The 67,294-nt window shown below is 54.3% G+C and overlaps 5 protein-coding genes across 16 annotated transcripts in view; 2 read left to right on the top strand and 3 right to left on the bottom strand.

The window, feature by feature from the left end:
* Positions 1–22,983, bottom strand: part of DOCK6 (dedicator of cytokinesis 6) — a 40,742-nt gene extending 17,759 nt beyond the window's left edge. For 9 of the 11 annotated variants that reach the window (XM_045774522.2, XM_087867255.1, XM_087867256.1 and 6 more), the window contains exons 1-23: positions 22,856–22,983; positions 16,292–16,379; positions 15,534–15,709; positions 15,204–15,272; positions 14,860–14,989; positions 13,811–14,023; positions 12,193–12,278; positions 10,803–10,869; positions 10,552–10,701; positions 9,581–9,661; positions 9,317–9,470; positions 9,027–9,154; positions 8,815–8,908; positions 8,241–8,403; positions 4,974–5,091; positions 4,825–4,895; positions 4,491–4,629; positions 4,303–4,404; positions 3,519–3,605; positions 2,878–3,109; positions 2,452–2,613; positions 1,609–1,772; positions 982–1,086 (exon numbers count right to left, since the gene is read on the bottom strand). In XM_045774522.2, coding sequence (XP_045630478.2) covers positions 982–1,086; positions 1,609–1,772; positions 2,452–2,613; positions 2,878–3,109; positions 3,519–3,605; positions 4,303–4,404; positions 4,491–4,629; positions 4,825–4,895; positions 4,974–5,091; positions 8,241–8,403; positions 8,815–8,908; positions 9,027–9,154; positions 9,317–9,470; positions 9,581–9,661; positions 10,552–10,701; positions 10,803–10,869; positions 12,193–12,278; positions 13,811–14,023; positions 14,860–14,989; positions 15,204–15,272; positions 15,534–15,709; positions 16,292–16,379; positions 22,856–22,899 — 2,823 coding nt within the window. In that variant the 5' untranslated portion in view covers positions 22,900–22,983. Of the gene's footprint in view, positions 1–981; positions 1,087–1,608; positions 1,773–2,451; positions 2,614–2,877; positions 3,110–3,518; positions 3,606–4,302; positions 4,405–4,490; positions 4,630–4,824; positions 4,896–4,973; positions 5,092–8,240; positions 8,404–8,814; positions 8,909–9,026; positions 9,155–9,316; positions 9,471–9,580; positions 9,662–10,551; positions 10,702–10,802; positions 10,870–12,192; positions 12,281–13,810; positions 14,024–14,859; positions 14,990–15,203; positions 15,273–15,533; positions 15,710–16,291; positions 16,380–22,855 lie in introns of those variants that run through there. The other 2 variants (XM_045774525.2, XM_045774528.2) reach the window with 2 other exon arrangements.
* On the top strand, positions 6,352–8,141 carry ANGPTL8 (angiopoietin like 8). Its single transcript, XM_045774532.2, has 4 exons — positions 6,352–6,738; positions 6,944–7,105; positions 7,644–7,753; positions 7,858–8,141. Exons 1-4 carry the CDS (start codon positions 6,442–6,444, stop codon positions 7,883–7,885), a joined length of 597 nt encoding a protein of 198 aa, XP_045630488.2. The 5' UTR covers positions 6,352–6,441; the 3' UTR covers positions 7,886–8,141.
* A 14,002-nt stretch (positions 22,984–36,985) lies between the features above and the next one.
* On the top strand, positions 36,986–49,325 carry TSPAN16 (tetraspanin 16). Its single transcript, XM_045774622.2, is given in 8 exon segments — positions 36,986–37,054; positions 39,819–40,016; positions 42,284–42,358; positions 44,302–44,409; positions 45,090–45,177; positions 46,675–46,718; positions 49,277–49,291; positions 49,293–49,325. Coding segments are annotated over 8 exon segments (630 nt in total).
* Positions 49,326–54,242: 4,917 nt separating this feature from the next.
* RAB3D (RAB3D, member RAS oncogene family) lies at positions 54,243–63,441 on the bottom strand. Its single transcript, XM_045774592.2, has 5 exons — positions 63,259–63,441; positions 61,648–61,915; positions 60,871–60,989; positions 60,658–60,782; positions 54,243–57,155 (listed from the first exon to the last, which is right to left on the bottom strand). Exons 2-5 carry the CDS (start codon positions 61,873–61,875, stop codon positions 56,968–56,970), a joined length of 660 nt encoding a protein of 219 aa, XP_045630548.1. The 5' UTR covers positions 61,876–61,915; positions 63,259–63,441; the 3' UTR covers positions 54,243–56,967.
* Positions 63,442–64,599: 1,158 nt separating this feature from the next.
* TMEM205 (transmembrane protein 205) lies at positions 64,600–67,075 on the bottom strand. 2 transcript variants are annotated; one of them, XM_045774623.2, is made up of 4 exons: positions 66,944–67,075; positions 66,269–66,377; positions 66,000–66,163; positions 64,600–64,965 (listed from the first exon to the last, which is right to left on the bottom strand). In XM_045774623.2, the coding sequence occupies exons 2-4, from the start codon at positions 66,366–66,368 to the stop codon at positions 64,660–64,662; spliced, it is 570 nt and encodes a 189-aa protein (XP_045630579.2). In that variant the 5' UTR covers positions 66,369–66,377; positions 66,944–67,075; the 3' UTR covers positions 64,600–64,659. The 2 variants fall into 2 exon arrangements, with proteins under 2 accessions (XP_045630579.2, XP_045630580.2); XM_045774624.2 differs by having other exon boundaries at positions 66,864–66,983.
* Between the last annotated feature and the right edge of the window lie 219 nt (positions 67,076–67,294).

The raw sequence follows: 67,294 nt of genomic DNA, 5'->3' as shown, positions 1-67,294 counted from the left end.
AGCTGGAACAAGGTCTGGGGCCAAGTGCGCAGGGAAACCACCCCGGTGACCTCCTTTCAGTGCCTCAGGGGCTCTGAGCTCGGTCCCCAACCTTTGCATGTGCCTTTCCCTCCACCTGGAACAGCCACCCTTCCCTGGGTGGCTCTGTCTCACCCCTCAGGTCCCAACAGAAATGTCATCTCCCTGGAGAGGCCCCCAGACCACCCAGAGGAGGCTGTTCGTTTCTTTTCAGGCATTTTCACACCCTGCACTTACACACTCGTGTGTTTGTATGATTGGTGCCTATCTCCCAGACGACCTGGCGGCTCAGCGGCCAGGCTGGACTGAGATCTATCCCAAGAAAATCCTGCCTGTGATGCCCTAATGTGTCCCCAGGTTTGGGACCGCTGCACTAAACACTTTGAGTCTTGACCACATCTGAAAATTCAGAGCCTCGGGCGCAGGGCGAGCCCACAGCAGAGGGAGAACTCGGGAACTCGGACCCAGGTCTGTCTGAAGACAAAGAACACCAGATCCCTGGGAAGGGGCAGAGTAAAGGGAGCTGCCCACAGAAGTCTGTCTGCCTGAAACAGGAGGGGAGGGAGAGCCCAGAGGGTTAGTTCCGGCCCTTTGGCATCCTTCGGATTGCTATGTCAAGGGGACAGATGAGTCTCCTGAACAGAGTGGATTAAAGGGAGAGAAACAGGCCATGCGAGGCAGTGAGGTTATAGTGGCTGGATTTGCATATCCTTTGCATGCTATTTGCATACCACCCTGTCCCTCCTGTCTCTGCCTGAGGCTGTAGTCTGTATGGCAGCAAAAGGCTGGTTAAGATGACAGTGATGCCCACAACACGGACTTCACAGCCCCTAAACAAAGGCAGGAGGGGCCTGCTGCCTCCTTCAGGCAGCCCCCCTAGGTTAGTGGGCCACAGCCAGGAAGGTGGGAGGAGCTCATGCCAAGATGGGATCACACGCGTGCAGGGGCAGGTAAGGAGGGCACCTGTCTGGGCTCGGCCCCACAATAAGGGGGTGCCCGTCGCAGCACAGCCTTGCTGCCTCCTGGAGCATAGGCAGAATTCACCCAGGAGTGTGAGCGGTCGATACCCTGGAGACACACGGGGAAGTGGTAGAATCCATGGGCAGAAGGCGGGGAGAAGGGCACGGAACACCAAACGTGAGCGCTGCCCGGGGCCATACACGCACCCTGGGCATCCACGCGCAATCCTGGCAAATGCACGTGCACATACGTGTGTGGGGTCCACGCGCATCTGCTCCTGTGGGCGTCCGTGCATGGAGGGCACGTATGTATGTGCCCTGTGCACCCACATGCATGGGGTCTGTGAGTATATGCACCTGTTCCGCTACGAACACACTGCTGCTTTCAACCAGGCCAACCTCCAGCCGCCCATCCTTGGGTCGGCCTTGGAGTGCGGAGCCCAGGGCAAAGTCTGAGTCCCAGCTCCCGAGCTGTGACAGCCACAGACCAGCCCTGCTGCCCAGAGTCAAGCTTCCGTCCATGCTGCTGTCTGGCGTGTCCTGCCCTCTGTCAACCCTAAGATCCTTCACCCGCCCACCTGGCAGCCGTGGCCACTGAGGCTAGAGACCCCAGGGCCTACCCTCGCCCTACCTTGCTGGCCAGGATGCGGGAGACCTCGTCGTCCACAGAGCCCGGGGCCACGGCCAGGTCGGGGTTGCTGCTGCTAATGCTCTTAGAGCGGGCCAGGTAGAGGCTGGCAGGGCGGCCAGGGCCACGGGCCAGCGTGGCAGGCTGCACCGCCACTGGAGGGGCCCCTGAGGATGGAGCAAGACGGTCAGCCCCCTGCCCCTTCCCGGCAGCTGTCCTTGGTAAAGTCACTTTCTGTCTCTGAGCCTCCAGGCTTCTCGCCTGTAAGATGGGCATGCTAACGGCTGCTGCCTCCCAGCAATCTGGGGGAGACAGACAAACCCCAAGAACGGTGCCTGGCTCATAGTAAGTGCCCAGAGGGGTTAGCAGTGAGTATTAATTACTTACCAAACAGAAAAAATCCAACTGTATTGAGCGTTCACTGTACCAAGCCTGCTGTATGGATTACTATCTCACTTACTATCACCAGCACCCCCATAAAGGGATGACCATTATTATCCTTGTTTTACAAATGGAAAACAAACCCAGAGAGGTGAAGTCACTTGCCCAGGGTCACAGAGTTTGTAGGAGGCAAAGCTCGGATTCGAACTTGGGCAGCCCAGCTGTGTCTCTGCTTCCATCTATGGCAGATGCTTGTTGACTGGCTGAATGACCCACCAGTCAAGCAACAAAGACCACCAGTCTGGGGGTGAGGGGAGGAGTGAACAAAAACTCTCTCTCTCGCAAGCTGCCCAAACCAGCAAGATCTGTACGGCCTCCAGGCCTTTGCACATGCTGTTCCCTCTGACTGGGATGCTCTCCTCCCAGATACGCCCTGTCCCCCAGGGCCCTCCCACCAACACTTACCACTTGGGAGGCTGGGCTCAGTGCCAGGCAGTCGGAAGGCATACTGGACATAGGCAGCCAGCAGCGGGCAGTGACCACGGGCATCCTGGGCAGCCTCTAGACTCCGGTGGACAAGGCTGACCACATGGGCCATTGCTTCAAAGGCCCCACGACCTAAGTTCACTGCCAGGCAGAGCAGAGGTCAAGTGCCAAAACCCAGGGCCTTCTACCTCCCCAAGGAACCTCCTATCTCCCACTTTTCCAAGGGGTCGTGGGGCCAATCAAAGGTCACAGTGCACCTGCTCTGGGCCCAGGGGGCTGGGAGCCATTTTTCAGAAAGGAAAACGGAGGCCAGAAAGATAAGGGGGCTATAGGGCACCTAGGACCAGGGGACTGAGGGGCCCTTTCCAGATAGGGAAACTGAGGTCTGAGGCTATGCTCGCTTACCGATCTGGCCGCCAATGATCGGAGGCCGCACGACTAGACGGACGAGCTTGTCCAGCACGTGGTGGGAGAAGGCGACAAGGGGCTCGGGGCTGGCGAGGCGCAGGGCTGCTAGGCTGGCCCGCAGCTCCTGCTCCACGGTGCTCTCGCTCAGCACAGTGTCCTTGAGGCGGAATGGGAAGGCCCCCTCCTCCAGGACATGCACCAGAGTGAAAAACTTGTCCAGGTGAGGGTCCTGGGGTGGGGGGAGCTGGGGTGAGCGGGGGGGCCAGGGGTCCATGGCTGGGAAGGCCCCGGAGGGTTGGTGGAGGTGCTCAGTGGGCAGAAAACCAAGGCTGGGGACCAACGAACTGATTATAAATGAGGAAAAGGAAGAGCTAGGAGCTGGAGGGAGGAGAGAGGGGGAGGGGGAGTGACCACAGAAGTGGCGAGGGACGCACTCGGGGAGGAGAGACCATGCAAAGGCCCAAAGCCCCAGCCGGGATGGCCACTGGCATGGCCGCCCCCGCCTGAGTCAGCAGCTTCCCTGGGAGTTGGGCCTCGCTGATCAAAGTCACGTCCGTGGCCTGAGGCCAGCCTCCCTGGTCAGCGGGAACTGTTGCTCAACCCCAGGGCCGGACTCCTGGGTTCCCCCCACCCCCTACCTGCGGGTGCACAGAGGACACGGCAGTGAGCTCCACGCTGAACACGCCCTTGTGGCCGTCCACCCAGCGCATGCCCGGCAGCGCCACCTGCAGGAGGGACCCACCAGGTGGGCACTGGCCCCCCCCCTCCTGGGCCGATCGCGCCACCAGCCCCAGCCCCAGCCATTGCAACACCGTGGGTACAGCACAGCCCTGGGGGGGGGGCGGGGAAGAGCCAGGTGCCAACCCAGGGGGGTGCAGATAGGAGGGAGTACTATGGAGATCCCCTGGGCAGGCTGGAAGCCTGGGGTACAAACGGAGAAACAGACAATGGAGGCCTGGGGTAGACATTACTGAAGGGAATGAATCGGGAAAGAGCATGATGGGAGTACTTGAGGCCCCCAGGGCATTAATGACAGCTCAGGGGTAAGTGGGAGGGTGACAGCATTAATAGGGGTGATGTGCCCTGGAAGAACTACTGGGGGGATTGTGGTCAGGGAGGCAGGCAGGGCTGCGAATGGGGAACCGGAGCAGAAAGGCAGTGGGGAACAGTGAGTACAGGGGCGGGGGGCGGTAATGAGGCCAGGCTAGTGGGGGACAGGGAGGGACACGTGGGGACAGTAGGACACACAAAGACAGTAAGGAGGGGGACGGAGCAGCCAGGGGCCCCGGAGGCCCTAACAGAGGGCAACAAAGCTCCCAGGGGTATTGATGGAAAGGAAGGCACGGCACCGACTGGGGAGCACGAGGCGGGTTACTGGGGGACAAGGCATCGGGAGGGGAGGCAGGGGGCCAGGACACATACGTCTGGTGTGAGCACAGAGTAGCTGGGTGGGAGCTGGTCCACGGACACAGGGAGGCAGAAGGGGCCGGTCCTCAGGCAGCCATGCTGCAGCAGTGGGATCCACTGGGGAGAGGCTGGGGGTCAGGTCTGGGGCCAGACGCAGGGTCAGCAGGGCCGGGGGTGGGGATGAGGGCTGGTGGGGGGCTCACAGTGAAGCCCACAGGAGTCTCCAGCGCTGTGCCCGGCCGGGGCTGGCAGCTGACGTGGTAGAAGGTAAACAGCAGGTGGTGGTTCTCGGTCACACAGGCTGGAAGACGCAGCTTGAACTCCTCGTAGAACTCTGGGGACCTGGCAGGGGGGTTTGCTGGGGACGGGGACCCCTGGCCCTCCCCACCCCCTCTTGCAAGTCGGCCCCCGGTGCTGCCTGGCCCCACGGTCTGCTCTCCGCCTCAGGCTCCCCCGCCGGCTCTCCTGGCCACAGCCTCCTCCCCTCCGGCTGCCCCACGGTGTCCCGGCCACTGCCTGGCCCACCAGCCCGCGTACTTGCTGTGGTAGACCACGGGGGTGAAGGCCTCTCGGGTGAACTCACTGCAGCTGGACTTGCCAAAGATGACCTGGGGGAGGCCGCGCGTGAGGGGCCCACCGGGGACCCCCCCCCGCCACCCTCCCCCCACCCTGGCACAGCCACTGACCGGCAGGGCCTGGCTGGGGTCCTCGCCCGCCATGTACTGTACTCGCACGGTGAGGTTGCGCACGGAGCCCTGGCGGCTACTGAAGTTAAGGCAGTGTGGGTACACGTACAGCAGGTTCCTGCGGGGGCAGGGGGGCATCAGAGGGACAGGAGGGGCTGGGCTCCTGGCATAAGCCAGGCCTGGGACACGGGGGGATGACGGTCATGCAGCTGGGGCACTGAGGGCAGCATACGGGGCAATTACGGGCACCAGGCAGGAGATGTCACTGGCAGAGAGTGGGGGACAGGTATGCGCCCTCAGAGCATAGATGGGGGAACAGTACAGCAGAGGGTGGGGACACAGAGGGACTTTGGGGGCACTAAGGAGGCATAGGAGGTGCCGAGCAGGGACAGATCGGTGCTCAGGGTCGGGGTTCCAAGAACATGGCCCAGGAGGCCAACAGTCAGGCCCGAGCCCCACCCGGGCTGACCAGCCCATCCCTCAGCTCAGGGGCCTGACTGCCCTTCCCCCAGGAAAAGCCACTGAAGTTACGAGTCCTGTGTCTTGGGTGGAGAAACTGTGGCCAGAATCAGAAGTAGGGCTGGGCTAAAGTCAGAGTTCTGCCTCTCTCTCCCACGGCTAATTCTGCACAAGCCCTGACCTCCTTCTGGGCCTCAGTTTCCCTACCTGTATAATGGGGGCATCGAGCCTCCCAGCTTAGCCTTCATAACAATACCAGTAATGAGAAACAAGGGGAGCAACAAGGATTGTACCAAACGTTAACGTGGAACCTACTGCCGGCCCAGCTCTGTTCTAAGCGCTCAGCATGAAACAACTCATTTACTTCTCCAAGCAGCCAAAGAGGGGGGATGAACGTTCCTCCCATTTTACAGGGGGGCCGGGGGGACAGAGGCACTTGCCCACAGTCATCCAAGGAGCAGAAATGGCAGCTAGCACTGATCCGGGGCACACGGGGGTCCTGGAGTCAGGCTGCACGGTCTTGGGAGAGTCTCTGCCCCTTGTATCCCCCCTCCCCCAGCTTTAAACCAGGCCAGCACAGACCCCAGCATCACAGGCTCGTGGGAAGGGCATGAGGAAACCAGCCGCCGTGAGGGCGCTGAACCGCGGCCAGGCAAACCATCAGTGCTAAGACGCTCACTATCCTCACTGCTACGGTTACTGTTACTGTTGTCATCCCTTCCACAGGTGGGGAAACTGAGTCTCCGAGCTTCAGGTTCCCCCAGCAGGGCCTGGGCCTGTCCTCAACCAGTGCCCCCCCAGCCCACAGCTGGCCCCAAGCCCCAGCCGGCGTGATCTCAGCGTGGACTAACCGGACATTCACCTGATGCAACTGTCGCGCCACCGCCAGGCCCTTGCACAACCCAGGGCGTCCAGCTGGTCGGTTAACGATTGACCGGGGGTTAATGGGGACCTGGGGCATAAAAGGTGGCGGCAGTGGCGCCGTGGCCGCACCCTCTGAGCCTCAGCCATGCCCAAGCTCGCACTGTGCCTACTATGCGCCCTGGCCACGGCGGCCCGGCCTGCCTCTGCAGCTCCCACGGGGGGCCTGGAGCCGGCACAACACGAGGAGCTGACCCTCCTCTTCCACGGGGCCCTGCAGCTGGGTCAGGCCCTCAATGGCGTGTACAGGGCCACAGAGGCACGGCTGACAAAGGCTGGGCACAGCCTGGGCCTCTATGGCCGTGTGCTGGGCCTTCTGGGGCAGGAGGTCAGCCGGGGCCGGGATGCAGCCCAGGAGCTACGCACAAGCCTTTTGGAGATGCAGGTGGGCACTGCCGTTGGGGCATTGTAGGGTGGGTAGGAGTTTGTGGCAGAGTTGTCTAGGGTAACCAACTGTCTGGGTTTGCCCAGGATTGTGGCGGGGGGGGGGGGGTTCCCTGGAATATAGGACTTTCAGTGTTAAATTAAGCAATCCCAGGCAAGCAAAGACAAGCTGGTCGTCCTCCTAACATCCACTATTCATTGATCAGATGGAGGAGGATGCTCTGAAACTGCAAGCAGAGGCCACAGCCCAGGTGCTGGGGAAGGTGGCCCAGGGACAGCAGGTACTGCGGGACAGCATGCAGCGGCTAGAAGTCCAGCTGAGGGGCGCTTGGCTGGGCAATGTCCAGCAAGAGTTTGAGGCCTTAAAGGTAAGAGGCTCCCAGCCCTGGTGGAGCGGAGACTCCGATTTCCCATGAAGAACTCACTTCTGAGCCTGGAGGCCCAGAGACATCTCCAGATCAGCCTCCCAGTGCCATGGCCCCTAACCTATGTGACCCTGGGCAAAACCCCTGTCCCGTCCCCTGCCTCAGTTTCCCCATTTGCAAATAAGGGCAACAATTCATGTCTCAGAGCAGAGACAGGGACTCAACACAGAGAACATACTGAGCATAGGGCAGGAGATATGGAAGTTACTCAACAAATGTATACCATGAGAGTAACTGGTAGTATTTCTTGAGACCCCAGGAACTACCCACCATGCCTCTTAATAATTCATATCATGCCTACAACCCTCCCAGGAAGCGAGTCCTATGTCATCCCCATTTAACAGATGGGGAAGTTGAGGCCACAGAGCAGCAGTGATTTGTTAGGTCACACAGATGCAGCTGGGGGGTGGACAGCCCTGGGCAGAGCCAGGGGAAGGGAGGTGCGTCGGCCCCAGCTGAGGTTTCTGTCCTGACCCCACAGGCCCACGCTGACAAGCAGAGCCACATCGTGTGGGTGCTCACAGGCCACGTGCAGCAACAGAGGCGGGAAATGGCAGCACAGCAGCATCGGCTACGACAGATCCAGGAGAGGTGAGACTGGAGGGGGTCGGACGGGCAGGGCCGCCTGAGAAGAGGTGTGCCGGGCACCCGGGTGGGGGCCCCTTTTCCTTGGCTGAGCCTCATCTCCCTTCCAGACTCCATACAGCGGCGCTCCCAGCCTGAGCCTGCCTGGGGACACCTGAGGACCAGTCTACACTGAGGGACGCTGCCAAGCCCCGCGCAGCCCCTGCACGAAGAGGAGCTGCCTGCCCCCTGGGCTCGGCCAGAGTGCTGGGGCCTGCTTCTGGCCACGGAGGAGAGACGGAAGCAGGCGGGGACACAGGCAGAGGACATGGCCTGGTCAAGGAGGGGTGGAGGCAGGACATGGGACCCTCCATGCATACACACCCCTCCATTAAAGCGGAGCAGTGGTATTTCACTCTGGGTGTCTGTGTGTGTCTGGGAGAAGCAGTGCCTTGCTTTGCATAACACATGAATACCCCCCATTCAAGTGCCCAGCTGGGCCCAGGGGCTGTACCTGTAGCTGGTGTGGGGGGCATAGACCTCACGGGCAGGGAACTCCAGGATCTCCTTGGTGGGCCGGCCCCTGGGGTCTGGGTAGGGCTTCACATGAAGCAGCTCCGGGGAGAGGCAGAAGTGTGGGTTCTCAGGGGCCGGGGAAATGTCGATCTTGAGCTGGGCTACGGAGAGAGGAGCGCGTTTGTACCTGCCTGGGAGCCTCCCAGCCCGGGCCCCACCCTCTTGGGCTTCAGGGCTGGGGCTCTGGCTCTTCCATGATGCCCTCTAGTGGCTGGCCTTCAGGTGCCAAGGCCAGAGGTCCCCCTCCATTGCTGCATTTTGCCCCCACATTTGATCAGCTCCACCCTCAGGACCCATGTCCCCACTGCCATCATGTCCCCCATTTGACCCACTCTCTGTCTTATTATGTTTCTTGGCTATGACTCCCATTAAAGATCCAGCCCCTGACATCAGGGATTTGTACATCACGGTCACCATTGGGTCCCCAGGGCCTGGCACAGCAGGTACTCAGTGTGGGTTTGCTGAGCGACTGCATGGAAGTGACGGCTCTTATTTACGGGCTGACCACGCACCAGTCACGGGCCGCAGGCGCCGCAGAAGGGAGGACGGGCGCCGCATGTCAGCCAGGAACTTGAAGAGGTCCTCGTCACTGAGCCGCTCGGCCTCCTGCACAGGACAAGCCCACGTGAACTGGGACCCGGGGGGCCCGGGCGCCCACGCACCCACAGCGGGGTAACAGGGGTTGTCCCTGGGAAACCCTCCCCCAGCCCCACGTCCACGACACCTGCTTAAAGAAGTTGGTGACAGTTAGCGTGGCGGGGCGGAATCCAGAGAAGCTGCAGGTGTCGTCCCCACTACTTGTCCGATCCTGGGGCCCGCGCCGGCGGCGGTCAGTCCAAGCAGGTCGGCGCTCTAGGGGAGGCAGTGATGGTGACCGAGGGGGCAGAGATGAAAGGAGGCGGGGAGGGCCAGGGAGACACGGAGACGCAACCTTGTACCAAGTCCGGCCAGCAGAGGGCGCGCCTTCCCCTCCCCAGTAGCCCCGCCCCTGGCCTGTCAGCCCCGCCTCCTCACCTCCCTCGGAGTCCGAATCGCGGTCGGGCTGCCCCGCGCTGCTCACGATGTTGGCCAGATGTACTGCGGTCCAGGCAAAGGGCATGCGGTAGCGGCCCAGGCGGGTACAGAACTGCTCGGCCGCCAGGCGCAGCTTCTCCAGCTTCTCTTTGTTCTGTGGGGAGACCCGCCACCCCCGCACACATACCCCACAAAATCAGTGCCCCAGGCCTACTGAATCCAGGATCTGCCCTTCACCACCCCGCTCGGCCTCCTCATGCTTACCTTGGCCGCGTCCACCTCCTTCATCACCATGTAGGGCTCGCAGCACTCGCTGATGTCCCCCTGCTGCAATACTTTCTCCAGCTGAGAGGCAGGCAGGGCCAGTGAGGCACTGCCCGGACCCCAACCTCCCACCCCATTCCCAATCGCCCCTCCTGGGCCCTCAGACATTCCATCCAGCTAGGGCTCTCGCTCCAACACCTCCCATGGCTCCCACTGTCCTTGAGATTGAGCACTAGTAGCTGGCTTGCCCGGCCGGGTGCCCCTGCCCCACCCTCTGAACCCACTCCAAACCCACGTCTCCAGATTTTCTCTATGTTTATATTTTTGTTAGTATACAAAGAGGCCACTCCAAGCAGGGCCCGATCCCAATCCTGACCACTTGGAGGCTGTGGGAGCCTAAATAGGTCCCTAACCCATTCTGTACCTCAGTTTCCCCATCTGTAAAATGGGGACCATGGCAACCCCCACCTCCTGAGGCTGCTGTGAGGTTAAAGGTGGGAATCCCCATGGAGTCTGACTGACCATGAGCAGTGCCTCCCTGTAGGCACTCAGTTAGTGTCATTAGTGTAACCTAATTGAACGTCTCGGGGAAGGAAATTCGAGCCCACTCCTAGAAACAGAAAATCTCACACAAATGTGCCAACTAGGTGTTTCTTCCCCTAATAAACTGAAAAATTCTCAACTTAAAAAATATTCTAAATTCCATCTGCATGTGCCAGGACGCTGTTTCTCCCCAGGCCACCCACTCATGTGTCTCGGCTTAGCTCTCACCTCTCCATGGAAGCCCTCCGTGATTTCTCCCCACCCCAGTTGGGTCAGGAGCCTCCTCTGGGTTTGCCCAACTGCCTGTGCTTCCCCCACAAGAGACCTGATCACCCTTCTTGGTGTCCTGTCCATCCTATTCCATGAAAGCAGGGACCACACCTCTAGCGTTTACCATTATCACCCCCTCACCAAGCCCCAGCAGGCACCTTAATGACCAAGAAGATGTCAGGCGAAGGGTAGGTCACGGAGAAGATGGCGGAGCGGGCCAGGGTGGAGATGGCGGGGTGAGTGCCATGAGCCCGCAGCAGCCCCTTCATGGAGTCTGAGTTCAGGTCAAAGTAGAAGTTTTCTGAGATCTGGGGACATGAAAGGCAGCTGGGCCACCACCTCCAGGAAGCCCACTGCCCTGCAACAAGGAGGAAGGTTGGGGTAGGAAAGGGAAGAAAGGGGCTCCTACCTTCTTTTTCTCCCGCACATCATACAGGGCCAAGATGCCAAAGATGGGCTCAATTTCGATCTCAAACCTACAGTGAACAGGGACTCTCTGGCAGAGGCTATCCCTAACACTCCCACCACCCACACATGCCACGCCCTCTTAAGACCCAGCCAGGCTTGGTGCATTGTGGTGGTGGCAGTGGGGACTAATTTCCATTAGGCCACCAAGAATTGCTACTTAAAGGCTTGCAGGAAAGGCCTGTCCCATTTTGCAAAAGGGGAAACTGAGGCACTTAGCTTCCCCTCTCCCCCGCCCCGTAATTCACATAGAGCCCTTCCCTGAAACTACAGCCCTTGTTCAGTTGATACAGAGGAAGCTTTTGGCACAATAATGCCCCCCATGTTGAAGTTCGCAATTCCTGGGCCTCCCTGTCGCCCTTTCTGGGGTGTCCTCTGCCGCCCTGGGCTGAGTCCCATCTTCACTCGCCTGAACAGTCCCTGTAAGCACCTCCCTGTCTCACTCTGCCCTGCCAGCCCCCGCTCATCATGTGAGTCCTAAGGAAGCATCTTAAAACTTACAATTTGAGGTTCCCCAGTGTGCTGAGAACAAAATCCTACATGGGCCAGCCCTGCCCACCTCTTGGCCTCATTTTTCCCCTCTCCAGACATCTCCCAGCCTTTGCGTATGCCATGTCCCCCCACCTAGAGAGCTCTGGGTGGTCATGCATGGTTACACGTCCTGTACACAGTAGGTGTTCAATGAGTGTTTGTTGAATGACTCGATACTCATAGAGCTGGTTTCCAACCCTACTGCTTGGGGCAGGCAGCCCACCCGGGCCTCAGGCCAGACCAGGGCCTCCCTTTCCTGCCCCCATCCAGGCAGGAACTCAGGGTGGGGAGGGGCAGGGCTGGGCTTAGGTCCAAGGCCACATCCTGTTCAGCTCCATTCCCACGCACTTCTGGCTGCTCCCAGGGACCGATGTGGAGGGGGCCTCGGTCAGCGGGAAGCCAGGTCCAGGGTCACCAGTGCCCCCTCCAGCCTGGGTTCCAGCAGAGCGAGTGCCAGACTCTGGCCTCACAAGTCACGTGATCTCGGGCACAATGACTGCCTTCTCTGTGCCTCGGTTTCCCCCCACCTGCACCTATCTCACAATGTTGTGAAGCTTCAGCGTAATGCATATGAAGGGCTGAGAACAGAGCCTGGCACAGAGTTGGTGCTTAAGGCCTGGTGGCTTTGAAGAACAAGAAAAGGAAGTCTTACTTCCCACTAAAAGTGCACAGACAGCCTCAGGGGTCTCAGGGCTGCACACGGTCAAGGCCTGGCTTGGGCAGCAAGCGCCCAGTGTACGCGCGCACCGGAACCTATGTGGGGCCTCACACACCCGAGGGGAGGGGTGGGTCAGCGCACTCACTTCAGCGACAGACACTTGACCAGGATCCTCTGTCCAAAGTGTTCACGGGGCGGCTCAGGGCGGCTGCAGCGTTCCACGGCCTCGTCCTGCCAAGAGCCAGGGAGGGCAACTGGGACCCATCCTTTCAGAAGGGCTTGGAATGCGTGGCTTGAGACCAGCTCTACCCCCAGCCTGGCTTAAGTTTCTTACAGCTCCTTGTCTCTGTGCTTTGGCGTACGCTACTCCCCCTGCCTGGAAGCCCCTCCTCCCCTCCTCGTTCAGGTTGCAGCTTAGTCGACAATTCCTCCAGGAAGCCTTCCCTGACCCCTGAGGTCTGAGCAAGCTCCTCGTCCAGGTGTTCACCATGCCCTATTATGAAGGGCCACGGGGCTGGGACACAGAGGGCCATGTGAGGGCCAATATCGGGCAACTCACTGTGGCACCACTCGGCCCGGGTTGCGATTTCTCGGTAGGAAGGTCTCTCCCCCACTACACTGTGAACTCTGAGGGCAGGGACCGAGTCTATCCCATTCATGGCTATACCTCTAAGGCTTGCCATACATGTTGGTCAAATAAATACAGGGGTATACAGTAGGTACCTATTAAGAGGTAGTCAGATAAACACAAATGTCTACAGAAAACATTTGATTAATGCTGACTGGACATACAGAGGTATATATTCTAGGCCCCCAGTAAGTACTGATTGAATAAACACAGGAGTATACAGTAAGCACTCAATAAATGGCTAAATGAAAACAGAGGCGTATACACTAGGTTTCCAATAAAAGTTGGTTGGGGAGGGGCACCTGGCTGGCTCAGTTGGTAGAGCACACGATTCTTGATCTCTCCGTTTTGGGCATAGACATTAATTAAAAAAAACTTGGTTGGGTAAACATAGTACTCAAGACATATGAGTTGCTTCAATGTTGTTTGATTAAATAAAGGATTATACAATAGGCATACAATTAATGTTGGTTGAATACAGAAGTATATAATAGGTGCCCCAAAAATGCTGGGTGGATAAATATAGGATTATATATAAAATAAAAGCTGCTGGACTAAAACACAGGGTATACACTAGGTGCCCAATGTTATTTGGATCAATACAGGCATATATAGGAGGTGCTCAACAAATATCTGTTGATTCTGTTTGATTATGAAGAAGACTGTACACAAGCATTCATTAAGTACTGGTTGAAAGGCTATAGAAGTATATGCTAGGTATCCAATAAATGCTGTTGGGGTAAATATAACGTCACGGAGTAGACATCCAAGAAAAGGAATTGAATTTAAAAAAATGGTGTACAGGGGCACCTGGGCGGCTCAGCTGGTTGAGCCTCCGACTTTTGATTTCGGCTCAGGTCATGATCTCAGGGTCGTGGGATGGAGCCCCGGGCTCCGCGCTCAGCCAGAGCCCACTTGAGATTCTCTCTCCCTCTCCCTCTGCCCCTCCCCTCTACGTGCACGCTCCCTCTCTCTCAAATAAATAAATACATATTTTTTTTTAAAAACCCAAAACAAAATAATCCCCCCAAAAAGCCCAGGGTGTATACAGGGCAGCCAGCGAACATTGGTGGGGGACCATGAGGGTCAGCTGCGTGGGGATCGGCCTCGGGGCCGGTGGGCCGTGGGCACCCACCTCATCAGGCGCCGGGTAGAGCGCCAGCAGGGCGCGGGGCCGGTTCTGCCGCCGAGAGGCCTCGTTCCGCCGGTCCACATCCTCAGGGGCGGTGCGCTCCAGCAGCGAGGGCAGCAGCGAGTCAGCTGCCAAGTTCCTCAGGTCGAAGATGCTGGAGGCGCCGCTGCTTCGCGGGGTGTCATCTGGGGAGCCTGAGGAGTGCCGAGGGTCATCCTGCACAAACATGGAGCGCCAGCTGGATGTACCTTCGATCCCCTCCAGTGAGACTGTCCTCATGCCCAATCCATAGATGGGAAAGCTGAGGGCCAGGAGCTGGGGTCACCACCACAAGGGTCACTCTGAGGCTTTGCTGAGCCTCTTTCTAGAACCTTCTGCCTGGGAGGGGATGCCCCTCCTTTACCACTGTTGGGGAGGCTACTCCTGGCGCCAAGGTAAGGACATGTGTGGGCGGGGCCAGTGAGAGCCTTCCATGGGGCTTCGCTCACTGTCACCAGGGGAGAGTTCTTCCCAATGGGACTGTCGCTGGCTCAGGGCCCTGCCTGACCTCCCTGCCTCAGCTATATGGTCAGAGGCAGACTACCCGGTTCAAATCCCCACTTAGCTCTGCGACCCCGTGTCCCTGAACCCACCTCGAAGGGCCTCAGGACCCTCATCTACTTCTAAAAACACTAACAATGGAAGCGGCAACGATAATTCTTGGTACGATTACCATGGGCCTACAGTGGATTACCATGGGCCCAGTGAGTATTGGCTCAAGACCCAGTGGGCCAGTGAAGCTCCTCTAATCACCTTTCTGTGCCTCAGTTTCTTTATCTGCAAAATGGGTGTTGCCCTGCCTCCCAGGATGAAAGATGAGGACAAGTATAAAGCCTCTAGTACACACTAAGCACTTAATAAACGCTTATAATCATTACCCTTAACTTTCAACTCACGGGGCTGACCCATTTCCTTTTGGGTTCAAGGCTGTTTGGGTCACTTCCCGTCACATGTGACTGAGAGCTGGGGCCCACACACACCACTATGGTGACCTGTGCCCGGGGCTCCCTCACCGAGTCCTCTGGACCGGACCTCTCATCCCCAGAGGCGTCCTGCTCGAAGACCTGGCGGGTGAGGCCCTTCTGCCGCTCTCGCTGCGTCTCCGTGGTGATGGGGCTGTACGCCGCACTCAGATGCTGGTACCTGGGAGGAGGCAGGGCAAGGTGGGAAGCAGGGGTGAGGGCACACCCACAGGTCCATGTGATGCCTGCAAGGCCATCCACCCTTCCTGTGAACCACCAGAGAAGGCCAGCTGCCCTTGCAGGGACGGTGGGCAGATAAGCAGGAGGACTGGCCCAATGGGCTTAGACCTGGCCTCTTGACCCCCTGCCCTGAGCTGCCCCTGAGCCAGACCCACCTCCTGTGGGCGATGATCCAATCCTCTGTGTACATCTCCACCGCGGCCCTCACCTGGGCATCCAGCTTTCTGCACAAAATCAAATCAGGGTAAACAGAGGCAGGGCAGAGTGTTAATCTTTCCAGTGGCCTGAGGTGGGGCCTGCCCTTCTGCCCCTTTTGGAGATGTGGAGATGGACGCTCAGAGAGGGAGGGTAACTTGCCCAAGGTCACACAGCCAAGCCAGGAGTTGAACTTGGGGCTGTTGGGAGCTTGATGGAAGGGGGGTGTGGACGAGGGGCACAGAGGCAGACCAGAGTTACAGACAAGGAGGGCGTGGGGCTGAACCTACCCATCCTCGGGGATCCCGGGCTCTGTGGTCCGGCATTCCCGGGGCTGTAGCAGGAGCTCCAGGTCGTCAGCTGGAAACTCAGCCAGGTCCCGGAGCGGCCCGGGCTCAGCGTCCGGCGGCCGGCTAAGGAGCACATCCTCGAAGTCCAGGGGCTCAATGACTTCAGTCAGTGGGACCTGGGTTGGAACAAGGTGGCTGTGGGCCCTGCCCTGGGGGCTGAGGAGGAGGGGAGCATGGGCCTGGGCTGGAGTAAGAGGGCGGTGGGAGCCATGGCGAGTGTTGGAGCTGTAAGGAGCCAGAGAGGACAGTGACCTCAGACTCTCCACCCCCATCCCAGCAGGGCCTGCCCCGCCCCTCTTCCCAGGCAGGAAATCACACCCTGCGCCTGGAGGGGCAGGGTTAAGCTGGAAGGAAAGGCAAGCTGGCTGCAGCGAAGAAAGACAATTCCTCAGGCCCCACTCCCTCTGGGCTGCAGCTGGAAGTACCTCCCATCCCCCCCCCCAGTCCGGGTGGTCCCGGCAGCAGGAGGTGGGGCGAATCGGGCTGACCACCCACAGGGCTGCCACTGCCCCCCAACCCCTCGGCAGCTGCAGAGAGGGGACTAACCCTCCCCACTCACAGGGAAAGAGGAGCGGGGACAGTCCGACCTAGGACAGGGCAGTAGTGGGAGGGGTGGGTGGGACCAGGCCCCGGGCAGAGGGGAACCCCACATCTGCTAGAGAGCAGGGTCCGCGGGGGGTCACCTCCCACACACGTACCCCCAGGGAGCTGCTGCTGCGCCTGCTGGAGTGGGGAGAGCCGCTGCGTTCCCGGGACACCTGCTTCCGCACCTCTGCAGCCACCGTCCTGCGGGGACAGGGAAGGGGCCACTGAGGACATGACAGCTCGGGCAGTGGGGCCCTGGGAACTCCACTTCGGCCCAAGAAATTCATTCTCGGAGAGGAGAATCCAGGCTGTCAAGGGAAAAACCCAGACCACGGACCAGGAGAACCTGGGCTTCAGAATCTGCAAACCTCAGCCTCAGGGCCCCAGGGTTGTGGCTGATACAGAGGCCCCAGGACCACCCCCCCAAGCTGGGCCTGGGGGCCCTTCCACCACCACCACCACCACCCCCACCCCCCCCCACCCCCAAGCACAGATGGAAGGATTTGCTCAGGCAGGGCAGGCGGGTCACAGATCCTTCTTTACCCCTGCTGCCCAGCACGGGTCTGAGTCTCACCCCAGGTGGCCAGCCCCCCTGGTCCCTGGCCTCGGCTTCCTCATCTGGGGGACCTCAGCCCACCCTGCCTCCCATCCAGAATGTGTGCCCTGTCCCATCCTTGCTATGGGCTTTGAATAAGTTACTCCTGCCTCTGAGCCTCAGTTTACCCATCTGTACTTGAAGTGACCTCACAAGGCTTGCGGTGGGGAGCCGAGCAGAGGGCTTGGCGTTAAGGGGGCACTCCATGCTTCATTCTCAGGGAGTCGGAAACAAGGCTGAGAGCACGTTAAGTGACCAGCATGACTCACAGAGCACACCGTAACCAAGATCTATGCTGTGGCCTTCCTGGAACACCTGCACCTGTGCTGGCCTTCCAAGTCAGGGAGGAGGAGGGTGAAGGGGTAAGACCCACAGGGGAGGAGGCCAGCACAGGAATCTGGGACTTGGTACCCCCAGGTACTCAATTCCTTCAGCTGAGCTTGGAAGGAGGGGAAGGAGAGAGAGAGCAGCACAGTTATCTGGGGAGGAGGACTCCAGGCAAAGGGTACAGCAAGTGCAAAGCCCCTGTGGCTGGGCTCTGTGCTCTGAGCATGGAGACTCCTGCTTCCTGGGGTCTCTATGAAGGCAGGAATAGGGCTGTGTGGTCCCCATGGAGGCCCTAGCACCAGCCCCGCACACAGTAGGTACTCAATAAATTTTTCTTGAGGGAATGAATCCCTCCCAATTCCCCTCCTGGTCCGACTTGCCTAAATCCACTGTGAGTTAGGAGAAGCCCCAGACATTTCAGCTGTGTGGCTTTGGGCAGGTGGGATACCCTTTCTGGGCCTCAATTGAGAAGGCAACTGCCTGCATGTTTGGGCCTGACTCTCTTCCCTTTTCCACTTTTCTGTGTGCTTGGAAGTTTTCATAATAAAAAGTTGTACCCCTCAAAAGTGCAATGCCGACTACAAACCACGGACCACCGATGAGATGAATGTGTGCGGTGGGCTCAGGGAAGACAGGCGAGGGTGGGGGGGAGGGGCCTAATGGAGGTCATCTGGAAGCCTGTGAATTCAAATCCATATAGGTCAAACAAAACTTGACCCTGACCCTGACCATGACCCATCATGGGGGCCTCCAGTTGAGACCTCAGCCTCACTCCTCTGCCTCTGTTCTATTTACTTTTTCTGTCAACTGGCCCAGAGTCTTGCTCCTATTGTTTGGGGGTGGGGGTGGGGGGTAGATGGAGGATCTCCTAGGAAATTCAAAGGGTGTTCCAAATGAGCTGTTTGTCCTCAAATTCCCAAAGTGGGGGCCGCCTCCTCTGGAAGCCTGCCCACGCAGGGTTTTGCGGGATGATTTAGAAAAATGCAGCTGGTGCCTCAGAGCAGGGCCAGGGGAGGAGGGAGGGCCGGGCCCGCCACTGCATTTTGTCTTTGGCCTTGGAGAGATGGCCACCAAGTGGGAAAAGGCCAGGTCCTCAACACTGTGGCCACGGGAGTCAGTTTCCTCTGTCACAGGGCTCTGCACTTGGACCTGGGCAAGCATGGATGAGTGACATCCCCTCTCTGGACCTCTGGGCTCAATTCAGTACTCGCTCCTTATCGAACTGTTCTGAGTATAAGGCTCGGCACACAGTAAGTGCTCAATTAGGGCTTGCTGTGACGAAGTTGCCTTAAAAGGATCCTGGGAAACTGGAATTTCTGGCCCTGCTTTTTATGCTGGGCGAGAAGGGGAGCGGGGCTCAGAGAGGGTCATGAGGCATCCGGGGTCACAGAGCCGAACGCGGGAGGTGCCCAGAATCAAACCCATGGGTCAGAAGTCAGTCTGTGCCCCCAGCAAGCGGTATTCCACGGTGCCCCTGATGGGGAGCAGGGCCAAGAACAGGGGCTCTAGAACCTGCCTCTCCCGTGTCCACACTCCCCCCACACACACACACACAGTGGTCCCATTCTGCCTCCAGGTTTCAGGAGCACCCAAACAAGGACAATCCTTGGGTCCATTCCGTGTGACACGTGCCTCCTTTGCACGCCCACGTGGGGTCTTGCAGGCACGCAGCTTGACCATAATCTGATTCTCGCCATCTTCCCCATCTCACCAAGGGCAGCCCCGCCCTCTGGGGTGCTTAGGACCCACACCTGGGAGTCATCCCCAATTCCTCTCTCTTTCTCATGCCCACATCAGATCTGCTTCAGACACCCCCAAGGAGCACGTTTTTTAAAAGGAGGCAAAATGTTGAGCTGAATGTACTGGTTTTCCTCAGGAAGCGATCTCAGGATTGCCATGAGAGAAGCTGCAAAGTTCAGGTGGTGGGTTATGGCTACCGGTGAGACAAATCCTCCCAAAGTGAAAGTCAACAATCCTACGTGAGGCTACAGAGACTCGGAGGGGAAAGGTGAAGCAGTGGCATCACTGGGAACTCATGCAAGACTGTGGACCTCACCCCAGGGCTGGTCGGATTAACAGAAGTCTACCCCCACAGGGGAGGAGGATAAAACCAGCAAAGAGAATGGCATAAGCCTCTGACGCTGTGTGTTCCCACTTGGGTAAAAGTGAAGGAAGACTATGAATCCATATAAAACCACAAAGAGATTCGTCTGTATACCCCTCCCTAGCCCGCCTGGACTGGCAGAACATTTTAAAGACAAATCATCTACCTGCCGGCGACAGGAACTCTCACCTGCTGCTGGGGGAACCCCTTTGGACCATCATCCGTAATGATCAAGCAAAGTTAAAGAGAAGCCAATCCAGCAATTCCACTCAGAGGCGCAGACACCCAGGAGGAAACACATGGCTGAGAATGTTCACGGCAGCCCCGGTCACGACAGCCCCGAAGTGAAAAGACGCACCTGTTCCTTGACCAAAGATGGAGACAGTGCCGGCAGGAGGAATAGTATGCAGCAATGAAAAAGGATGCGCTTGACCACAGGCAAGGGCACAGACGAGCCCTCCTCCTGACCTTATGTCGGGTGAGAGTCTGTGTACAAGCCTCGACATCCCACGTGATTCCACTGAGAAGACGTTCTCAACAGGCGAAAGTGAGCTGTGGCGCACAGGGGGCCAGCTCGGCTGGAGAAACCATAAGGCAAGTGAGGAAGGGAGGGCAGCTGCCATCAGTGTGGCAGTTCCCCGAGGGACAGAACTAGGAACTAGGTGCAGATCGGGGCGGGGGGGGGGGCGGCTAGGTCGGGTGGCCCAGGAGATAGAGACTGCCTTTGTCTTGACCCGAGTGACTTTCCCTGGCATTTTTGTTTTGTTGTTTTATTTTCTTTTTAAATTTTTAAAAAGATTTTATTTATTTATTTGACAGAGAGAGTGCACGAGAGAGAGCGCGCGCGTGCGAGAGAGAGAGAGCACATGTAGGGGGAGAGGCAGAGGGAGAGGGAGAAATAGGCTCCCCGCTGAGCAGGGAGACCCATGCGGGGCTTGATCCCAGGATCCGGGGATCATGACCTGAGCCAAAGGCAGACGCTTAACCGGCTGAGCCATCCAGGCGCCCCTGCTTTTTAATTCTTTTAAAGTAAACTCTACTCCCCATGTGGGGCTTGAACCCATGACCCCGAGATCAAGAGTCCCCTGTTTCGCTGACTGAGCTGGTCAGTCACCCCCCCCGCCGCCCCCTGGCATTGGTTCTATAACTACTCCTTAAACTTTGCCCTTTTCTAGATGCATGTCAAATGTCATCATTTTTTTTAAAGGTAGAAAATAATAATATGTGTGTGTGCTCATGTTTGCAGATATATTTGGGGACAGGGGTGGGAGGGAGACATTTCCTTGAAATCCCAGAGGCACCTTTGGAATTTGGTCAATACATTGTCTCTTTGCCCTCCCACGCCGCTAACGAAACCACTATTTCCTTGAGTGAGAAATGCCACCTGCCCCGCAGCAGACAGCTGGGGGGGCCGAAAGATGCCGCTATCAGATGCCTGGAAGAACAGGGGACACGTGAGGACAGGAAGAGACACGGTTTCTGAGATTGTTCTGAAGTCGGGGGCCACACATTCCTGGGCTCACTTCCCCATGAGAGACGCTTGACAGTGATCTAGCCACTGTTGAGTCCAGCTTTCCGTAGTTAGACCTATGTCGACAGGCTCTGGTGACAAACAAATGGCGTTCCCGCTGGGGACCAGCCAGCCATAAACATATTATAAGCTCTGGCCATTATCACCATTCCATCTTGTGTTTTATTTTAAACAGCACAAGTGAAAAAATGAACAACTGATATTGCATACAATAATGTTTGCCCATAGTATTTATATTTATGAGTCTGTAGTTCTAAGTTGTCCCCCAAAATCTTTTTTTTTTTAAAGAATGTTCATTAGGAAACTGGGGGACTGTTTAATTTTCGGGTCAATATGGAATTGTGGAATGAATGACTGAATGATTGAATAGATGAATATAGGCCCAGATTTGAGCATGTAGACATCTGGGTGTCCACTAGGCTGTTCTGGAGGCCCTGGCAAAGGATGGCTGGAAGACTTGAGCCATTTGCTTGTGGTTCACTGGGGCCCCAGGATCATTCTCTGCTCTTCTTACTCTGGGCTCTGTAGTATCCGTTTCCCAGGGCAGGACCCAGGACCTCTCTTTTTCACTGGAGCGGAAGCCAGGACCCAAGAACACAGAGACTGAGTGGCAAAGAAGCGCGTTCAGAGTTGCCAAAGATCCAAGACAGAGAGGCAATTCGGGAACATAAAGATAACATAAAAATGGCCTGACCACTATGCTCCAGACACGTGGTCACATCCCTATGTTCAGAACTCTTCATGGCTCCCACCTCACTCAGGATACAAGTTAAGGTCCTCCCCATAACGCACAGGACCCTGCAGGATCACCCCCACTGTCCCCTTCCTCACTCTGCTCCAGACTGGCTGGCCTCCTCAGATGACCTGTAAATACACTATGCTGGCTCCTGCCTCAGGGCCTTTGCACTTGCCTTTCCCTGTGTTTGGATTGCTTTCTCCCCACATATGGGCATGGATGCCTCCCTCACCTCCTTCAGAACTTTGCCCAAGTGTCACCTTATCATCTGGGCCTTACCTATCTGCTTCCCATATCTAAAATGGCCCCCATCCTCCTCATCTCCTTTCCCTGCTTTGTGTGTTCTCATAGCACTGGCACTTATCACTAATATATGATCTACTTTATTGTGCTACTCCTCTGTCTACCCCATTGTATCTGCCACCAAGGGTGGGATCTTTTCTTGTGTCTCCATCAGGCCAGCTCTTGACCCCCAGGGCGCTCTTTCACTTGGGCGTGGCCAGCACAGGTCCCCTGTGGAGAGGAACCCCCCCACCCCCACCCCCCACCCCCCCCCCGCAGACTCTGACCGCCTATGGAGGCAAAGAGGGGGGAGAGGCTATTCGTCCCTGGTCTGACCTCCCCCTCCCAGGCTGAGTCTCTTACAATCTCCAGTGGCCACGGAAATGGATCCCCCAGCGCCTGGCGCCTGTCCCCTCCCCCGTCTGCCCACCAGCTGGTTGGGTCCCCAGCCCCCACTCCCTCTATTCAATCACCCATCCATCTCCAGCGCGTCCAGCCGGTGCTGGGAGAGCCTGAAGCAGGGCTGGGGGCGGGGGGCCATCCACAGCTGTCCCCTGCTCCCCAGACAGCTGGGCACGGGACCCTGGCAGTGGGGGAAGAGCACGGGAAACTTCCCGAGGGGCCTCCAAGGCCTGCAAGAGCACCATCCCTGTTCCCAAATCCCGGCACCAGAAGCATCCCAGCCCCGCGCCAGGCAAGAGGGTAGGTCGCAAAGGCCCCTCCCGGTCCCCCGCCCTCGGGGTCGGGGACCCGAAGCACCTGGAGATGGCGAGGGACGCGGAGGGCTCCCGGTACCCGCTCTCCCTGCGCCGCCGCCTCCAGGAAGGCCCCCGGACACGCCCCCACGCGTCCCCTCGGCACCCAGGGCGGACCTCGGCTTCGCCGCCATCGCACTCGCAGCCCCGCCGCCGCCCCGGCGGGGACCCCCGCCGCCCTCCCCGCCTCCCGCCGCCCCCGGCCCCCGCCGGAGGAAGCGGGCCGGCCCCGGCCCGGGCGGAAGCGGCTAGAACGGGGGACGCCGGGGCTGGGGAGGGTCGGGCCGCCCAGGGGCGGGGCTCGGACACGTGCGGGCAGCCCGGGAGGGGCCCGGCGGCCGCGCTACCTGTTGATCTTGTGCGCGAAGGCGCGGCGCTCGGCGGCCGCCATGGCGCCGCGCGCGTCCCGCCGCTGCCGCCGCGCGCACCGTCCCCGCCGTGGTCGCCGCCGCCGCCGCCGCCTCCCGGTTCTGGGCTGCCCGGGCTGGGCGGGGCCGGGGCCGGAGGCGGGGCCCTTCCGGGTGTGCGGGGCGGCTCCGTGCTGCCCCTGCCGGCCGGAGGGGCGCGGGGGGCCCCGGGCCGCCTCCGCCCCTCTCGGGTCTGGGGTGGGGAAACTGAGGCTCTGAAGGGGATAGGGGAGGAGAGACGCCGGGACCGAGGCCGCGGGTGTCAGACTCCGGGGGATGCTCTTTCTGCCCTCTGATTAATCACCACAATTATCCATAATAAGTATAATCTCAGGCGTTTATGAAGCATGGCCCTGAAATTCACAGATGCAGAAGGAACGATCGTTTCCCCATTTTACATATGGGTAAACTGAGGCACAGAGGTGATCAGACGCTTGCCCAGGCCTGAGGGATCACGGGGGTCTCTGAGGCCACTATGGGACGTGCCCCGGTCCAGGACGAGGGAAGCAGAAGGGTCCAGCTGGGCTCCAAGATGCCGAGCCTTGTGACTGGGACCTGAGTGAGCCAGTCAAGGAGACTGGACTGGCCCGACTGCCTCCACTGGAAGGAGGATGTGGGGATGTCTTGGTTTACTTGTGGTCTCAAATCTCTCCCCAGTGGTTCCTCCGTCCCTCTCCCAGCTCCAGCGCAGCAGTCTCGAGAATTCCCCAGCCCCCACTCATGCTCTGGATATGCCAACCCCTTGCCCACCCCCAAGCCTTGGCACCGGCAGGTTCCTCCTCCCGATGGCCCTTCCAGCCCTGGTGAGAAAATGTCCTAGGCAGAATTGGGGGCTGAATGATACGAGGGCACGGCTCTACCTTAGGGCTTTTGCATGTGCTGTTCTTTTTTGCATGTGTGGGTGTTAGCATTATCCTCCCTTTTACCCGTGAGGAAACCGAGGCCCAGAGAAGCAGAGGAACTTACCCTAATTAGGCAAGTGGATCAGTATCAGATCCTGAGCCCAGAGAAGGGAGGCTTGGATTGCGGAGGAACCCTCATACCCTGCCACTCAGCCCCAAGCTCTTCAGGGCACAGCAGTGCTTTTCCCAGCCTGGCATGTGACATGTGTATCCCTCAGCAGCCCACACACTTGCACTTGCCTGAGTGGTCCAGCCACTTTGACCTGGGAGCCGCCAGGTGTAACCCTGCCCATCTCTCTGCTGCGCCCCACCCCATGTCACCCTCACCCCAACCAGCAGCCTCCTGGGCTAAAGTCCCTGCCTCGCCTTTGGGAGCCAGGCTGGACAAGAAACATGGAGATGAGCAAAAATTGGCGGGTTTCTCCCCTCCCCTCTGCCTCGTTCCAGCCCAGACCCCGTCATACCTGGTCTCCTGGCTCCTGCCCTCACCCCTCACAGTTTGTTCTCCCTTCAGTGTCCAGAAAAAGCCTGGGAACACTTGAATCCGGTCTGGTCCCTCCTCTGCTTAGAATTCTCCCTGGCTCCCACCTCATTCAGGGTAAAAGCCCAAGTCCTCCCCAAGGCCCACGAGGCCCTGCACGATCCACGACTTGCCCAATTTCACCCGGCGAGTCAGTATTGGAGCTGTGAGTCCAGGTTTGTTATCGAGAGAGCCTGACCCTGAAATGTGTGTTTCTCGATACCCACAGAGTCCCAGGCCAGGCCAGGCTGTGGGACCCAGGGTCGATCTCTCAATCTCTCTGAGTCTTCATTTCCTCATCTGCTCCACGGAGGGCTGGTGGCCGGTCACAGCACGAGGCACAGACCTGGGCAGCGCCAAGCTGAACTGGAAGTGAAACTGAATCCACCCAGGAGCTGGTGGGAGCGGCGAGCCCAGTGACTCCAAGCCCTGTCTGGGTGGAAAGGCTGCTTCAAAGATCCCTCCAAGGAAAGGCCCTGCCCCACTGCCTGGAGCCTTCTACCTGCCCGGGTGCCTACCAGACCTGATTGGTGAGGCAGTTCCTCTTCGGGGCACGCCAGGCAGGCCTGACTCAGCCAGGTGGGGCTAGGGTGACCCCAGCAGCTGCTCAAACAGAGGCCAAGCTTGGCGGGGACTTTGGCCTCCTCTGGCTGCAGTGAGGAACAGACTGCAGGGTATGGGGACAGTGCCTGTGTACCAGGGAGGAGGGCCTGCCCTGGTCCAGGTGGGGGATGGCTGGGCTGGGTTGGGGAGGGGCTGAGGAGACGGCCAGGGGCTGACCCTCCCTACCTGTGAGCGAGGGAGTGGTGCTGAAGATAGAGGCTCTTCCCGCCAATGCCCCCTGCTGTTCTACTCCCTCCCCCTCTGACCCTTCCCATCCGTTAAATCTCAGCTTGGATCCATTTCGCCTCCTACAGCTGCTTGTGCAACCCCCATCACAACCGCAGTCGCACTGTGTCTGACCGGCGGTCACCCGTCTCCAAGACGTCCCCGGCCCCTGGCACATAGTTGGCACTCCATGAGTCTATTTCCGGCCTCTCTCCCCTCCATTCCCCTGAGTGGCTGCTCAGTGCTTGTTCCAAGACCTCACTGTCTGAGTCCAGGCAACATTATCAGGTGCTGGGGCGCCTGGGTGGCGCAGTCGTTGAGCGTCTGCCTTTGGCTCAGGGCGTGATCCCCACGTTCTGGGATCGAGCCCCACGTCAGGCTCCCAGGCTGGGAGCCTGCTTCTTCTTCCTCTCCCACTTCCCCTGCTTGTGTTTCCTCTCTCACTGGCTGTCTCTCTCTGTCAAATAAATAAATAAAAACCTTAAAAAAAAAAATTATCAGGTGCTTGCCTGTCTTTCTATGTGGGGGCGGGGTGGGGGGCAGGAGCCTCCAGCCCTTGGCCCAGGCTGTACCCTCAGCCAGGAACACTGGTTCCCCTGCTCTTTACCTGAACTAATTTCTATTTGTTCTCAGGTCTCATGCTCCTTAGAAGCCTTCTTTGACCCCCTCCCTTCCCTGCCCAAGCTGGCTCAGGGGCTCCTCTGGGTCCTCCTGCCTCCAACCCCAGGGGTTCCCCATCACAGCCCCGATCACCCTCAGCTGTAACTGCCTGGTTCCCCGGTGTCCCATCTCTCCCACTCAGATGTCAGCTCTATGAGGGCAAGGATTTTTCTCTGCCTTGTTCATGGCTGTGTTCCCAACACCCGGCATAGGGCTATGCATATAGTAGGTGCTCAATAAGAGAATGAATGAGGCTGAGTGGTACAGGGGTCTGGTGGTCAGGGGACCCCGATACCTCCCTGTCCCCTAGTGCCTACTATGTCCACCAACAGTGTGGTGGGAGAAGCCAGCCTGACGGCAGGAAGATCAATGTCTGACCTCTCCAACTGAGTGAGGGGTGCTGGGGGGCAGGGAGAGGAAAGCTGAATGTAGGCACCCACTGCCCCCTGGTGCCAATGACAGGGATGGCAGGATCAGCCAGCTCAGGACACTTGCCCTGCCCTCAGCCCTCCTACCCACAGGCAGGGAACCCTCCTGCCAGAAAGAGAGGTAAGTGGGGGTGGGGGTGGGGGGAGTGCGCAGGTAAGGCCTGGTGGTGGGACCAGGATGCAAAGGTGTTTAGGGAACTCTCTCCCCCGCTTCTTCGACAATTTTGGCAACTTGGTGAAGCACTTGATGGATGAACGAACGAATGAGTAAGTGTCTTGAGGTAGGTGGTGAACTCAGAGCAGGAATGGCCACGGGCAGGACTTAGAATCCAAAGAGACCCGATTTCCAGTTCCAGCTTGGCCACAGCCAGGCTGGGTGACCTGGGGGCCTCTCTGGCCCTCAGTCTCCTCCTCTGTGGAATGGGATGTTACCCTCAGAGCTGGCCCTATGGGGCTGTGATGGGGAGCCATGAAGTATGGTCAGGAGAGCACAGAACCTGGGTGATGCTGCTTTGTCAGGCTGTTTTTCCTGCTGCTTCCGGAGCTGGGAAGGAAGTTGGAAGCCGACTCAGGGGCTCCCTGCCTGCCTTTGGGAGTTAAAGTCACAAAGACAAAGGCTGGGCCCGGAGAGGCCAGAGGGGCAGAGTACAGTCTTCCTGTTTTTCTTTGAACAGATGGCCCAGCCGCCAGATGCTTGTCTGTCTGGGTGCTTGTCCATCATCACTGGAAATCACTCCTGTCCCTCTCAGGGACACCTCTGTGAAGTTTGCTCACCTTCCGGTGCTCTCACCACATCCCAGGTTCTGGGGGGGCTTCACCAGGGTCCCCAGACACCCAAGGGGTTTACAAATAAAATTCAGGAGCTCTTCCTGAGAAGGGCAAACTTGCATCGCTCACGCTCCCCCTGCTTCTACTGATGACAGTTGTTAGAGCTGCCCTGGGCCTTCCTATTCAACGTGTTAAGAGAGATGCCCCCATTCCATCACAATTAAAACAGACTTGGATAACTGTCTCCCAGTGTAATGGGTTTCTAATGGGTTTCCTTCACCATCCTAAGTGCTTGATGTTACAAACTTACAAACTACTGCTAATAAGGGCTCACGGCACAAAAAGGTGCCCCTGCAAGTAAGAAAAAATTTTCAACATGCCTTTCCTTGCTCAGAGCCTGCTCTGGCTCCCCATTGCCCCAGGAGGGAGCCATGCTCCGCCCTGTAACCTATAGACCCCCTCAGCTGCTCCACAAGCCTGCCCCTCCCCTTTCCCACCTCATTCCTTCATCCATTCATTTGCTCCAGCAACATTTACTGAGTGCCTGCTGTGTGCCTGGCATGGGGGACTTCTGGAAGGAGGTGATGTCAGTGCTGGAGGGGATGTCGGTGTTGGCCAAGCTGAGTTAGGGAGGGAAGGAGTTCCAGGCGGAGGGACCAGCAAAGCAGAGACTGAGAGAAGTAGAAGTCACCTGTGTGGAGGGCAAGGGGGAGAGGGTGGTGGGTTTCCAAGGCTTCCCAGTGGGAGCCCGGGCATAGCCCTTCGGGCAGTGCGGAGCCGTGGAGGGGTGCAGGGCGGCAGGTACACCCTGGGGTTTGTCTCCTGTCCATCAGTGAGAGGGGTCTTTAGGTAAATGCCAAATGGAGAACAAATCGCCTGGATATTTCAAAATTACAAACCTGCGAACCCTTAGACTCAGCAAGTCCCTTTCTAGAAATCCAGTCTTTACATGGAAAATGATGAGGATGTTCGTGACTAAACAGGGTCAACCGAACAGCCCAGTTTGGAAATAACGACCCACAAGAGGCTGGCTCCACTGCCCCTGTGCGGTGCAATACGGCACGGTTGTGCCAAGTGTGAGAATTCTCTTTCAGTAAAAGAAACAATGAGGAGGGCATCTATGAGGTGCATGGAATGGCCTGGAATGAGAAAAGCAAGGTGCAGATCAGGGTGTAAAGAAAGCCGCCTTTGGTGTCAAATATTAAGGAAAAATGGATGTGTATCCATCTTTACTTGATTTTCCAGATGTTCTCTTCAAAAAATTCCAAGAAACTGGCGGGGCTGGGGTAGAGGGCAGGAAAGACACTTTTTTTTTCTTTTTAACTAATAGACTCTATTTATTTATTTTAGTGGGGAGAGGGGCAGAGGGAGAGGGTGAGAGAGAATCTCCAGCAGGCTCCATGCCCAGCGCAGAGCCCAACGGGGGGCTCGATCTCACAACCCTGAGCTGAAATTAAGAGTCAGACGTTTAACCAACAGAGCCACCCAGGCACCCCAGTAGATTTTATTTTTAAAAGCGGTTTCAGTTCACAGAAACCTGAGCAGATAGTATACAGAGTTCCCACATATTCCCTGTGACCCCCCCCCAGTTTCCTCTATTATTAACATCTCGCTTTGGTGAGGGACGTTTGTTACAACTGATAGGTCATTATTCACTGAAATCGGGTAAGTGCCCCTTAGGGTACACCCTGTGTGTCGCACAATCTATGGGTCTGGATTGACAGAATGACATGTAGCCACCATAACAGTATCCTACAGAATGGTTCCACTGCCCTGAAAATTCTTTGTGCTCCGCAGCTCGCCTCCCCCGCCCCCTGGCAACCACTGATCTTTTTAGCGTGTCCATAGCTTTGCCTTTTCCAGAATGTAATATGGTTGGAATCATACGGTACATGGTCTTTTCAGTCTGGCTTCTTCCACTTAGTCACATGCATTTAAGCCCCCTCCCTGTCTTTTCACGGTTTGAGACCTCATTTCTGTTTCTTGCTAAATAATATTCCAGGGAGATCATAAAAAAAAAAAAATTCCAGGGAGGAACACTTTCGCATCATGTCCATCATTACTCCAGCTGCAGTATGGGCTCATATTCTCAATCCCTTTGGTAGCTGGGGACTCTGAGGCTGAGTGAGCTGCCGCAAGTCTCCAGAGCCCTCGGGCTGGCCGGCTTGCCCTGGACTGGCCCCTAAAGGACTTTTTCTCCGCCTGACTTTCCTGTGCCATCTCTTCCACCATCGAAGCACAGGTGTGAGTCCCCCGTGAGGAGCTAGGATGAACTCTGAAGGAATGTTCTCCCTGACTGCCCAGGGCTCCAGGGGACACCTTGCCACTGTGACATGGGACCTCCGAGGTGCGTTCACCAGATGACACAACTAGGGCTCTGCAAGGTTCCGGCGACCCAGCTGACAAGTGGGAGACTATGAGTTTGAACCCAGAGCCCCCTCTTGCCCCCAAACCTTGCTCTCCCACCTCGTTAGCACATTTCCTCCTTAGCACAACCTTTTGGAGCAGGTGGCAATGACTCTGACAAAGTTCCGCTGTCTAGATGGACCAGATTGTCTCAGCCCAGACTCTTCCTTTATCTTTGGAAAACAGCTGTGCCAAGAAAAGAGGTTAGATGCTCCAACGCTTGGGTTCGAATCCCGCACTCCCACTCCCGGCACCAGCCTTAAAAGACTTGTTTTACGCTTATGAGAACAATGAAACTAAAAATACCGACAATACCAAATGCTGACAAGGATGCAGAGAAACTGGACGTTTCAGATGCTGCTGGTGGTGACGAAAAATGGTGCAGCCGTTCTGGAAAAGTTTGGTGGTTCTTAAAACTCTGAACATGCAGCCACCAATTGACCCAACAATCCCATGGCCACATATTTAAAAATGAAAATTTAGGGGCACCTGGGTGGCTCGGTGGGTTGAACATCCAGCTCTTGGTTTCGGCTCAGGTCATGATCTCAGGGTCATGGGATCAAGCCCTGCATCGGGCTCGAGCTCAGCTCGGAGTCTGTTTGAGGTTCTCTCCCTTTTCCTCTCATCTCCCCACTCTCTCTCTCTCTTTCTCTCTCAAATAAATAAATAAAATCTTTAAAAATATTTAAAAAGTAAAAAATAAAACTGAAAATTTTGGGGGCGCCTGGCTGGTTCAGTAGGGGACCCCACAATTCTTGATCTCGGGCTTGTGGGTTCAAGCCCCAGGTTGGGTGTAGGTGACTTAAAAATAAAATCTTTAAAAATAATCAAATAAAAGTGAAAGTTTATGTTCCCATAAAAACCTGTACACGATTATTTATAGAAGCTTTATTCATGATCACCAATGGCTGGCAACAACCCAACTGTCCTTCAATGGGCGAATGTGGAACAAACCGGCGTCCATGGGTACAATGGAATATTCTTCAGGAACAAAAAGGAACAAACTATTGATACACACCACAAAGCTTTAGGCTCAAGTGCTTTATGCTGCAGTGAAAGGGGCCAGACTCAAAAGGCTATATATTGTATGATTCCATTTATAGAACATTCTCAGAAAGACAGAACTCTAGTGTGGGAGAGCAGATCAGTGTTGGGCTGGGGTTGGGGGGAGGGGCTGACACCAAGGGGCAGCATGAGGGAGTTTCAGGGTGTCATGGAGTTTTGGAGCCCACCAGCAGGACAGCAGACGGTGACGGCCCAGTAATCAGGGCTGTCATGGGGACTCCCGCGCACTGGGGGAGCCCAGAGGCCGTGCCTGACCCAGCCAGAGGGCGTCTCAGAGGAGCGGGCGTCAAAGCTGAGACCTAAAGGCTGTGTTGGCGGCAGGCAGGTGAACAGCCTTGCGGGCAGTGGGAACAGCCTGAGCAGAGGCCCAGGGCAGAGACATTCAGGAAACCGGGACATTGCTTTGACTGGAGTACGCAGGGTGTTTTTTGTTTGTTTTTTTGGTTTCGATTCATCCGTTTTTGAGATGAAAACTGGAAACTGCCGTGGATGGCAGGGTTAACCGGGATCCCATCCAGGCGGCTCCAGGCCAGGTTCAACCCTGTGCTGTGAGCTTAGCCTGGTGTCATTCTCTCACTGGTCGCTACGCCCATTTTGCCCACGAGGAAACTGAGAGGTCCTTTATCACCTGATGTGACCGTGAGGACAACATTTGCCTAAGATTAAGCACTAAGAGTCTGGGATCAGACAGGCCTGGGTTTGATGAGCAAATAAAAAGGGTGGGGAAAAAGAAAAGGGTGGGGAAATCAAGGAAGGCTGCCTGTGGAGGTGACACTGAAGGCTGAGGGATGAACAGGAGCATGGTAGATGTGGGCCTTGCTGTTGAGATCCTGGCAAATACTACTCCAGCATCCAGATGCCTTGCTGGAGAGTTTTCTCTGGAGGCTGCACAGCACAGGGGAGAAGTGTCTGAGAATTAACGCCCCTCGGAGTAGCCTTCAGCCAATGGGGGTGGTGGATAAACACCCCAGCTCCCTTGCCTGCAGGTGGGATGACCGAGGCGTGTGTCCTATGCTGTCTCCCAGAGGTCCCCAGCGGGACTGAGCCCCCAGTTGCCTGTGGGGCTAACCTGCCTTAAGCTCCCCCCGCCTTACTGGCTGCCCTCCCTTCTCGGTCTCACTTCCTTTTACAGACTGAATTGTGTTGCCCCAAATTCATATGTTGAAGCCTACCCCCCAGTAACTCGGACTGCGACTGTATTTGGAGATAGGGTGCTGCAAGAGGTAATTAAGTTAAAACAAGGTCACATTAAGACATAACCATCGCAGGGTACAGAAGGTGGCTTGGGTAGAAAGTCTAGGGCAACTGGGATTAATGGGCCCGCACCAGCCATGCAGAGAGGAGACTCTTCCAGTCGGGGCCAGACCTCGGAGCCACAGAAGCCACAGTGTTTGCCCCCAAAACCCATGAGGAGAAGCTTCCAATGTGGGAGGGGAGATCCCACCGCAGGAATCTCCTCTGTGGTTTCAGGCCGCAAAGGAAGGTCGAAGCCCATTTCTTCACAGCCACAAAGGAAACGGTTACCAGCTCAGGGCTGGGCGGGCCTGACCTCAGCCATCTGGGCTGAGCAGAGGCGCTGGGCGCCTTGGGGCGTCTCCTCCTTCGCGGGTCTTTCTGATTTATTCCCGCAAACAGACAGCTGACCTTGGCTGTTTTCAGCCTGCAGCCTCTCCTCACCCCCAGCTCAGAAGCAAAAACCATTACCTTTTAAAAATAATTTTATTGAGGGGCACCTGGGGGGCTCAGTCGGTTAAGCATCTGCCCTCGGCTCAGGTCATGATCTCAGGATCCTTGGGTTCGAGCCCCACGTCGGGCTGGAGTCTGCTTCTCCCTCTCCATCTGCCCCTCCCCACTGCTCGTGTTCTCTCTCTCTCAAATAAATAAATAAAACCTTTTTTTTTTTGAAGGCGTCAAATGATTCCTCAATGGTCTTTGGGTGTTAGAAGGGCCAAGGATGAAGGGACAGAGGCCACCCCTGGCAGACTCCAGAAGTCAGGCCCAGGAGGAGGAGACAGCAATGCGGGTATAAGGCCGGACTTCTAAATGGGACAGCTGCAGGGTCAGAGTCCCCTTTGGCTCATGGACGCCTGAGCACTTCCTGGCCCAAGGAATAAGGGGCTCACACTGGGGTCCACCAATAATGGACCAGGTGGTTTTGTCAGGTAGTGAGGTCCCTGTCATCCCAGATCCAATGTTATAATTGTTTATGCATCTGGTTCCCTCGAGGATCTGAGTTTGTGATGGGAGGGACAGCGACTGTTTTATTTGGTACAGCGGTTGGCATACACTGGGCACTCAATGGATGCTCACTGAATGAAAAGTTGAATGCATTAGTGAACAGGCAGATGCCACCCACCAGGAGGAAGCCCTGACTTTGGACTCAGAAGACAGCCTTCAAATCTTAGTGGTGTGGCCTGGAACGCAAGGCTTCCCCCCACTGTGCCCCCAGATTGTCGACGGTAAAATGGGGAGAACGAGAGTGCCTACCTCCAGAGACGGAAGAGGAGATCCCAGACCACTCGTTAAGCACTGGCACAGAGTAAGGGCCCCAAGAAACAGACACACCAAGTCTCTCAGATCTTTTAAGAGAGAACGACAGGAACACAGTTGGCATGTGGCCTGAAGAGGGAATTCCAGGGCTGGGCGGGATTGTTTTCCAGGATCCCTGAGGTCATGGCCAAGTTTCGGGCCAGAGCTGTTTTTTGTTTCTGCAAATTCTCTCTCACTCCTGTGGTCAAAGATGAGGTCGTGGTTTCCAATATCGAGAAATCCCCCCAGACTCAGTAAGGGGCATCTACTGAGATGGCGAGAAAACCCTTCCAAGAATGCAGAGGTCCTGGTTGAAGACAGCACCTGTCATTCAGCCTGGGCTCCTGTCCTTGGGTCCCCTGGGGTCTCCTTTTACAATCACAGCATCTCTCCATTTTCTTAAAAACAGTTTTTTTTTTTCCTGGGATACCTGGGTGCTGCAGTCGGTGAAGCGACCCAGTCTTGGTTTTGGCTCAGGTCCTGATCTCAGGGTCGTGGGATCGAGCCCCACTTCGGCTCCACACTCAGCGTGGAGTCTGCTTCAGACTCTCTCTCCCTCCCGCTGCCCCCCTCCCTGGCACTATCTCTCTCAAATAAATAAATGAATCTTAAAAAAAAAAAAAAACCACACATTTTTTCCCTGCACGCCAAAAGGATACATACGCACTATAGGCACTCAGAACATTTTCAGAAAAGACTGCATAAGAACAAAACAAGTTGCTCAAAAGCTCACCAATGCTGGTGTTTTTAAGGCTTTCATTCTGGTCATTTTTCTCTACAGAATAGGTATTTGCTCTGCTTTTTCAAAAGTTATGATTGTTCTGAATACCCAACTCTGGAGTCTGCTGTTTGGGGATAGTTTTTCCACACCATCGAATTTCCAAGGCTGTGATGGGTTCTATGTTTTAACATGAGAAAGACTATGTGTATCTACTCACGGGCAGAGAGCTGGACGGGTGTCCTGCGACCACCAAAACATCTATGTGGTGATTAAGATTGAGCCCCTGGGATCAAAGTCTGACTTTCACCACTTTCTAGCTGTGACATCGGCCAGGTGTTTTAACTTTCGTGCCTCAGTTTATCCATCTGTAAAATGGGGATTTATTATTTCATTTATCTCAAAACAACCCTGGGTCCCCCAGTGAATAAATAGCAGAGAAGAGATTTCCATATTCCTTTGAAAAGATTTTATTTATTTATTTGAGAGAGAGAGCGAGGGAGCACTAGCAGGGGGAGGGGCAGAGGGGGAGGGAGAAGCAGACTCTCCGCTGAGCACAGAGCCCAACGTAGGGCTGCATCTCAAGACCCTGATACCATGACCTGAGCCGCAATCAAGAGTCGGATGTTTAACCGACTGAGCCACCCAGGCACCCTGAGATTCCCAGGTTCTTAAGGAACATACCACACTGCCTTCCCAGCAAGTTATAAAAATCACAGCTACGGTACTATATTTTTTACGTAAAGTTACAAAACATGCTTGGAATGTTGTCTGCTTTGTCATGATTCATTTGTCACATTTAGCAGACATATGTGTTTTATGGAGTTTTTTCAGCATTTGTGTTCTATTTCCTCATTTTAAAAAAGACTTAAAAAATAAATGTCAAATCATGCAAATGAGTTTGGAGCAAAAAAATTGATGCTACCCCCAGTGTTTTCTTTCTTAAAAAAATATTTATTTATCTATCTATCTATTTATTTATTTATTTAGGCAGGGGGAGGGGCAGAGGGCGAAGGAGAGAGAATCCCAAGCCGACTCCCTGCTGAGCACAGAGCCAGGCTCCGGGCTCCATCTCAGGACCCATGAGATCATGAACTCAGCCAAAATCACAAATGGGTTGCTTAACTGACTGTGCTGCCCAGGCACCCCTTCTTTTTTTTAATTAATAGAGTTTATTTTTTTTTTAAGTTTCAGGCTTGAAGAATAATTGAATGTAAAGTACAGAGAGTTACTGTGTATCTCCTCTCCCCCCCACCTACAGCTTGCCCTATTATTAACATCTTGCATTTGTGATCACTTTGTTACAACCAATGGACCAAGACTGATAAGTGAAGGTAAAACGATGTCTCTCAAAAAAATAAAATTAAAAAAAAAAAACCCACATATCCTAAAATATAAGGAAGGAGACCGAGAAGGGGAGAAATGAATTAGGAGTATCTCAACATACCCTAAGCACTATTACTAAGCAAATATTGGAGTAGTTCTCCTATTTCTACAACAATATTTAAATGTTTTCCTAATGGCTCTGTAGCTTCCCTTCGAGAGCGGCTTTTCACTCTTTTCTAGAACATCTGACATTTGTAATTCGCCGGATGCCTGCACAGTTCTGTTTCTTCGCACCATTTCAGTTGGTGTGGGTTAGGGGGACTTCGAGGGTGCGTCACAGACACATTCCATTTCTTCCGACTGAGACTGACGGGGCAGAGCGGTGGCTCTGGGGCACCCAGGTGCAGCGGGCAGTGGCTGGCTGGGAGACTCGAGTAGGGGCCCACGAAAGGCGGCGCTTCCGCCGATGGCCGCCAGGGGGCGCGAGAGGCCGAGACGCGCGCCTGGTCTTTGCAATGAAGCCGGGGCGGGGCGGGGCGGCGGGGCGGGGCTGTCGCGGGGGCGGGGCTTGGAGGAGGTACCCCACGCCTTAGTCAAAGGGTCCTGCGTTCCTCTGGCCATCGCGGGGTCTACTCTCCTTCAACCTCCACTGAGCCTCCCATCCTCCCTGCCCTTATTTGTCCTTCATTTTCCCCGCCTTTTCGGAGCCACACCTCTCCAGTCTTCCTTTGCGCCAACACTTTCCTGTCCACCTTTGCCCACATTTTTACATCCTCATATGCATCCCTGCATTTTCCCATGCTCCCTCGCACCCCTATTTTCTCATGCTCCTGTGCATCCTCATTTTCGGGCCCTCTGCCCCTGGCTCTTAGGCTCCTTACTTCAAATGACCTTTTAGAGAAAGTCATGGAAGGACATACTCCTAGATGTGAATGTAACCGGCAGTCCAGGGAGTAGATGGTCACGCCTATGTGAACATTTTTAGTTCCACATATTCCAAGAAGCATATTGACAGACATTCGTTAAATTAATTCAAAGGTGGGGGGGGTCTCAATGCCCACGTGCACAATTTTTGCTCTGATTATGCCTGCTATGCACATCTCATCAAGGCCCACTGATCAATGGCACATGGGCTCAAGGAGAATTGCTTCACCTGCTATGGCTGAGCAGGCCTCAGAGGGAGAAAGGAAAGGTTTTGGCAGGAGTGGGGAGTGGGGCTGGAATGGGGAGGATGGAGGGCTGTCAGAGGTTCCCACCTCCAGGTCACTCTTGGAGCCTCAAAGCCCCGCTTGACCTTGCTTCCTGTGTCGCCCTGGGAGGGATGAGGATGAGTCAAGTGAGCTAATGTGGAGGCAGAGGCTTGGGGGACCTGATGGCTTGTAGCTAGATCCTGCTTTCTGGAGCTTCTGCATTCATTCATTCCACATCGGTTTCTTGAGCACCTACTGTGTACCAGGCTTTGGGAACACAGCCATGACTAGGACAGCCCAGGACCCTGCCCACTTGGAGCCCCCTGTCTAATGGGGGCATTAACTACAAGAGTGGTCAGTGCTGAACCCTCCACCCACAGGGCCCAGGTGGCATCTTGGGGGTACCAGGGCAGCACGTCATACCTTTTCTCCACCCCTGGTGTAGCCTATTTGGAGGATGGGGAGCCAGCCTGGGCCGTTCAGGGCACCTGCTTCCTGGGCACCAGGAGCCTTGCTCCGGGATCCAATTGTGATGTGATAGAGGCTTATGAGTGAGGAGGGGTGGCTGCTGGGGCCCCTCCCTGGCGGATGATCGGACAGTCGGGAGAGAGAGGGGCAAGTCAGCCTTGGTGCCCCTGACCCTAGACCTATACCATCTGGGGTAACAGTAGCCCTGAGGTTTACTGAGGAGATGCTGACTTAAACATCTGGAGCCCCCCGTCTGGCGGACATGGCTGAAATGCACACTCTGTATTCTTCCCTGAAGAGACTGTTATCTTTCTTCAATGGCTTCATGGTTGTAAGTATGTCACTACCCAGGCCCTGGGGCTTTGCAGCCCTTCCTCCATAGCTGGCTCCCTCCAAGACAGAAATAAGTTGATCCAAATTCACTGGCATCCAGATCGGTGGTCCCCAGGGAAGCAGGAAGGATATAGGGCAGACTGACGAGGAACAGGACACACTGGGAACAGGTGTAGGCTCTGTCGACCCAGAGTCGGTGAAATCAAGCACAGACGCATGTGATGGGGGTGCTGGGGAGGAGGGAAGGGGTTTGGGGCCAGGGTTGGTGGCGGAAGAGCTTGACCCTAAACACTAAGTTGTTTGGAAAGGACAAGAGGGAGTGGGGGTTTTTTTGTTTGTTTGTTCTGGGGGTTTTTTTGGTTCTTTTAATTTTTCAAAACACTTTTTTTTTCTTACTATAAAAGTGACCCAAAATGTGCATCATTAAGAAGCAATTGTTTTGGGGCGCCTAGGTGGCGCAGTCGGTGAAGCGGCCAGGTCTTGGTTTTGGCTCAGGTCGTGATCTCCAGGAGGTGAGATCCAACCCCCCCACAACCCCCGTCGGGCTCAGCGCAGAGTCAGCTTGGGATTCTCTCTCTCCCTGTGGCCCTGCCCCACTCGTAAGTGCTCTCTCTCTCCCCCTTTCTCAAATAAATAAATAAATCCTTTAAAAAAAAAAAAAAGACTGTCGGGCGCCTGGGTGGCTCAGTAGGTTAAATGTCTGCCTTTGGCTCAGGTGGTGATCGCAGGATGCTGGGATCTAGTCCCTCAACAGGTCTTGTTCAGCGGGGAGTCTGCTTCTCCCTCTGCCCTTACCCCTTGCTCGTGCTCTCTCTCACTCACTCTCTCTAATAAATAAAATTTTTGAAAAAAAACACCTCTCTCCCTCTGACCCTCCCCCTCCCTCAAAATAAAATAAATCTTTTTTTTCTTCTTTTAAGATTTTATTTGTTGATTAGAGCGCACAGGAGCAGAGTGGGGGAGGGGGAGAGGGAGAGGCGGACTCCCCACTGAGCCAGGAGTCTGACGCAGAGCCAATCCCAAGATCCTGAGATCATGACCTGAGCCAAAGGCAGACGCTTAACCAACTAAGCCACCCAGGTGCCCCTAAAATAAACCTTAAAAAAAAAAAAGCAATTGTTTTGATAGCCGAATGGCATTAAGAAAAGGTTGCCAGGAAAAAGAAGGATATTAAATATCACTCCTCATCTTGTTACCTGTGTTGTAACATTTTCATGGGAATTAAATGAGACAGAACAGTTAAAGGGCTTATGCTTATCCTGGGAACATTGCTCAATAAATACCATCACCATTTTTATATCCTTTCAGATTTTTCTGTATACCTTTTAAAAACAGCAAAACAAACACATGAAAGCTATTGCTTAACAATCCACTTTTCCCCTTTAAAAAAAATGTAACTTCCTCTCCTTTTGAATAGACTCTGTTTTAGAGCAGTTTTCGGTTCACAGCAAAATTGAGCAGAAGGTACTGAGATTTCCCATATACCCCTGCTCCAACACGCACAGCCTCCCCCGTCAGCAACATTCCCACCAGAGCAGTGTATCTGCTACAATCGATGAACTTACGCGGACATTACCATCACCCAGCATGCATAGTTTACATTAGAGTTCACTCCTGATGTTGTACTTTCTATGGCTTTTGACAACGTATCCACCATTTTAGGAATTTATGGAGTAGTGTCACCTCCCTCAAAGTCCTCCCTGCTCCACCTGTCTTCCCTATCTCCCCACTAACCCCTGGCAACCACTGGTCGTTCTACCGTCTCCATAGTTTTGCCTTTTCCGGAACGACATTTACTTGGAATCATGCACTGTGTAGCCTTTTCAGATTGGCTTCTTTCACTCAGCAATATGATTGCAAGTTTCCTTCATACCTTTTCATGGCTTGATGGCTCATTTCTTTTCAGTGCTAAGATTCCATTGAATGTTCCACAGTTTATCCGTTCACTTGCTGAAGGCTATCTTGATTGCTTTCAAGTTTTGGCAATTATGAATAAAGCCTCTAGAAACATCCATGTGCAGGTTTTTGTGCAAACATTACTTTTCAGCTCAGTTGTATAAATGGCTGCCATATCAATAAACATTCTCCTCCTACAATAAGGGTCAGCCAACTACAGCCTTGTAAATAGAAAGAGACAGAGAGAGAGGGATTATTTATTTGTAAATATATTTGTTTATGAATTGCGCATGGCTGCTTTTGAGCTACACTGACAGAGCTGAGTTGTTTCAACAGAAGCCTTATGGCCTGCAAAGCTCACAATATCTGGGGCTTTTCGCACACACAAATTGCCAACCCTTGTCCTAGAGCATCATTTAAAATAACTTTCTAGAGTCCCATTGCATGGCTGTCCCATGATTTACCTACCTAATCTGTATTATTGATTGCTTCAGGTAGTTTCATCCCTGAGCATTCTGATACTGAGGTATGTATGTATGTGTCTATTAGGGTATCAGATATTAGGCTGAATATCTACAAATGGAATTTCTAGGTAAAGGGTTTCACTGTAAAACCTTTAAGATTTTAAATATGAATTGCTAAGTGTCCTCTCGCAACCCTCCCCCTCAAAAAAGCTTGTTGCCTGGCAACAATATATGAGAATGTCTCTCCACATCCTCACTAACTCTGGGTATTAACATTTTTTAGTGTTTTTGCTGATTTTATTTGCCTTTGCTCTTTCCCTCCCACCCCGCCACCAGCAGGGAGAGTTTTATTTGTATACAACTAACAGACTGTTTTTTTCCTGTCTGATTCCTGTCCTAAAGATGTCTGGTGTGATCCTCAGTGGCCTGGGCATCTATGTCAAGTTCAGAAGGGCTGTCCTGACAAGGGTCCTTGGGCTGTCCTCTGTATATCTCCTTCACATTGGCTACCTGTGCCTGGCAATGGGCTGCATCGCAGTGCCGGTTGGCTTTGCTGGGTGGTACGGAGCAACCAGAGAAAGCAGGGGCACTCTCTTGTTTGTAAGTTGGATCTGCACACATTCTCCAAAACTCCCACCCCACCGCCATATGAATCCTTCCTTGCACATAATACAAATCCCTGTCATCAGCATCCCCTATTTTTCAGTGTTTGTGGTGTCTTATACGATGGCATCAAATGCATCTATCTTTTCCTTTATGATATATCTCAGTTAGAACTCCTCTCCTACCCCAGGCCATAAATTATAGTCTCCTAGGTTTTCTTCCCATAATTTTAAGTCTTGATTTCTCAGTTTTAGCTCTTTGGCTTTTGGGAGTTTGATTATGTGTGTGTGGTGTGAGGTAGGGGTCAGTCCTCTTCTGCCTACAGGAATTTCCAATATGCTTGGGTCTTTCCTGGGCACACTGCTCTGTTCCATCAGCCCATGTGTATGTTCCCACTAAATAACACAACACTGTTGTTATCCTCATGTCTGCACAACTACATGCTCAAGTACATGAGGTAGGACAGTTTTGAGCATGATCATGCAGACAGCATGTTGCAGATTTTATGTGTCTTGTTCATTCTCACATATAGCCTTGGCTAATGCCCCAAAGGCTGGCTCCCAGCTTCCCCACTCCCATTTCCCTTAGAATCTTGTCTGAATGGATTATCCCACCTTAGGTAAAATTTGCCTCCAGCATTTTTTGTCTTCCTTCCTTCACAGTGTTGCTGCAAAACTCTGGTTATTTCAACTTGGGATTTCAGGGAGATCCTTAGTAGGGTCATCTTTCAGAGCATAAACAACCTCCATTGTTAAAAGCACCCTGCCCCACCCTCCTCCTCCCTGAAGCTTTATCATCTCGTTTTCTTTCTTAATTACTTCATTCAGGAAATATTTATTGGACAGGTCCTGTGCCTGAAATAGTTCACTTTCAATATGATGTGGATGCTATTTTATTTATAGTTTAGCTTGGAGGAATCAAAGAATCCTCACACCCTACGTCCAACCCAATCCGATTGACTTTACCCTTCGCATCTGTCCCTCCAAAGCCTCTGAGACCTCGCTCAGAAAAGCAAAATCATTTCTTACGATGTTGGGAGCCACAGAGGATTCTGAGCAGAGGAAGGACGAGCCCTGACTCGGGTGCTCACGAGCGCCCTCTGGTGGCCATTGGGGGAACAGAGTTTGGGGGACGAGGGCTGGACTGAGAGACCAGGGCGGAGGGACAGTGCTGGTCCATGTGGGAGACAGTGGGGGCTGGGCCGGGTGAGGCTGTGGAGGGGGTGAGAAGTGGGCAGATTAGGGATAGATTCTGAAGATGGAAGCTTCAGGACATATGGACACCTGGATATCTATCCTCCAGCCACCTCGGTCATCCAGGGGCAGTAATATTAATATTAATCCTTCACAATCTGTTACATGAGCCACTTGTCCAGGGTCCCACAACTGCTAAGCCCTGCACCTATGTTTGTCCTTGTGGGGTCTGGGGTCCCCAGGTGTGTATCCACTGCCTTTCCGTATCAGGACTAGAGAAGCCTAGCCATGGGTCAAAGACTCAATTAGCAAACAGCTTTTAATAATCATAATCAAATAGATGAAAGGAGAGCCAGGAACTGCCCTACTTTGCCCCCATGTGGCCTCCAGAAGCTCTCCAGAACTTACTGACACCTCTTGAGCTGGTCCCATGCCCACATTGTACCTATGGGGAAACTGAGGCCCACATGAAACTGAGCAGCAGTTTCTCCTTGATGGGTGATTGCAAGACATCCCTTCTGCTTGCTATCTTTCTAATCGTATTTTCCATTGGGCTTGTGAATTTTGCCTGAAACATAGGCCAGCGAACATAAGTCCCCTCCCCCATCAACCCTGCAGCCACCGACCTGTCCCCCTGCATCTTCCCTATAGCCCCATCCCCTCTCCCCCCATTTGCAAGGGTTCTCAGCCTGCTTCTCCTCCCCTCCTCCTGCCTCTCTTCTGTCCTTCCCACCGTCCCTCCTGTTTCCCCACAGGTGCCTGCTTGTCAATGCACAGAGCCTTTACTGACCTGGAGGTCCCCTCATAGGTCTCCCTGGTGCCCAGAAAGTGCTGGGCATGAAGTGGAGCTCCAGCTAGTGGCTCCAAGAATACCTCAGGCCAGCATCCTGGACGACATGCAGGAAAACGCCACGTGAAAGAAAGAAGCCCCACACCCCACGGGGGGGGGGGGAGTTCTTTCAAACCGAAGAGGCCATGTGGCCTGGGGGTGGAGGGAGGGACGGTCCCCACCCCTGTAGGGATACAGCTGAGCAGGCTCCCAGCCCCCTCCGACCCCTCGGTGTCTTCCAGTGTTTCCTGTTCACGGTTATCGTTCTCATCATTGAAATCACAGTTGCCACAGGGGTCCTTGCCTTGTTCCACATTGTAAGTACAGTGCTGCTGCTCCCGGTCCACAGTAGGAATAAATCCAATCGACAGACGCACCACCCCTCCCCCGAGGAGCCACCCATGCAGTGATACCTGGCCCACAGGCCCCTGGGGCTGGAGATTGGGTCTCCAGAAATGGGGTGGAGAGCCAAACACCTCAGCAACCCCTGCAAAGGCCCCGAGAGACTGGCCGAGTTAATTTCATTCACCGTCACCTTTGCGTTTGGTGGTGGGGTGTTAAGTAATGGGGAAAGCTGTAAAAGCTGTTGGGGTTTTGAAATGTGTCAGAAACAGAGGGCTATTTAGCCAAACCCATTCAAATGACAAAGCTTGGATGCTTTGACCCAGCTATCCCATCTCTAGGGACCATCCAAGGATTTGCTTGCTCGGGTGCAGAAGGACGCGGACACCAAGGTGTGCAAAAGATTGTGAGCATTGTAGGAGGGCGGTTAGTTTATAACAATGCTCATGGTTTCTTTGAGAGGGGACCCCCAAGAGGGACTTGGAGGGGACAGAGAAAGTGAGCAGGGAAGGGAAGGCAGCCCATAAAGGGCAACCCTGCAGGCAGCTGGGCTCAGTCCTGCTGGGGGGCATCTGGGAGCAGCATCGAGTGCGGGTCTGTTTTCCCACTCGGGGGGCGAGGGAGCTGCAATATTGATCCATCTCCCAGCAGTATCGCTTGAGGGCTGCTCGCAGGGCACAGGTGGGCTGAGAGGCCACAGAGAGCCCTCGGTTGCTGGCAGCGGGAAGCCAGGCCAGCGTGCCAGAAATGACAAACGCCACTGGGATGTGCGCCGGGCACCAAGAGCAACCGCTACTCTTGCTAACAACGAGAAGAGTATAAAGCAGGGAGAAGAAGAATGAGACTATGCTTTGCCTTGACATACATCGACGATCTCTTTGGGGACACAGGAAACAGTAACAGTCACCGTAGTGGAGTGGGAGGAACTTGCTGGCTGGGAGAAAAAGGTGGGAGGGAGACTTTTCATGGTCTACCCTTCTGTGCTTTGTGAATTTTGAACCATGTGACTATTTCACCTCATGCAGAAAACTTTTTTATTTAGACCTTGATTTAAAAAATAGAAAATGAAATTTGCCCCTTTTGTGCAGCAATTGATTCCGTTGCTAAAGATGATATTCAAATCTTTAATCGAGTTCCAGCCAACTCGGGGGTGTAGCAGGCATGTGGGCGATTCAAAAGAGCAGATGATTCAAGTTTGCGGTGGGTACGACCAGATGCACGGAGCTGAGACCCACGCTCTTCCCCGTGTCCCTCTCTCCGAGGTGATGGCAGCCAGGATTTGTCCTCCTCCAGTGCAGACTCGTAGCTGGGGGGGGGGGGGCGGCTGTGAAGGAAGTCAAAGAAAGGAGAAGGGAGGGGGGCGCCTGGGTGGCGCAGTCGTTGAGCGTCTGCCTTCGGCTCAGGGCGTGATCCCGGCGTTGTGGGATCGAGCCCCACATCAGGCTCCTCCACTATGAGCCTGCTTCTTCCTCTCCCACTCCCCCTGCTTGTGTCCCCTCTCTCGCTGGCTGTCTCTCTCTGTCAAATAAATAAATAAAATCTTAAAAAACAAAAAAACAAAAAAAAGAAAGGAGAAGGGAGGGTGCCTGGGTGACTCAGTGGGTGAAGCGTCTGCCTTTGGCTCACTTCATGATCCCAGGGTGCTGGGATCAAGCCCTGCCTCAGGCTCCCTGCTCAGCGGGGAGTCTGCTGGTCCCTCTCCCTCTGCCCCTCCCCTCACTCATTCTCTCTCTCAAATAAACAAAATCTGAAAGAAAGAAAGAAAGAAAGAAAGAAAGAAAGAAAGAAAGAAAGAAAGAAAGAAAAGAAAGAAAGCAGAAGGGGAGCCCCACCTCCCTGCTCTGTCCCCAAGAAAACCTCCCTACGTGGGGCACCCTTGCTGTTTTGTGTGCCCCTCACTTCCTGTTTCATCGTTGAGGTTTAAGAAGTGGCCTTGGAGCAAGTCTTCGTGACCCTGAGGAAGAATTACAGAGGTTACCGAGCACCAGATGACTATTCCACAGAACGGGACTTGGCCATGGAGAAGGTGAGCCCCACATCCTGGGTGTGTTACATGATGCGAGACTCATAACATACCCTCGCCCTCTTAACCATGGGCAGGAGTCCCGTCCAGGGGCATTGAGTACATTCGTGGGGTTATGCAGCCGTCGCCACCACCCATCGCCTCTAACCCACCGTTCTACTTCCCGTCCCTGTGAATGTCGCTCCTCTGGGGACCTCACGGAAGTGGAATCCTACAGTATTTGTCCTTCTGCGGTTGGCTTATCCCCCTGAGCATAATGTCCTCCAGGCTGTAAGCACCTGTGCAGATATTTAAAGGAACAGCATTCCAGAAAGAGGGAACAGTCTGTAGAAAGGCCTTGAGGCTGGAGCTTGCTCCGTGTGTTTGAGGAACAGGGAGGGGACCAGTGTGGCTGGAGCGGAGTGAGTGGAGGGAGAGTGGGGCCAGTGAGGGCCTAGAGGTGACTGGGCAGATCATGCCGGGCCTTCAGGGCCACGGTGAGGCGTTCGGCTTTTACCCCACTTAAGATGGGAGCCATGGAAGGTTCTGAGCCGTGAGGGGCTGGAGTAAAGGAGGCATTCAGCACAAGCCCCAGAAGAGCATGACCGCTCTAGACAGTAGCCATGGTGACCATGATTTCTATTGTATTTCATTATTTTGATTGTTGAAAGGGAGTCTTCAAGTGATTATTCTCCTCTCTGCAGCTGAAGTGCAGCTGGGTGAAGGACTACACAGATTTTTCTTGCTCTTCCTTCGAAATGACAGCTCCTTTTGACTATACAGCTTTGGGGAGTCGGGGTTCCCATCCTCATTTCTCATATGGGGAAACTGAGGTGGGGGGGAACAGTTCAAGGTCACATGGCTCTGGTGGAGCTGGGTTTGGCCTCCTGAGTCCAGGCCCTGGGCTACACCGCCCGCCTTACCGAGGGCTGAAAATAAAGCAGTAACGATGAGCAAGGATCATTCTAGAAGAGTGACAGCTGCCACGGGACCAGGCACTCACTTCATGAATTCCGTCCCCAGCACACGCCATCATGAGGCGGGGAGTGCTTTTCTCCCATTTTATAGATGAGGAGACTGAGGCACAGAAAGTTTCCCAGGCCTTACTCGCCGCCGGACGGTGTTACTGCTGTATGTATTACCTGCGCTCAGCCCTCGGGTGTCGGCTCCACCAAGGCAGGAATTCTGTCTGTTTCGTACCTGGCGGTTCCCGGTGCTTCGCACACAGCAGACACTTAATCAATGTATATTCAGTAAAGGGGTCACTGAACCCTGTCGAGAGGAAGCTCAAGGCAACTCAAGCTTCCAGAAGCAAGACTTGCCAGGAGCCTAGAAAGGGGAGCATCTCCGTGACTGCAGGAAGGGACATGGAGGCCCCATCTCCACAGGCGGCTATTCTACCCACCCGCTATGTGTCTGGTCTCTTAATCTCTCCAAACCTGCTTCTTCACCAACAAAACAGAGAAAAGAATAGTACCCACCTCATGAGGTTATAGTGATAAATAAGTGAGAAAATACATGTAAATGGCTGAGAAGGGGCTGGATACATGTTAGCCCTTCTGTTCATATGTAAAGAGCACCCAGAAATAACTAACAGTTACTGGATGCTGGCTATGTGTCAGGCCACTGTTACGTACTTCATGTAGATTTTTTTCTCTTAATCCTCACAAAAATCTTGGGTGGCAGATCCGGTTGGTCCCGTTTAAACTGAGGCACAGAGAGGTGTATGACTTCTCCAGGGTCACACAACTAGCAATAACTTGGGACATCTGGTCATACTCTTATTCACCACACTTGGAGGTCACTACGGATCAGTACTAGGGTATTGATCTTCTGGGTGAGGTGAGGGAACGAGGAAGCCAGGGAAGATGCTGGAATAGGGGAAGTAGTCAAGTGAGGAGTCAAGGTCCTTTTGGCTTTATCCCTTCTCCTCCCTGAATCTGAGAAGAATTTCACTGGCCCAAGGGGTGGGGCTGATGGGAACTTGGAGTCCAGAAGCCCTTTTTTTTTTTTTTTAAAGATTTTATTTATTTATTTGACAGAGATGGAGACAGCCAGCGAGAGAGGGAACACAAGCAGGGGGAGTGGGAGAGGAAGAAGCAGGCTCATAGCGGAGGAGCCTGATGTGGGGCTTGATCCCGTAACACCAGGATCACGCCCTGAGCCGAAGGCAGACGCTCAACCGCTGTGCCACCCAGGCGCCCCTGGAGTCCAGAAGCCCTTAACCAGGTCCCGCCTGCTTTGATATTTGTATCCTCAGGGCTGTTTCTTGTAAATAACCAAGACCAGGGCTTCAACTTGAGTGGGGCTCACTGGGGGCAGCAGTGATACAGGTAAGGCCTAGGCCCTTTGGAACAAACTGAGCTCTTTTATTGAGCACCTACTGTGTGCCAAGCACTGCTCTGGGCACTGGAGATCCCTGCTATGGTGGAGCTGACATTCAAGTGGACGTGGGGGATGGATGATCATTTCAGTTAAAGATCCCTTCTGGGAAGGGAGTAAAGTGGGTGACAGGATAGGGAAGGGAATCAGGGATGACTTCCCCGAGGAGGTGACATTTGACCAGTGACCTGAGGAGATAAGGGATAACCATATGTGTATATGGGAGAAGCCGGAGAAACAGCTGGTGCAAAGGCCATGAGGTAGCAATAGGCTTGGGTTATTCACAGACCAGTGGGGAGGCCCCTGTGCCTGGAGCAGGGTGAGTGAGAAGAGGGGTAGGGGGAGATGAGGGCAGGGAACTGATGGGGTAGATCATACAAGACCTTTAGGCTGCAGGGAGGGGTTTGACTTTTATTCTGAGTATGATGGAAAGCCATTAGAAGAGTTTTAATGTTCACTTTTTCACTCCACAAACCTTACTGAGCACCTCCTTTGACCAGGCATTGTTGTTGGCTCTGTGGATACAACGATGAACTCCACAGGCAAAAATCTCTGCCCTCATGGGCATTCTAATCAGCAGCGAAAGACAAGACATATGATTTTTTTCAATTGGATAATGTATTGTATGGTAGTGATAAGTGTGTGTTTTAATTTTCGAGAGAGAGCATGAGCAGGGGGAAGGGCAGAGGGAGAGGGAGAGCCCCAAGCAAACTCTGCGATGAGAGCACACAGCCCAACTCACCGCTCGATCCCAGAACTGAATTTTCTTCTCCTACCTCCTTTAAAAGACACCTGCATAAGGCAATACCCATAAAACTGTGTTTATAGACTGATTTTTTTTTTTAAAGATTTTATTTATTTATTCGACAGAGAGAGACAGCCAGCGAGAGAGGGAACACAAGCAGGGGGAGTGGGAGAGGAAGAAGCAGGCTCATAGCGGAACAGCCTGATGTGGGACTCGATCCCGTAACCGCCGGGATCACGCCCTGAGCCAAAGGCAGATGATTAACCGCTGTGCCACCCAGGCGCCCCTAGACTGATATTAAGATGTAATTCACATGACAATTACAGCCCAAAGGAGGGTGGAGAGAAAAGAGATGTATAGGAGGAAAGTCTTTGTGCTACTGAAATTCCTTTAGTATTAATCCAAACTAGATGGTAAACGGTTAAGATGTTAATTGTAATCCCAAGGGCAACCGCTAAGAAAAGAACTTTAAAATATAGTAAAAGAAACAAGGGGATTAAAGTACTAGAAAGTATTTACCCCAAAAGAAAGTTGAGGTGAGCAAACAGAACAAGCAAAAAACACAAATGGAAAACAAATAGCAAATGGCATATATAAATCTTACCTTCTCAGTAGTTACATTAAAGATAAAGGCATTTGGGGTGCCTGCGTGGCTCTGCCCTGCTCAGCGGGAAGCCTGCTTCTCCCTCTCCCACTCCCCCTGCTTGTGTTCCCTCTCTCGCTGCCTCTGTCAAATAAATAAATAAAATCTTAAAAAAAAAATAAAGATAAAGGGATCACACCCCTTCACTGTATACTTTAGAAAGGTGTGTTGTATGATATATGAATTTTCTCAATAAAGCTCTTATTTTGGGGGAAAAAAAAAGCCTCCATCCCTCTGGGCCCCCATGAAGTTCTTTTTATCCAGGCGGTTGCCCCAGATTGATTTTCGAGACGCCACGTGGTGTTCTTCTGCGGATCACTGCCAGCTGAGAGATGAATGAATCTCCCTCAGCTGATCTGTATTATAAAAATGGGCATTTTTTTTTCATTGTACACATTTATATTGAATATATGTTTGCAAACTATACCACACGCTCTTCCCCAAGGAGATCATAATCGTCAAGATCCCAGCAGGTAACAGAATTCAGCTCCAGCTGGTCTTCTTAAGAAGTTTTCAGGGGCTTCCTTGCTGAGGCGTGGGCAGGGTTAAGAAAAATGAGGGATGGGGCGCTGAGGGGCTAGCAACACGGGGAGCTTTTACTTCTCCTGGGCCTGAAGGGGTGGGGAAATCAAGAGCCAAGGAAGAGGGGCCATCTGCCCACAGGGGCAGCGTTGAAGAGCTCAGGGTGGGCAGAAGAGAGGAGGCAGTGGGGAAGAAATACTCCCAACTTTTCCTCCCACCTTCCCATCTCCTGCAGGTGATTCCTATCTGGCAACCCTAACAGGAAGTGAAAGGGCAGAAGGTTCTGGGAAATGTAGTTCGCAGGACCAGGGTAGGGCAGAAGAGGGTGGAGATAAGATCTGGGGGAAACAAAGGGAAAATGACCCAGGTGCATCACGGAAGGCTTCCACCTTCTGCTCATGACTGAGATTGATGGTGGAAACAGGTTCAAAGTGGCTCCAGCCTGACCGGGGGGGGCGGGGCTTCGGCTCTCTGTAAAATCCTGCCCTTCACCTCTCTGGAAGAAGATGCTCCCACTTCCCCTCTCAGTGTATCCAAGCTGCTTTGGGTTCCAGAGGTCCCTCAAGTTGGTTCAATATTTCTTTCTCCTCCCATTTCAGCTGCCAGGAATTCTTTGCCACTTTGCTGTTATTCATCAAACTAGGCTGACAGAGCTGGGGGGAGGACAGGACATCGGGCCCACCCGGATGCTGGAGGTTTTCTCTCATTATTTCTCTGTGGCCCTCACTGCTTTGGGAAGAGAGACTGGTAATAAAAGGTGGGGGAGGGGCGCCTGGGTGGCACAGCGGTTAAACGTCTGCCTTCAGCTCAGGGCGTGATCCCGGCGTTACGGGATCGAGTCCCACATCGGGCTCCTCCGCTATGAGCCTGCTTCTTCCTCTCCCACTCCCCCTGCTTGTGTTCCCTCTCTCGCTGGCTGTCTCTCTCTGTCAAATAAATAAAATAAAAAAATCTTAAGGGGCGCCTGGGTGGCGCAGTCGTTAAAGCGTCTGCCTTCGGCTCAGGGCGTGATCCCGGCGTTTCGGGATCGAGTCCCACATCAGGCTCCTCTGCTGGGAGCCTGCTTCTTCCTCTCTCACTCGCCTGCTGTGTTCCCTCTCTCTCTGGCTGTCTCTCTGTCACATAAATAAATAAAATCTTTAAAAAAAAAAAAAAAGATGCGGGAAAGCCCTGTTATCCTGACTCCTTTTCCTTCGTTTTATTCTTCATGCTAGCGGGCAATGATTTTAGCCCTAAGGACCTGAATGGGAGGACATGGCCTCCCTTCTCATGTAATTGTCTTGTTTTGTTAATTATTTTGTGAAAAAAAAATCTAAAATGTTCACACACAAAAAAAACAAAAACAAAAGAACTTGTCCAAAGAAACTCCTATATACCCATCACCCAGATTCAACAATCACCTCGAGTCTGACGTGTTTGTTTCATTATCCCTCTTTCCCCTTGATGAAGCATTCAGAAACGAATCCCAGACAATGTCATTTCTCCCCTCATACTTGAGTACACATCTCTCAAAATGTATACATCCCTGTCAACCCCAATGCTATCATCACACCTGACTAAATGTTTGTGTCCCCCCAAATTCCTATGTTGAAAAAGAATCCCCAATGCGATGGTCTTGGGAGGAGGGGCCTCTGGGAGATGACTAGGTCATGAAGGCTGAGCCCTCAGGAATGGGATTAGTACCTTATAAAAGAGACACCAGAGAGCTCCTTTGCTTCTCCTTCCAGGTGAGGACGCAGCAAAAACAAAAACAAATAAAAAAAACCAAACCCCAGCCATCTATGACCCAGGAAATAGGTCTTCACCAGACACTGGATCTGCTGGTGCCTTGATCTTGAACTTCCCAGCCTACAGAACTGAGAGAAAGAATGTCTGTTGCTTCTAAGCCACACAGTCTATGGTGTTCTGTTTGAGCAGCCCAAACGGACCAAGGCAACACCTAAGAGAAGTCACAACCGCTCCTTTCTATCACCCAACGCCCAGGCCACCACTGAATTTTCCTGATTGGCTCAAAAATGTCTTTCACATGGATGTCTCGGTATTTTGTTGGTTTTCGACGGAGATGTAATTGACATAGGCCCTTATTTGTTTCAGGTGAACAACATGATTTGATCTTAGTATACACTGCAGAATGACTGCCACAGTAAGTCTAATGAACATCACCGTACAGAGTTACACCTGTTTCTCTTGTGATGAGAACTCTTAAGATCTACTCTCTTAGTAACTTTCAAATATGGACTACAGTATTAGTAACTACAGTCACTGTGCTGTACGTTACATGCCCCGGCACTTACACGTTGGGTTTCTTTGCATTGGATCCCAGTAAGGTCCACATATCACGTTTGCTTGTCATGTCTCCTAAATCCCCTTTATATTCTAATCCAGTAGTTCTCAAATTAGAGCATGCATTAGAATCCTCCGAATGTTCTGTTAAAGCACAGATGCTGGGGGGGGGGTGCCCACCCCCAGGGCTTCTGACTTGAGATCTGGAGTGGGGCCCAGGAATCTGAATTCCAAATAACTTCTCAGGCGACGCTGCCAGAACTTACTCAGAAAACCAGGGCTCCGGGTTCTTCCTCCTCTTCTCCAACCCCACCAACCTATGATTTATTGCAGAAAGAGTCTGAGGGCCCCTGGGGGGCTCAGTCCATTAAATATCTGCTTCTGGCTCAGGTCATGATCCCAGGGTCCTGGGATGGAGCCCCATATCAGGCTCCCCGCTGCTTCTTCCTCTGCCACTCCCCCTTTTTGTCCTGTCTCTCGCTCTCTCTCAAATAAATAAATAAGATCTTAAAAAAAAAAAAAAGAGCATGGATCTACTCCCTGCTTCTACTGTGAACCCTTTATCTTCTTCCTCCCTCCCCCGTATTTCCCCAAGTCACTAGTTCTCGGCCCTAGCTGTACTTCAGAAGAACCCTCTGGGAACTTTCACAAATACCCAAGTCTGCACCCCGACTCCCACCTTCCGATTTAATTCGATGGGGCTGTGACCTGGGTATGGGGGCTCTGACATTCATTCAGAAGATTCTTTTTTTTTTTTTTTTTAAGATTTTATTTATTTATTTGACAGAGACAGCCAGCCAGAGAGGGAACACAAGCAGGGGGGAGTGGGAGAGGAAGAAGCAGGCTCACAGCGGAGGAGCCTGATGTGGGGCTCGATCCCATAACGCCGGGATCACGCCCTGAGCAAAGGCAGACGCTCAACCGCTGTGCCACCCGGGCGCCCCATCATCCAGAAGATTCTAAGTGCGGGCCATGGTCACTGCTGAGAAACAATGATCCAAGGGCTTCATCCCAATGACCGCAACCGCCTGAATCAGTTCTCTCATTGGGGATTGCAAAATGGCGGCTTATCTAATCTTGCCATCTTTCTTGGGGTGGGGGGATTTTGAGGAAGCTAAAATGAGCACGTGCTCTATTTGCCATTGCTGCAATCACCTCCCACTTCAGGAAAGAACACACCAGTTTCCTTCAGAGCCAGCCCACCTCTCAGATTTCTGGCCCCAAGCAGGGCCGTCACGTGGTCTCAGCCAGCCAATCAGCACGTTCCATCTCTCCGACCGAAGTTTCGGTTCAGGCGTGGGCGTGGGCCCCAAGCTGGCGGTGGATACTGGGTTTGGGGACTTTGGATAAGATGACCAGTTTCCTTGAAGCTCGCCTCACCTCACGAGGACAAGGCTGCAGAGCAAAGGCACAGAAAGCAGTGGAGAAGCGTGGGACAGTATGTGAGTCCGGCGATCTAGCTCCCACTTGAGCTCTGCAGTTCATACATTCACTCAACAAACATCTATGGAGCGCCTGCTCTAAGTCATGAATGAACTGTTTTCACTCACACCACTTCTGACGTGTGTGCATGTGGAGGGGTTTCACACCAAACGATTCTCTTGGGGCACCAACTGGGTGCCCTAGAGTTCAGTTCTGACATTAACTACCCAGTATTTGAGGCAGATAACCACAAACTTTAGGGCTCCCTCCGACTAGACTGCCCCCACTGCAAATGCCAGTTGCCAAGTACTGGGTCTCCCGGTGACCCATACTTCTGCCTCACTCGGCTCCAAAATCGGGGGGGCTCCAACAATTCCCCTTCCCTGTCAGGCTTGATAATTACAATCTCACAGAGCTCAGGAAGCACTTTAGTTACTATTATTAGTTAACTATGAAAGGATATGAATCAGGAACAGCCAAATGCATAGGGTAAGGTATGGAGAAGGGGTGTGGACCTTTCATGTCCTCTCCCGAAATGCCACCCTCCTAGCACCTTGATGTTGTTTCTAATCCAGAAGCTCTCTGAATGTCGGGCAGGGGGAGGAGGAGGGAAGGGGAAGGGGGGGAAGCAGACTCCCAGCGGAGCAGGGAGCCCACGTGGGTCTCCATCCCAGGACCCTGAGATCATGACCTGAGCCCAAGGCACTTAACCGACTGAGCTGGCCAGGCACCCCTTGGTTTTTAGGCTTTTTATGGAAATTTCATCATTTAGGTAAGATGGGTAAAATCATTGGCCATTGGTGATTAACTCCAATCTCCAGCTTGTCTCCCCTCCACTTTAAGGTCTGGGGGCTGGGCTCATAGTTCTCACCCTTTAGTCATGGCTTGGTCTTTCTGGAGACCAGCCCCCATCCTGAAGCCACCTAGAGACTCCCCGCCACCAGGCCTCTCATTAGCATACAAAAGACACTCACTCTTATCTCTCCAGAGATCCCGAGGGTTTTGGGAGCTATATGCCAGGAATCAGGGACAAACACCAAATATTTCTTTTTTATTGTATTAAACAGGAACTAAGCTGGGTGTGGTGCTGAAAAATAAAACATCCCTGCATTTGAGGAACTAATATTATATTGAAAGAGACACTTGTTAAAGTTAAGCAAATTATATAGTAGTTTAGATTCTAGGAGCTGTGGGGAGGACACAGGGAAAGGGACATCAGAAATGCTTCACTTCAGAGAGGTTTCAGTACTAAATGGGGGGGGGGAGGGGAGCCAATAGGAAGGTGAGATTTGCACAAAGACCTGAAAGAGGGGGTGAGTGAGAGGAGCCATTCGACTTCAAGGAGCCATAACAGCCAGTGCAAAGGCCCTGAGGCAGGGGCCTGGCGTGTTCAAATAGCAGCAAGGCCAATGTGACTGCAGCAGAGCAAATGTGGGGGACAAGTGGGAGGAACTGAGGAAAGTGACAGGTCAGATCATGCAGGGACCTTGTGAGCTGCAGGGAACACTCGGGCATTTACTCTGAGTGGGAGCCACGGAGGGCTCTGAGCAGAGGAGCAATGGGCCAACTCCTCTATGCACAGGCTCCCTCTGGCTGCTGTGGGGGGGGGGTGGGGCAGATCATCTTACTAGGACTAGTTGGGGCAACATCTCCCTCCCTACCACCCAGCAAACTTTCCAGGGCCACCATGGTGGGCATGAAGCCTGGCTAGAGGCAGCCCCAGACCTGAGCCTCCTCCCTAGCCTGATCCAGATCCTGCTGCGTTACGCATGGCCCTTGACCAACCATCTACTTGGCTGTGAATCAATCGCCCTCTTCCTGAAAACCATGTTGCACTAATGGCAATAAAAGAACAACCGCTTCGGGGCATTACGGCTTTATTTTCTCTTGTGGATAGAAGTGCTCGTCTTTCCGAGTGGACATCAAGGACTCGCTTCACAGGAGAACCACATCCAGTACGTAAATGACCGAGTCGAGAGCTCACTCCGTAGTGTTTTGGGATCACAGGGGAGAAGCCAGTTCTTGGAATTAGAGCTTCAAAACCGAGACCAAATCTCAGCCCTTACTTGTCTTGGGAGTGGAGTAGGAGAGAAAGACATGAGAATGTGACCCCTGGGGAGGCCAAAAAAGAAAGAAAAGGAAAAAGCAGAACCCCCAACCCCCAAACGTGGTCATGGCAGTGGAAAGAGCTGCTAAAAGTAGATGGTGAGAATGTAGGACCCAGCCTCAGGCTCCCTTTCTGGACCCGTCTCCCTGGAGCTGAGAAGCGGCTTTCCCGCAGACTTTGGCTTCACTTTTGTTCGTAAACTTAACAAATCTCCATCCCTCTGACCGGCCACCGCCCCCTCCCCCCTCCCCCGCCACGTGATCTCCCAGGACATTGGTTTTGGTTCCCCAAAGACCATCGTGAGTGAAGCCTCCCACCAAAAATTATAAAATAAAAACTTGCATTATTTTTAGAAGAAACGAAAAAAACCTCTCCTACATTATTCCCAATTTTGAGAGAACCCAGAGGCAGCTAGCTGTCTCAGTTGCTACTTAAAGCTCAACTGTTCAAAAATCACGTGTAAACACAAGGCTTACTTCACATCAGGCACAAGACACAGCCAAAGCTGCTTTTTATCATGTGGGCTATGACAAGTTGGCTGCCCCTTAGATAATGGCACTTTGTTCCACCATTTTTTTTTTCCTGGCAAGGAACTTAAGAAAAATGGACCGGCCCACAGAATCTTGACAGCCCATGGTGTATCTTAATAGGCTTGTTTTGTTTCGTTTTGAAATAGCTGCTTTAATCTCTCTTTTATGTTAAAGCAACTAACATTTTTGACTCCTGCCCCAAACGTTCCCCCAAACGCACTGTATTTCTAGAAACGTGTCCATTTCACCAGTCATCTGGCTTGTTGGCTTACAGAGAGAGCCTCACTTTGAAGTGAATGGGGCCTTCTAGCAATACATTCAAAGTAGAGCTTCTATAAAGGTAAGAGCATAGTGCAACTTGCACGAGATTTTCCTCACTGCAGAAGGAGGAGGCTGCGATCTTGAAGGCTGTCGCAGGTCATTTTGGTGGCAGGGGCTGGGAGTGGCACACAAACCATCTGTTTAGACCATCTTCAGGGGCTGTCAGATTATGGGATGTTAGTTGGTGTTCCGGGGCACAAATGGTTGCCGTGCCCCTGGAGTCTGGACTTTGGTGGGCAGGAAGGACACTGAGCTGGGGTGACTGGGGGTGGGGGTGGGGGGTGGAGATCAAGATGGAGATCTCCAGACTGCACATAACCTTCTATCAGGAGCCCCTGCCCGCTGGGGAGCCCAGCCTTGTGGGCTCCCTGATTCTGTGTCAACCAGGGAAACGGATTCCCAGCCCGTCCCCAACAGCCTGCCACTCCCAAGCCGCGTCCCTGAAGTGCGTGTAGCAACAGGAATGACCCAATCCTGCCTTCTTGCCCCTTCAGACCAACCCTAGAGCTTCCCTTAGAGTCACTCCTCCATTAGAAGGAACCATCACATCTCTGGGCCCCACCGATGATGTGGCTCAGGAAAAGGGACTCTGGGTCTTCAAGGGTCCTTGAGTGGGAGGAGCCCAAGTCCTTCTATTGGCAAGTCGCCAGCAAGAGCAGGCGATAGGAACATTGCTCAATTTCCTTTTCTAGCAGGATGTAAGATGTGGAAAGACCTTGCTTAAAACATCACCAGCCAAATGGGGCCTGGGAGAGGCAAGGTATGGGCGGAAGGGCCCGGGTTCCTGGCTCTGAGGTTAACGCCTGGCAAAAAGTCCCGAGCGGGAACTCCAGGGGTTGGGCCATTCTCTGCCCAGCCTGATGCTGCCCGTAGTTCCAGAATTCAATCCAGGGATCAGAGATGCTGCAGTGGATAAGCCAAAACAGTGGCAGGGATGTGGGTGACGTGGAGTCCTGGGGAAGCTCAGAAGGCACTTCTGGGGTCCCTGAAGCTGGGGGGGGGGTCTGACTTCCTGTCCCTTTACAATGGAAAAGCTGCTTTAATACTGCTCTCACAGGCAGAGAATCTGCAGACCAGACGGGAAGGGTCTGCAAGGGCTAAAATCACCTCCCTGCCTTGGAAGCTTGAGGTCTGAGGAGGTCCATGGGCAGGCATGGGACCACCCTAGGGGGCCCTGAGAAAGGAGTCGCCTTCCACATCCCCAGGGAAGAACTCTGAGGACCCACACTGCAGGGGGAAGAAGACGAAGCATCTTCGAGCAGCTCGTGAACGCCAGGCAAGGCCCCACACAGAATGGACGAGGACGGGAGTTCTAACCCGGAAGGCACTGTGGAGGGCCCTCCACCAGACGGGGTGGGACACGCTGCCCATGCTCCCTCCGTTAGAATTCCTGAAAAGCAGCAAGCTCGTGCATGTCAACGCCCCCAGACTCTGCCCACAGTGCAGAATCCCCAGGGTGTGGAGCTTGTGATAAGGCTGCTCGGGCAACTCGGAGGTCATGCGGGGGCCGGGGCAGCTGACGGGAGGGAAGGGGGTGCCCTGAGCTTGGAAACAGCCCTTGTGGCTCATGCCTCAGTCACAGTCCCTGCCAAGGCCGGAAGGGGTGGGCAGGGGTTGGGGACCATCTCTAGCAGCTGCAGCTGCTGGGCTCAGGGGCTGGGGCATCCCCCAAGGCCGGGCCTTTCCCATTGCTCCCTGGGCTGGAGCTGGGTTCGAGGGACTCGTTCATCTTCTCACAGATGACATCCACCAGGCGCTCAAAGACCTGCTTCACGTTGATGTTCTCCTTGGCGCTGGCCTCAAAGAACTCAAAACCTGGACGGACACAAGGTGGGAACACCAGTGAGACGCCTGGAGGGCAGAGCCTGGGCTGCGGTATCACCCAAACCTGGTTTCCAAGCCCAGGCCTGCCCTTCACGCGGTTGTGGGACCTTGACTGAGTGCCGAAGTCTCTTGAAGCCTCAGTTGGCTCATCTGTAAAAAGGGAACGATGCTGAGGTTGATAAAAAATCGGTGGCAGCAACACCCATTTGGACTATTCCAAGAATCTCTTTGTCACAAAGCAATGGCTAAGAGCCCAGCTAGCAACGTTCCAGCGCCCGGCAGGCATATAACAAACAGCAGGTTTCCCAGCGTCCATGGGGTGTCTGCGATGCCCACAGTCTTGACCTACAGAATATACTAAAACTGGTAATAATGCGGGGCGCCTGGGTGGCTCAGTCAGTTAAGCGTCTGCCTTTGGCTCAGGTCAGGATCCCAGGGTCCTGGGATCGAGCCCCACATCAGGCTCCCTGCTCAGCAGGGAGACTGCCTCTCCCTCTGCCTGCCACTCCCTCTGCTTGTGCTCTCTCTCTGTCAAATAAATAAATAAAATCTTAAAAAAAAATTACAATTAAAAAAAATAAAAAAGCTTGTCCTCTCAAAGGTGGAAGGTAGTGCAAAGGCTTTGAGGACTTGCCCATGGTCCCTCAGCTACAAGAAGTGGGCTGTCGACCTAACAAAAAAGGTGTACCTGACAATCCTTCCCGCACCCCTAAAAGGTTGGCTCCAGCTCTGCCTACAGGCAGCTACCCCCGAATGGTTCCCGATAGGTCGACACCCACCACACCCACCAAGTTGGGCCAGAAATTCAGACAAACGCCCACCATGCTACACTCAGTGCAGCGTAAACAGGGCGCTATCCCAGCACTGGTCAGGCTGTGCTATAAAAATGTAATTACAATTAAATAATTATGTGTGCGTAATTATGCATTTACTATCCGTCTCTGCTACTAGAATGCCAGCTCCGGGACGGCAGGATTGCTGTCTGCCTTGGCCTGTGCCTGGCACAGAGCAGATGCTCAGAAACCACTTGCTGAGTGACTGACTGATTGATTGATTGATTGATTGATTGACGGAGGCTGGCCATGAACTCAGATCTCTTACCCCGAGCACTGTCTTCCTAGGCGAGACTGGCATGTCCTTATCTGTGTGTGGCTCTGCCCCAAACAATCTGAGTTCTTTAATACTTTTTTTTCTGATTATAAATACGCAGTGGAGAAATTCACTGAAGTCAGAAACTACTGAAAAATATCAAGATGGATATAAAAGCTATTTGTAATCTCATCATCCAGAAACAATTACTACAGGTGTTCTGATATTTTGTTTTCCACCTTTTTTTTTTTTAATATAAATACACAGTTATTGGGGTTGGGTTTGTAGGGTTATGTGCATGTGTGCGTGATGCATGCCTGTGTCGTTTTTTCCCTACAAAACTGGAATCAAATTCTGTCTCCTGCTCTGTATGCCAATATTTTAAACTTAATGACAGAGTAGGAAGCCCCCTCAGCGCCAGTCACTAGATGTTCTCTGCAAGGTACCCGCAAGTATTCCAGCCCACGGTTGGAAATCATAGCTGATTTCGCCAGCTCCAGGGAAACTGGGGATCGAGGCCCCGGCTGCAAAGGCTGACTCCCCATCGTACTTGGGAATGAGACCCCAGCTGGAGTTCCCAGAAAACACAGGGAACAGAGGAGCAGGTCAAATGACACCATGAGGGAGCAAAGAGCCAGATCTCAAAAGGGAGATATTCCATCGAACAAAGACCCAGTCTGTCCAACGAATAGACAGTAAGAAAAAAAGAGAAAGAAGACTGTGTATAGTCCAGGGTCCCTGAACTTTATCCGTAAAGGGCCAGATAGTAAATACTTTAGGATTTGTGGGCCACTGTGTGGTGCCCAGAGTTTTGTGTGCCAGCGTCAACAGTTCACAATCATGCCAGCTACCACTTAGCTACAACTGCACTGGGTGCCAGACTGTGATACCGGCTTCACACGTCATAACTCACTTAGTCCCCTTGACAGCTTCATGAGCGGGGGCTCTTACAATCTCCAGTTCACCCAGGAGGAAGTGCAGGCCCAGACAGCTGAAGTTACCGATACGAGATCACAGAGCGGTGGAGACAGAATACGAGTCAATGTCACGGCCAGTGTTGGCTGATTTCAACTTTCTAACAGCGCTCTGAAGGAGACACGGTTTCCACTGTTTTTCAGATGGAGAAATGGGAGCACAGAGAGGGGAGGTGATGTGCCCACGGTCACACAGCTAGTGTGCAGAATGGGATTCGGGCTCCTGAGTCTGGGTCCTTAACCCACCCTCGCCTGTGGTGGTGGTTACATTGCCTCCTGCAAGGAAAGTTCTATGGAGGGCTTAGAATACTAGAATACTCCAGGCAAGACTTCCTTTTAGCTTAGGGGCGCCTGGGTGGCTCAGTCCGTTAAGCGTCTGCTTTCAGCTCAGGTCATGATCCCAGGGTCCTGGGACTCAGCCCTGGGTGGGGCTCCCCACTCAGCTGGGAGTCTGCTTCACCCTCTCCCTCCGCCCCTCCCCCCACACTCATGCTCTCTCTTTCTCTCTCAAATAAATAAATAAAACCTTTAAAAAAAATATCTCCTTTTAGCCTAAATTTCCGTTTACCTGATTCAAAAAGGTAGCCTGAAAACTCCTCCCCCACCCTGGTGCCCTGGTCCCCAGTTCTTGGATACACATGGGTCACCACGGTTACTAGATCCTTCTGTATCCTGCCGGAGTTTCTTCGAACAAACCTAAGTATATATTCTTATTCGTATATATTTTTATGCACTCCTGCAGGAGCCAGCAAACTTTGAGTGACAGGCCAGATCCGGCCCATCGCCTGTCTTTATAAACCAAGTTTTACCGACAGACACATTCATTCCTGTAAGCTCTCTGGCTGCTTTCAGAGCTGAGCGTGGTGCCAGAGACTCTATGACCCGCAAATATCTCCTATCTGGCCCTTTAAGAGAACAGTTGCGGAGCGTGGAGCGTGGACTAAAGGAAGCCGTCGAGCCCACTTTTCTGCAGTTGGCTTTTCCCACTCAGCCCGATATCCCAGAGATCTTGCCCCAGCAGAACATTCCACAGCTGTGTAGTATATTCTACCGAGAGACGGAGCCTCATGTTTCGAGGCTTCCCCCACGGTGAGATACAGGAGGTTGCTAACAGTTGTTTCCCCGCCTGCCAACAGTGCTGTCTGTGATTTGACCTATTCGCCACTTCCCACATGGGTGGGATGTTTGCAGGACACATTTCCAGAAATGTTTTCGCCCAGTCTGGGTTCCCAGGGCAGTGGGGACGTGGGGAGTATCTGTCACTGAATTCTCTGAAATGAAATGCAGGTGGCACACCTGTGGGTATTTTTCTGAGCAGAGCCTCAAAGGGCAGAGGGTTGATGACTGTGGTTGGACCCGTGGACCCAAGCAGGGGGATTGGGCTTTGGTTCTGGGAGGCGCGGGGTCTGGGGCCCAGGCTGGGCACTAACCAAGGTCATCGGCGAGCCTCCGGCCATCCTCAGTAGGCACGACCCGCTCATCTTCCAGATCACACTTGTTCCCCACAAGGATCACCTGAGCGTTGTCCCAAGAGTAGGTCTTGATCTGTGTGGCCCTGTGGAGTTTGAGGGCCATTAGGATAGAAATGAAGAGTCAGGGGGAGAGGGCGAAGGTCAGGGTGTCAGTGGTCCGCAAGCACTCACCAGTCCTGCACAGCGGCGAAGGACTCCTGGTTGGCAACGTCATACATGAGCAGGAAGCCCATGGCTCCGCGGTAGTAGGCTGTGGTGATTGTGCGGTAGCGCTCCTGGCCCGCCGTGTCCTAGGCACACAGCAGGGGCAGGGCTCTAGAAACAACCCTGTTCCCCACCCAACCCCTGCAGGGCCCTAAGCAGGCCACCACCCTGTGCTTACAGCCCCTGTCTGATGGGAGGCATTGCCCTGCCTTTGAGGGCTTCCCAGTCTGAGGGGTCAGTGGCCTCTCACAGACTTGTACCTCGTCTCTAAGAACAGACTTAGTGACCCCATACAAGAGCCACCTGGGCCAGAGAGTACCGTCTCGATGCAGACATCCCGGTGCGCGATACCATGACAATCCTTACCAGCGGCCATGTTGGGAGCCAGAGCCTCTGAGGAGCACACAGGCTCCATGGGGGATCCTGCGATGGTACCCAAACCTCTTCCCCATGGTCACCAGGACTTCTAACCCGCCTTGGGTTAGCAACCGTCTGCCCCTCAGACCCAAAGGGCAGGGCATATCCTCCTCGTCCTGAAGAATTCACCTCATAGATAATCCGCCCCCCACTCTTCACATCCACCCCAAGCCCTCTTCCTGACTTCGGCCCACTCTCGCTCACCCGGAGCCTCCCTCCACAGCCCTACACCCTCCCATGGACTTCCTTGGAGGACCCCAGCCCCTCCTGGGCCAGCACACGGACTCCTGTCCCTTGCCCCAGACCCATGATCGCCGCCTGCCCCACCCAGATCTGCAGCTTGATCCTCTTGTCATGGCGGTAGACCGTCTTGACCTTGAAGTCGATGCCCACTGTGCTGACAAAGGCAGGTGTGAAGGAGTCGTCCGCGTAGCGGAACAGGAAGGACGTCTTGCCCACGCTGCTGTTGCCAATGAGCAGCAGCTTGAACATGTAGTCGAAGTTCTGGTCGGCTGCATCCCGTGGGCCTGTGGGGGGGTCTCCGGCTGATGCCATCCTGGCAGAGAGCCTCCTGCGGGGGGGGAGGGCTGGAGCCCTGCAGAAAAAGAAAACACCAGGAATGGCTCCAGTGTATACACCAGACCCAGATTCAAATCCTGACTCTGCCACTTGGAGGCCAAGTGACCTCAGAGGCATCGCTTGCTCCCTCTGGCCCCCAGGGTCCTCCTCTGGAAAATGGGGATGCTTATCCAATGCCAGGGCCCAGCTTGTGGGGGGCACATGGGGTGCCTCCTCCGGCCACTGAGGAACCAGACCCTACAGACGGTACAGGTGTGGACTTTGCCCCAGAGTGAGCAGCTGGCTTGGCCCAGGTGTGGGCTGGGGGGAGGGGGACCTGCCAGCTGGATAGAGCCCCCCCTCAGGGCCTGGGTGTTGACTTTGGCAGGGACACCTGCCCTGACCACCCTCCCACACACTGAGTTTAACCCCATCCCTGGCCTCCAAGGGGAAGGGGGTTTCAGTGGATACAGGCCAGGTTTAAAGCCCAGCTCTAGCCCCAAATGGGTCCTACCACCGTCTGTTTGTCAAAGGGGTGGGCCCTGTCTCCCTCGGGGCAGAGCTGACTCACCCCAGCCCGAGCCCACAGAGGCTGCAGTGACAGTCGTCAACTCTAAGGGAGCCACATAATAAGAACCCCACCACCACCATCCCCTCTACCCCTGTTCCTTCCTTTCCTGGCAATCTGTCCCCACAGCTGGGCTGCTTCATCTGGGTCCAGGACACCCCCTTAGCCCTCATGGCCTCCCTAGGCCTCAGTTTCTCCAGCTGTCTACGGCTACTCCTTGAGCTGCACAGGGAGGCTCCAGGAGGCCTGGGTGAATGGAGGGCACGCTGGCAGAGGAACCCTTAGCAAAGCTATTTCTCAACCGCCTGTGGGGCTTTTTCCCATTTTAAAAGAGGACCGAACCTGCCCGCTTTCCTGCCCAGCCCTCGGCCCCACCCGGTGTTCCGGGAGAACGAGTTCGAGGAGGGGAAGACAAGAAGCAGGAAGCCTTTCCCCATGCTGGGCAGGGCTGCCAGGCTGGGGCCCTTACCCCATCCCCCAGCCCCAGCCCACCTGTCAGCAGGTCCCACCTCTTCCTGACCATCTGCCCACCCTCCCTCACGCCTGGCACTAGATAAGGGTCCCCGGAGGGCTCGGCCCTGTCCCCCTGCTGGATTTGGGGCGCCCCCGCCGATGCAGGGGGCTCAGGAGTTTCCTCCCATCACCATATGGTCCCATCTCCTGTTCCCAGCTGGGCTCTCTGCCCCGCCCGCGCCCCATTAACGCTCCCGGAGGAGCCCAGCTGGGTGGGGGCGAGGGAAAAGACGTTCCCCCACCGCCCGCCTTTGTTCCCCGGGCCCCGGGCCCTCCCTCTAGCCCCCGGTCCCCCAGACCTGCTGGGACGCGGAGGTGCGGGGCGGGGTGCGGTCCCTCGGAAGAGGTCACCTCGCGTCGCGGGGGGCGCTGCCCGCGGGCGTTCCTCCTCCGAACTCGCTGCGGCCTGGCCCCACGCGTCACTCCGACCCCGCAGCCGCAGCCGCTGCCACAGTCGCTGCCCGCAGCCACCCGGATCCCGCGCCGGCTCCGCCCAGGCAGGGGAGGAGGGGCCGCTCCCGGGAGAGGGCGGGGCGGGGCCGAGCCCGGGGCGGGGCGGGGCCGAGCCCGGGGCGGGGCTTGCGAAAGCAGTGGGGGAGGGGCTGGAAGCCGCACCGAGCTCGGAGCAGCCTAGGGCCCGCCCCCCAACAATAAACTTTTCACTCTTTCTAGCTATACGTAGAGCTTCTACTCTTTGCACGGAAGTGAAGAGCGTGGATTCTGGAGTCAGGTTCGAATCCCAGCTCCCCCACTTTCCAGCTCGGTTTAGATTGAGACGTGTTGCTTAACCTCGAGGGCCTGCTGCCTCCATCAGTCCAGCGGTCCATAACAAGAATCCCTACCTCACAGGGTTGTGTGAAGGCTCCGATCTGATCTAGTTTCTTGAAAGTGCGATGCCTGACCCTAAAGTGGGCTAGGTCCCTGCGAAATACTCCGAAGGGCTCTTGGAATTAAACCTTTTCCAGATAAGGAAATGGAGCCTCAGAGAAGGGCACCTCTTTGCCTGAGGCCACACAATGAGGAAATTTGGCATAGGGGCTCAGGCGAGGCCCCCGAATTTTCTTCCAGCCGTGAGAAGATCTGCAGGCTTTGCTGGAGTCAAGTCCCAACAACTACCTCAGAAGCCACTTGCTGAACTTCTCTGAGTCCCCACTGCTTCGGGGGAACAACAGTACTCCCTTCAAAAGCCACATGGATGCGTGGAGATGACATGCCCCCAAAGTCTCCGTGGCACTCAGCACCCAAGGTGTGCTTCTCACTCACACTGGTCATTGTGCTGAAGGAAAAACGTTGCTAATCACGCACTCCCTTGGACACTTCTCTTTGGAGCTGACTTCACCTTTCCTTGGCCAGAGCATGTCATGTGGCCATCCCCCATATCGATGGGGTGGGAAATATGATTGTCCCCTGGGGATCAGAACCAGCTATTATTACAATAATACACGGTATGTGCAAGGGTTAGTGTCATGCCTGGCACACAGCAGGTGCTCAATAAATGAGCACCGTTTTAGGAAGAGCTTAGGGCCTGTAATAGCTAACACTCCGAAACGTGCCACATGAATGCAGTAATGAAGGCCCTCAGCTCTACCTTCGCCCACCCCTCTGCCTGCTTTCCAGTTGGAGAAAAATGACAGCAGACATTTCTGAAGAAGTGTTTATTAACATTCGGGGCCTCAGCAGGGCCGGAGGGGAAGCCGGTGCTAGAGGCTCCTGAGGCCCCCGGCAAGGCCTGCAAGGCACAGCCCATTGCTCAGGAGGCAGCCCAGATTGCAAATGGAGGACAGACCATGGTAGCGGAAAAAGGTCTGGCGGAGGGCACTGTACTTGGGGTCCTGCCCCCGCAGCTGGCGGTAGGGGTCGGGGCCCTGGTGGCTTCCAGGCACCTCCCCGCCCAGACCCCGCTCCTTCTCCACCCTGTGCAGGGCCCGCATGGCAGCTGTGGTGCGGGGCTCCAGCCAGCGGGCATTGATGGCGGACAGCACGAGGTTCAGCAGCAGCAGGCAAAGCTGGCAGGATGGTGGAAGGAGGAAAAGGTGAGTCATGCCCGGGAGGCCGGAGGGGTCCTAGGGAGGGTCCTCCTGCATCCTCAAAGCCCAGAGGCGGGTGGGAGATGGCATTAGGTCAAAGCTAGGCCTCCCTGTCTTTCCCCAAACCTAGTCTAGAGGCCCGAACAGAGCTCCAGCTCTCATACCCTGAAAACAGCAGCTCCTAAGGAAAGGCTCCACCACTATCTCCTCTATTCACTACCCCCCGCCCCTGCCAAAACCTTCTGAGCCTCTCCTCCTCTGATACCCAGACTGGAAGTTTCCACAACACAGCCTTGTCTCCTCCCCTCCTGCTCCCCAAAACTGGGGGTATCTCCGGGCAGAACCTCTCTTCCTCAAATTGGGACAGAGCACCATAACTGTTCCCCTCAAAGAGAGCCTAAGGCAGGGACCATAGAAGAGATGGGTCTCTTCTATGGTCCCTGCCCAGACTCCAGACGCTGAGATTGGGCCCACAGGGAGTGAACTGAAAGTCCTTGAAATTCTAGTTACCCCAAATCCTCTCCTGTCTCTTTGGGATTATTCTTGAAACCCTTGTCAGGCCTCAACTGGCCACATCTGAGGAACATAATGGGGGCAGGGGGAGGGCAGGATAGAGAAATATGAGATGCAGAGATGGTTCCCTTCCTTGTGGCTGGGAAAATGTGTGGATGGGAGTGGGGGACTGTAAATTCCCAGTCAGGCTGGTTTTTAAACAATGAGCTGGGGTCACTGCCCCAACCCAGCTGAGTCACCACAACTTGGCAGCAGGCCCAGCCAGAGGAAAGAGAGGGAGCAGCAGCCAGGTGGGAGCCACTGAGGGATAGATAGGGCTGCTAGGGACGGTTGTGCAGGCTGTGCACTGCTCAAGGGTATTCAGAGCCCAGCTTCATATCCACCAGGAAGGTACAGTTGCTTGTTTGTTCGTTAAAATTCTCACAAAGGTGTAGCCATAGGTGCTCAGTGGGATCCTGGGAACGAGTCTCCAGAGGACAGTGGAGCCTAAGCCCGCATACCTGGCTGGCCTCCCAGAATGTGAGCTGAGCCAAGGCATGTTGTGGAGCCAAGATGCAGAGGTTGATGAAAGCACAGCCCATGGAGATGTGAAAGTAGAAAGGGAAGAGTTTGCTCTGCACGAGGCCGAAGGTATGTCGGGGAAGGTTTCGGAAAAGCAGGAAGCCTGTGGGGTACAGGGGACCACACGCCTGTTAGGACACTTCCAGGTCCCCCTCTCATTTTTATCTCCGCCCTGGGTACCCATGATGTCCAGGTGGAGGGTCCCTACCTGAGACGAAGGTCACCCACATTTGCATGCCCCAGGCCCCTGACAAGACCAGTAGATAGACCATCTTAGTCAGGCTTCCTGGATTCCCGCCTTCCTCCATCTTGCAGGCCTGGGAAAGAGGCACCGGGTGTTTCCGAGTTTTACCTTTGCCCCATGGTCTTCGGCCTGTGAGCCTGCTCATGGCCAGGGTCACGGCCAACCCAGGAGAGAGAGATCAGGGATACGAGCCCGCGAATGAGGGTGGGGAAGACCCAGAACAATCCAGAGACAACCTCCAACCCCATCTCTCCAAACGTCAGCCCTCAAGATCTCAGGCTTTCTGGACCCTAGCGTCCGCGCTGCCTCTGAGACCCGAAAATTTCAATGAGCCCCAGCAACTCAAACTCGCAGCCCTGGGTATTCAGATATCCCCCCCCCCCCCGTGACTCCCAAAAATCAGCCCAGGGACCTAATTCTAACAGTAAAGACCCTTGCTCTCATCTGAGGATCTCAAATATCACTAGGAAGATCCCAAAGCACCCCCGGACACCCCATCTAATCCCGGGAAACCCCAAATCTCATCCCGAGGACAGCGACCCTATCACTGCACCCAGACCTCAACCCGCAGCACCCAGGAGTCCGAGAACAGAAGTGCCGGGGCCAGATCTCGGGGGCCTGGTGGGCCAGGCTCGCTACCTCACTCCGGTGCTCCCAGGTGGCCCGCGGACCTCTTGAGTCACCGCCCAAGAATTCATCCCGCCTCCCAGCTAAGTCCGAAGCCAATTGGATTGTAGATCTGCCGCCTCTCGTACCGCCCTCTTAGATATTGACTAATCGATTAGCGGAAACCAGCCTGGAGTCCCACCCCCTAGTCTGGCTCTTATCCAATTACAGCGCGGCTCCTAAGATCTGCGGAAGCGGGAAGGCGCCAATAAGGCCTTCGGCTGCATCGGCGGGGGCGGAGCTAAAATATGAGCCCCACCCCTCTCTGTGACTCTACCTTTGGGCTTTGCGCGTTTTAATGCGATGGTGTCCCCACGGGATCAA

Source organism: Ursus americanus, chromosome 14, assembly GCF_024610735.1.
Source record: "Ursus americanus isolate L20-20 chromosome 14, mUrsAme1.1.p, whole genome shotgun sequence".
In the NCBI taxonomy this organism is placed as follows: domain Eukaryota; kingdom Metazoa; phylum Chordata; class Mammalia; order Carnivora; family Ursidae; genus Ursus; species Ursus americanus.
This window is presented reverse-complemented; position numbering and strand designations above follow the sequence as displayed.

Excerpts from the sequence above, each read along its gene's own strand:
- ANGPTL8 (XM_045774532.2), top strand. The coding sequence starts at position 6,442 with ATGCCCAAGCTCGCACTGTGCCTACTATGCGCCCTGGCCACGGCGGCC. Across the intron at positions 6,739-6,943 it reads CAAGCCTTTTGGAGATGCAG|ATGGAGGAGGATGCTCTGAA; the intron begins GTGGGCACTGCC and ends TTCATTGATCAG. Across the intron at positions 7,754-7,857 it reads CTACGACAGATCCAGGAGAG|ACTCCATACAGCGGCGCTCC; the intron begins GTGAGACTGGAG and ends TCTCCCTTCCAG.
- RAB3D (XM_045774592.2), bottom strand. The coding sequence starts at position 61,875 with ATGGCATCAGCCGGAGACCCCCCCACAGGCCCACGGGATGCAGCCGAC. Across the intron at positions 60,783-60,870 it reads TTCGCCGCTGTGCAGGACTG|GGCCACACAGATCAAGACCT; the intron begins GTGAGTGCTTGC and ends CAAACTCCACAG. Across the intron at positions 57,156-60,657 it reads GAGGCTCGCCGATGACCTTG|GTTTTGAGTTCTTTGAGGCC; the intron begins GTTAGTGCCCAG and ends GTGTCCGTCCAG.
- TMEM205 (XM_045774623.2), bottom strand. The coding sequence starts at position 66,368 with ATGGAGGAAGGCGGGAATCCAGGAAGCCTGACTAAGATGGTCTATCTA. Across the intron at positions 66,164-66,268 it reads GTGGGTGACCTTCGTCTCAG|GCTTCCTGCTTTTCCGAAAC; the intron begins GTAGGGACCCTC and ends TGTACCCCACAG. Across the intron at positions 64,966-65,999 it reads CATTCTGGGAGGCCAGCCAG|CTTTGCCTGCTGCTGCTGAA; the intron begins GTATGCGGGCTT and ends CCATCCTGCCAG.